This window comes from Peromyscus leucopus, chromosome 8b (genome assembly GCF_004664715.2).
Source record: "Peromyscus leucopus breed LL Stock chromosome 8b, UCI_PerLeu_2.1, whole genome shotgun sequence".
Lineage (NCBI taxonomy): Eukaryota > Metazoa > Chordata > Mammalia > Rodentia > Cricetidae > Peromyscus > Peromyscus leucopus.
The window spans coordinates 45,688,485-45,759,437 of NC_051086.1; the positions used below are offsets into that span (position 1 = coordinate 45,688,485).

General features: G+C 45.1%; 2 protein-coding genes across 4 annotated transcripts; both read left to right on the forward strand.

Annotated features, from left to right (window-relative positions):
- Nucleotides 1-789: 789 nt before the first annotated feature.
- Nucleotides 790-32,059, forward strand: Cdrt1 (CMT1A duplicated region transcript 1). The gene is made up of 13 exons (XM_028869331.2): nt 790-1,511; nt 4,271-4,432; nt 6,118-6,318; nt 6,411-6,538; nt 8,437-8,559; nt 11,123-11,232; nt 13,453-13,653; nt 16,040-16,161; nt 19,059-19,207; nt 20,349-20,491; nt 26,413-26,571; nt 27,681-27,955; nt 31,210-32,059. Exons 1-13 carry the CDS (start codon nt 1,001-1,003, stop codon nt 32,007-32,009), a joined length of 3,084 nt encoding a protein of 1,027 aa, XP_028725164.1. The 5' UTR covers nt 790-1,000; the 3' UTR covers nt 32,010-32,059.
- A 1,907-nt stretch (nt 32,060-33,966) lies between these two features.
- LOC114693107 (Golgi apparatus membrane protein TVP23 homolog B) lies at nt 33,967-52,166 on the forward strand. 3 transcript variants are annotated; one of them, XM_037200674.1, is made up of 7 exons: nt 33,967-34,072; nt 36,340-36,422; nt 38,166-38,310; nt 40,668-40,757; nt 41,729-41,860; nt 47,339-47,467; nt 51,050-52,166. In XM_037200674.1, exons 1-7 carry the CDS (start codon nt 33,974-33,976, stop codon nt 51,074-51,076), a joined length of 705 nt encoding a protein of 234 aa, XP_037056569.1. In that variant the 5' UTR covers nt 33,967-33,973; the 3' UTR covers nt 51,077-52,166. The 3 variants fall into 3 exon arrangements, with proteins under 3 accessions (XP_037056569.1, XP_037056570.1, XP_028725165.1); XM_028869332.2 differs by lacking the exon at nt 33,967-34,072 and adding an exon at nt 34,090-34,211; XM_037200675.1 differs by lacking the exon at nt 47,339-47,467.
- Nucleotides 52,167-70,953: the final 18,787 nt, after the last annotated feature.

Sequence of the window (70,953 nt, forward strand, 5' to 3'; positions counted from 1 at the left end):
TAGGGTTTGATGTTATCTTTTGGCTTTTGTAATCCATCTAAGTCTGAGAATGTATCTCCCATAGATAAACGGAGACTTCTTCAACGATGACAATGACAGTCTCAGAATGTGTCCCTCATGGATAGACAGAGACTCCTTCAATGGTCACAATGACAGCAGGATGGCAGTTAGCCTGTAGTGAGGGCGATGGAAGTGCCGTGCAGTCTCTTAAGTGCTGTGTGTACAGTATCTCACTTAATTCTCACATCTCCTATGTGAAGTGGAAACCATCACGGTCTCCACTTTTAGACAAGGAAACTGAAGAAGATTAAACAATCTCCTGGTGTCCACAGCAAGGAGCAGCCATACCCTAGATCTCACGGTCTTCACTACCAAGCCACACTATCTCCCCACTACATGGGTGGTGACTGAGGCTAGAAGTCAACTCCTGACATATCCTTGGGACAACTGAAACTTCTGGACCAGACAGTGGTTCCCTGCAGATTTCTGTCTAGCACTGAGAAGTAATTAAATAACTTACATTGATGTTAAACTTGTAGGGCACTGGAACAGCCCGTCTAATGGCTACAAATGTAAGAAGATCACATCTAAGCTTATATTCATGAGTATTTAAAAGTCCTAATTAACAACAGCTGAAAGATCCAGACATTTTTATTTTTAAAGGGGGCTGTGTATATTTTACATTTGGTTAACAGCAATTACCTGCTATAGAAATTAGATGACCAGCTCTTCCAGAATATACAGCAACTGTCTCTACTTTTGCAGTGCCAGGCTTAGAAGATTTACGGTAAACTATGTTTCCAAGGAGGTCAGTACAAAAAGCCAGACAGGCAGTTTCTGGGTCAGACCAGTTTTCCATCCATCGAAGTGGCTTCTGTTTTCTCCAGATGCTTATCACTAAGAGGCTCCCAAAAGGCTATTTTTCTGCTCACCCTGCCCCTCTGGTGTTTGGTGGTGTTGCTAACGGACAAGGTTAACATGAACTGGTCATCTGAGAGTCATGGAAAACATGGAACCAAGACTTAAGCAGGCCCCCTATTTTCGTTGTGAAAAGGGACCTGATTGGGTTCCTGTGTGCCAGAAGTGTGAAACCTGTGTCTTAGCGTGGAAGATCTTTGCTACCAAAGAGTGGTTCAGGAGGGTCAGTGACATATCCCAGAGGAGGTTTCTAGTGAGCATCCTGGGGCAGTTAAATAGCCTGTATTTGTTACACTACTTCCAGAATATCCTACAGACCACCCAGGGGAAGGATTTCATCTATAACAGGTCCCGGATCAAATTCATCAGGAAGGAAGGGAAGGAGGACGTTGTGAAGTCTTCCTTGAACCAGATGCTGGACAAAACGGTGGAGCAGAAGATGAAGGAGATCCTGTATTGGTTCGGTAACAGCACTCACCGGACTAAGGCCAACTACACGCTCCTGCTGCTGCAGATGTGCGACTCCAAGCTACTGCTCACTGCTGCCGACGTGATCCGAGTCCTCTTCATGAAGGAGTGGAACAATATCTCAGGTGAGAGCCGAGGGCCCCGGGGACCAGGGCGCAGGCAGACTGGGGAGGACAGTGACTACCCACAGTGTACTTTTGTGCCTCTGTGAGCCTTGTCCCGAGGACACCCAACCCGTTACCAAAGGAGGCACTGCTGAGTGGGACTTCATTCTAGAAAACTATTCGCTGACCAACACAGAAGGAAGGATAATCCTTTCAACCCTGGGGTCTGAACACAGCTTTCTGTCTGCCCCAGGCCCAGGAATGACTGGCCCCAGGCTCTGACCACTGCAAGCTGTTGTCATCTCTTCCTGGTACTAGGCTTTGACTGGGTGTAGGAGGGATGTGACGACGGGGAAACTATTTTGCTTCTCAGCTGCTACAGGCAGAAGCCAAGCCAAATAACACAATTGACAGCTTAAAAAAGTTTCATCTTACCATGTTTCTTGCTTAAGCATGAAACCAAATTTTAATAAGATGCTTTAGAGGCCCAAAAATGTGGCTAATTGTCCGAAATTGCCCAGGGCAATTTCATAAGCAGTGGTTTGCATCTGAGTCTCCAACAGGGCTTGATAAAATAAACTGTGGGCCTCTGCCAGGGTCTGGCCCAGCAGCTGGTCTGAGGTGATGTCTGGTGGGCCTGAGGGGTGCAGGTGTCTGTTTCTGGCTGATACAGACCTTGCTGGACCTTGCTGAGAACCTTCTTGGTCCTGAGTATTGACATGACAGGAAAGGCTTGGAAGCAAAAGAAACCAGAAGAGAGGGCAGCGACTTTGGACTAGGAGGGTCCCTGAGTGGAAAGGCTGAGGGAGATTAGGGAATGGAGAAGAGGTTTAGCCAGGGGTGGGGAGGAGTGCAGGAGGGGTGGCCTTGCAGAGGAATTTTGGAGTTTGAGCTCTGGAAGGTGGGTAATTCCTGCCCCCAAAGGATGTTTGACTTGTGGTCCTTCTGTAGGCTAATGGAGAACCCTCCCCCACTTTAGAGACAGGGTCTGCTTTTCTTGGCTAGCCTAGAGACTCAACAGTATTCCTTCTCAGTCTCCTGAGTGCTGGGATTACTTACAAGCATGTACCACCATTCATGACTTTCAAAGAAATTTCAAAGCTAGATGACCTAGGATGCAATTAGATCCTCACACATGCCAAGTGGCTTTTATTTTCTTTCTTTTTTCTTTTCCTTCCTTCCTTCTTCCCTCACTCCCTCCCTCCCTTCCTTTCTTCCTTCATTCCTTTCTCTCTCTCCTTCCTTTCTTCTTTCCTGTCTTCTTTTTTCTTTCTTTTCCTTCTTCCTTCCTTTATTTTTATTTTTATTTTATTTTATTTTTGGTTTTTCAAGACTGTGTAGCTTTGCGCCTTTCCTGGAACTTGCTTTGTAGACCAGGCTGGCCTCAAACTCACAGAGATCCGCCTGGCTCTGCCTCCCAAGTGCTGGCATTAAAGGCGTGTGCCACCACCACCCGGCCCTTTATTTTGAAAGATGTGTTTATTTTTAGTTTGTTGTTTTGCCTACAGATATGTATGTGTCCCCTGTGAATGCCTGATGCCTGTGGAGACCAAATGAGGGTGCCAGATCCCCTGGAACTGGAGTCACAAAATGTTGTGTGCAGCCATGTGGATGTGAGGAACTGAACCTGCCTCCTCCTCTGCAAGAGCAACCAGTGCTCTTAGCAACTGAGCCAGCCATCTCTCCAGCCCCTCTCTTTGTATCTTTGGTATCAAAGATATAAAGGATGATACAGCTGAGAAAAAAAATGAGAGAATCCAAGTGCATTAAAACTAAGTTAGGTTAGTGTGCTGCTCCCTAAGTTTCTAATAAAGAAACCAAAGTCTGGGGAATCTGAGCCTCGGGGCTTGGCCATCCAGCAGAAAAGCCAGCATCTGCCCGCAAAACGTTTCACTGCACCCTGCAATGTGCATGCATATCACCAGTTCCCTTTCCCCGGCTCCATTCCATGCTGTAGACTCGACTATTTACACTGGAGAGACCCCAGGGCCATCTGCACTCTAGTACACATATCTCCATACAGACACACAGTTAAAAATGATAAAAATAGATATTTCTTAAAAGGTAACGTTTCTAATCTGCTGCAAGGGCAGTTACACGCTGAAGGAAATCAGCGAGAGCTTCAGAGAGCCACCCTTCCTGCAGCAGGTCCTTCCAGGCTCCCCCAACTCTCTCCTTGAGTACAGAATGCTAGCAACATCTGCCGCGGAGACTGGCCGGCAGAGCCCCGGTGGCGGCGGAGGCTCTCTGAGACTTTTACATGGAAACTCAGATGCCTTGAGTAAAACCAACAAGCCCCTTGTTTGTGCTGCACGTATGCTTCTCTCTCTGTCTCTGTCTGTCTGTCTGTCTGTCTCTCTCTCTGTGGGTGTCGATTCCAGGACCTCAATATCCATAGATGCTCGAGTTCTTCTTAATATAAAATAATCTAATGTTTGCACAAGCCTCCCGGGAATGTTCAATCGCCTCCAGTTCCTTTTTAAACCCGACTACAGACCACATGTGTGGTAGATACTATGTTGTACTGCGCATGTCAGGCACTAGTGACCCAAACTCTGTGCCTATCTGCTACAGACAGGGGTTTCTTACTTTTGTTTTATTTTTTTTTTTTTTTAATTTTCAATTAAAGGTTGATTGAATTTGAGAGCTTCCGAAAACTGGCTGTATTTAAACCAAATGAGGGGGAAAAAAAAAAAAAAAACAAGGTCCTTTTCTCTCTGCTTCATTTCCCTCTCTACACCTGCTTCAGGAGCAAACTTGTCTTGGTTTTTGTTCACCAGGCCTCCATCAAGACTCCGATGATATCGTGTTTTTCCCCGAGAAAAGCTACCACCCCGCATCTGACACTTCATACGTCTCTTGGTCAGCTAGACCCAAACCCATGTCATTCCCGATGTCCAAACCTAAAAGTGGGACGGAAAATGAGAGAGAAGCAACCGCTGGTAAGTCAGGTTCTACCGAGAAACCTAACATAGCACCAGATGAGTTAGACGGCTCACCCTACAGGCTTTTTTGTTTTGTTTTGTTTTTAATTTTTAGTGGGTCTTTTGTGACTTGATGGCATCCTGTGTCAGAGAACATCTGCCCTTACATAGTTTGACTTAAGATTTCTTTCTTTTTTTTTATTATATTTTTTAATGGTTATGAGGTAGCAAAAACATTTTTGTTGTGGCTTTCTGAGTCAGTCTTATTATGTATCCTGGCTGGTCTTGAACCCATGATCCTCCTTGATGAACCTTCTTATCACAATCATAGGCACGTAGCAGCATGACATTATTTTTACTTATGATGGCTTTTCCAGGATGTGACCTTATGTGACATCAAAGGGCTCCTGTATATGAGGCTGGGAAATCTCAGTGGAGTTGGAGGCACTGGCAAGGCCTTAGAAGCTGGGGACATCAGCTGTGAACACTACCCTTCACTTAGCATTATGTGTTGGAGCCGGGTAGTGGTGACGCACGCCTTTAATCCCAGCGCTCGGGAGGCAGAGCCAGGTGGATCTCTATGAGTTCGAGGCCAGCCTGGTCTACAGAGCGAGATCCAGGAAAGGCCCAAAGCTACACAGAGAAACCCTGTCTCAAACAAACAAACAAAGCATTATGTGTTGGGCTCTTGGATTTTTAATTTTCTCATTTAATTCTCACAGCTGGTAAGGCCAGAAGGATAAAAACCAGTCAGTATTACAACTGATGCTTATGCTTTCCCTTCCGTGGGCTTTCTAAGACACTCCTGAAAACTCTAGGCCTCAGTGTACTCTCCGTCTCCTGAGGTCTGGTATGGTACATGGTGGCCCTCTAACCTGGCAATTTTAACTTATCATTCTTCCCTCTTTTTAAATTGTTTCAGTTTTCCTTCACCAGAGCATTGTGTGTGTGTGTGTGTGTGTGTGTGTGTGTGTGTGTGTGTGTGTGTGGTGTGTGTGTAGATACTGGGTGGGTATCGCAGAGGTATAGCACGCAGAGGCCAGAGGATTTTAACTGTTCTCCATTTTATTTATTTATTTGTTTGTTTGGTTGGTTTTTCAAGACAGGGTTTCTCTGTATAGCTTTGGTGCCTTTGCTGGAACTCACTCTGTAGCCCAGGCTGGCCTCAAACTCACAGAGATCCGCCTGCCTCTGCCTCCTGCGTGCTGGGATTAAAGGCGTGCGCCACTGCTGCCCCGTTTCCATTTTATTTTTTGAGGCAGGCTTTCTCACAGAACTGGGAGCTGAGCTCCAGGGGTCTTTCTATTTCTGCCCTCCCCAGGGCTGGGGTTACAGGCGCAGTGCATTACTGCGCCTGGCTTTTAAGTTGGTGCTTGGAATCAAAACTCAGGCCATTATGTCTGTGCAGCAAGCAGTTTATGGACTGATCTCTCTCTCATTGAAGTATTCTTATAGGAAACTCCAGACAAGATACCATTTCAGTCTTCACTACTATAAACATCTGGAGCTGAAAAGTACTTGTATGTTTGAATCAGGAGGTTCTGTTTTGGTGGGGAAAGACATTGATTAGAAGATTCAGTGGCCCAGGGGTTTTATTATTTATGAAGCTTTATTTGGGGGCAAGCTTTGCTGTGGATTTGTTTGGGGACTAGAGTTACTGCAGATTCAACTCAACCATCTACCCTTCTTTGGCTTTGCTCTAGAGGAAAAAGGGAAGAGTTCGCTCCAGTGTATTTCTGAGATGAATAAACAATTTTCTGGAAAAGCGGGTATATTCAGACTGGGAGACGATCCGTGCCACCTGCTGCTGAGCCTGGATGATGTCCAAGTCCTGTCTTCTGGGTCCAGCAAACATCGGGACTTTATACGTTACCTGCCCCTCCACCTCTCCAAGTACATTCTAAGTATGTTGAGCCATGAGGGGACTGGGCAGAGATTTCCCAGCTGGGCCCAGCTCTAGGGGTTTCTGGGTCCACCTTCTTTCTTTTTCTCTCAGGAATGCTGGATAAGAACAGTCTGAACAGGTGTTCTTTTGTGAGTCAGCACTGGGCCGCTCTGACCCAGCAGGTCAAGCTGGACCTGTCAATGCACTCCTTCCTTCAGAACCAGATTTCTCTCCTGCAGGTACTTTGGGTCTGAAAGGGGTGTGTCTGGGTGTGAAGCTTTGTTTCCATAGGAAGGTTGGACATTTGTGTCTCCCGGGTAGAGCCCCAAATGGCTTCCTATGCACACGGGCAGCCACTCCCTGGGGCTCCGGCCTCCCTGTGGGTCAACATCTGTCTTTCCATTGTCATTGTGCTCAGTACAAATGACAAATACAGAAACCTTTCAGGTGGTGGGATGGTTCAGTGGGTGGAGGTACCTGCTACCAAGCCCGATGACTTGAGTTTGATCTCCTAAACCCACTTGTTGAAAGGAGAGAACAAATTCCTCTGAGTTGTCCTCCAATCACACGTGTGCTGGTGTAGATGTGCCAGGTCCCTATATACACATACACACAAAATAAACAAGTGGACAAAAAAAAAAATCCTTTTTAAACAGAAATCTTTCAGGAACACAGGGGCTTCCTGACCCTCTGAGGGCTGGGGCTCCAGCCCAATAGCAAACGGTGTGCTTGTCTAGCATGTGCGAAGCTCTGGGAACTTTCCTTTGTGAAATGGTTAAATGTCATTAACTCACGAAGGCATCACCTCACCTAGTGGAGAGAACACAATACTTTGCCTTTTCAAGAGTATGATCTATTGTCATTATCTACTGTGAAATTATCACACAATAGATCTCTTGAATCACCATCTCTAGAATCCCAAGATCCCAAACCGAACCAAACTTGAGAGGCAGAGAATTCTCCCTCTGCACAAAGAGTCACAGTGGCTTCTACAACCAGAAAGCCACCGATGAACTTCTGAATCAGCTTCAAGCTACCCACTTACTCACAAGGCCCAAACGCAGTGGGTTTAGGTGACCAAGAAGTTCTCTCCAACAGTAAGCACCCGAGCATTCCTACCTTTGTTCCTTACCTGAGACCTAGCCCTGAACCCTGGAGTTCAGGCAGTGCCAAAGGGAGAGAGGCAGGCACAGTTAGCGGACCACTGTCACGACCGCTCCCCTCCCCTGGGCTTCCTGCCTGGCATTTGACATTCACCATCCTTCTTAATTTGTCCCCACACAATCCTGGTGAAACTGGCCAGGCTTGGGCCTTCAGGGTTCGACCATCTTCAGATTGCATCAAGAACTGGTTTCCCCCGTTTCTCCTGGAGAGTAGAAATGAAGAGGAGTCATTTCGTGTGTGTGTGTGTGTGTGTGTGTGTGTGTGTGTGTGTGTGTGTGTGTGTGTTTTAAATATATATTTAAGGCTGCGGATGCAGCTCAGTAGTAGAGTGGTTGGTTCAACCCCCAGCACCACAAAATATTTTTCTTGAGATGATAAATAGCATTGTATGTATTTATCATGTAGGATATGATGTTTTGAAGTATGTGGGCATTGTGGGATGGTTAAATGCCACTAATGAGTGAATCACTTCACCCTGGAGAGAGCACTCAGCTTTGCATTTTCAGGAATACAATATATTTTCATTAGCTACTGTGGACTTACCATACAATAGATCCCTTGAACTTCCTCCTGTCTAACTGTAATTGCGTGCCCTTTGACCACCACCTCTGCCCCCTCCCCACCCGGGAACCACCTCAGTCTCTGGTGATCACTATCCTTTATACTTTTTTTGAGATCGCCTTTGTTAGGTTCCACACAAGTGAGATCATGATTTGTTTCTATGTGCCTGGTTTATTTCACTCAACATAGTGTCCTCTACTTCCATGCACATTGTTGCAGATGACAGGATTTCCTTTGTATTTATGACTTGTCGTATTCCATTGTGGGCATGCACACATGCACACACACAGAGTTTTGTCTTTATTCTTCTTTAACGGATGTTTACTTAATTTTATATTTTAGCTGTTGTGGATAGTATGATAATATACACGTGAGTACAAATGTTTTTCTTTTTCTTTTTCAAACCACACAGGGATCCTACACAAGGGGGATAGATCCTAATTATGCCAGCAAAGTCTCTATCCCAGTTCCTAAAATAGTCAATGATGGGAAGCGTTCACGGTCAAAAAATCAGAAGTGGAAGCTGAGAACAAAGGTGGGTTTCATGTCTGGGGTAAGGAGCTGAAAGTGTGGTGTTCCTGTTGACCATGGAAGGTTGACATCCACAAACAAGGACAGAGGCTCCTGGGAGGTACCACTCTCTGAAGGAGACGAAAGCTCTGTGTTGCTGCCCACATACAAGCCATCCCTTCTACATAAGCCTTGACATCATCCTCCGCTGGAGGAGTGGAATTCATTGGGTTGTCCTCTCAGGGGTCTATGTCAGTGGCTTTAAGTCATCTATGGCGATTTCAGAGGCTGGGAACAGGGTCAGCCATGCCTCGGACTCCCCATTGGCCTAGGAGTCCACACACCTCAAGGCTACTTGAGCCTGCTGCTTTGGATTGAGAAGGGCACATAAAGAGAGCTAATGCTTGTCTAGAATGCCAGCTTCCTTGTCTCACTACTGGGCTTGTGCTGCTGTTTCATGGAGGGGAGGATCAGTTACTTATAGCTCTCCTCATCAGCTCTTAGGCATTAATTAATATAGAACAAAGGGAAGAAAATTGGAGCATTGTGCATTAACTGTGCATTATCTAGGCAGTGTAGGTACCCCCAAGACCATGAGATGTCTAGTCCATCTGCTCTGTTGATGTTCCATTTCTTCTGGGATCTATTCAGTTGGTACCAAAAGGATACTTTAATGAGGGGTGGTTTGACTTGGGTGCCCATAGGGAACCTGTGGAGGCTAATTTAGAGAAGATTTACCCCATGTGTGTGTAGGGCCAGGCAGAGGACACAGAGAGAGTGGGTGGCCTGTAAAGGATACTGAGACCGATGCACTGAGAGGCTGCTGCCCTCCCAAAGGCCGGGTAGCTACGCAGCTCCAGCTAATTATGCCATTGAGGACTGTGGAACCTGACCTCCCAGACGATTTGAATTTCCAGGAGAAGGGAAAACACAGAGTTATGTGAAATCTCTTGTATTGCCAGGTGTGGTGGCACACACCTGAAATCTCAGCCGAGGCAGGAGGATTGCCAAGGCTACATCGTGAGCTCCCAGCCAGCTTGACCTGGCTCAGAAACAAATACAAAAACCAACAGATGGAACCTCTTGTCTTTTTTAAAAATGATAGGTGTTTTCACAAACAACGTAAGCTAAGAAAAGACATTTGTGAATCTTATTTACCTGCAAGTTTTTATCTCCAAGTTGGTTCATCTATCTGTTTTGTCAATAAAGAAACTGAGGGTCAGAAAGCTCAAGGACCTCCAGCCAGTTGAGTGACAGAGGCACATGTTAAACACAGACACAGACACGGACACACAGACATGCACAGACACATACAGACACACACACACACACACACACACACACACACACACACACCTTTTCTAAGGCTCTTTTATGTCTAACAAGCTCCACAGGCCCTGGAAATCAGGCAGGCTTGCAGATTCTTCTGGAGCAAGACTTTTAGGTGAGCATCTCTGTGTGGTTAAAGCTCAAGAAACATGAGCAGAGGGGCGAAGGCATCTGAGCAAGAGTCCAGGACATGGAGAAGGAGGAGGACGCTAGGTCTGAACGAGACTTCCTGTCTGGGGCAAACGCTATGTGGCTTCCCTCTCACTTTCTTTCCTGCGTGTTGAGCGCGTCTGCTTCCCAGCCTTCCCTGAGGGCTGGGGAGGCGGATGGAAGTGGAAGTTCAGTTCAGTCTTCTGCACCAGAAATTTTCATGCCTGGCAGGTTGGAGCCATTCAGAAATGGTGCGGTGAATGGCTGGAGGGAAGGAAGGTGGGAATCGGGAAGAAAGGATGGAAAGAAGGGAAGGAGGAGAAATGAGACACACAGGGCATCACCCCTACTGAGACTGATAAAACTCATTTTCCCTCCCCGAGTCTCCGATATGTCACCTGTCAGGTGATAAGAGTACTGTGCTAGCAAGTGGTCTGCTTTATGAGTCAGCTGCAAGGACAAGGTCAGGTGTCTATGAGCACTGTTCTCAAGTGGACCAAGTGCAGCACAGTTTCACCTGTGGTGGATGTCCTGGTGTGTTCTGTGCTATTGGGTACCTGGACTAGAAATGCAACATCCCGATTTTGTGAGATGGTTGGTCAAAGGCAGCTGTAATTTGATCTATGACCATGCCTAGGGGAGCATGTCCTTGCGAGCATGTCTGTGTGAGCTTGCCTGTGCGAGCATGTTCATGCGAGCATTTCTGTGTGAACATGCCCATGTGAGCATGTCTGTGTGAGCCTGTCCATATGAGTATGTCTGTGTGAGCATGCCCGTGTGAGCATACCCATGTGAGCATGTTCATGTGAACTTGCTCATGTGAGCTCATTTTCAGTAAAGTTGCGCTCCAGGCAGTACTTGGGATTCAGCCATGAAAGAGTATAGAGCTGAACTGTAGAAAATCCAGAGGCGAAACCTGGATTAGTACCCTCATCTTAGTGTTTTCTCTCACAGGTAACTTTAGTGCTTATGGGCCTGTCCCCATCAGCCCCAAATAGCCGCTGTGTCCTTGGAGGGAAGAGTCCGTGGGAGACTGGGCATGGGGGCAGTGCATCTAGGGCTCTGGGTGAAGTGCGTGCCACCCTTGACTCCAACAATCTCTTCTTTAGAATGATTACAACTTGTGGAATGCATACCAGAACCAGGAAACCCAGCTGGTGCAGATGGAGGAGAGGAACGTTTTCTGTGGCACCTACAACATCCGCATTCTCTCTGACACGTAAGCACTGGCTGAGAAGTTAGATCTTTAGGGACCTTTGAAGTACTCCAACTGGCACTTTAGGCGTTTCTAGACTTCCACCGACTTGGGAAGGCAGAGCTCCTCCGCTTAGGCTCCGGGTCTGAACCAGCTCGCATAAGATCCTGGGTGAACAACAAATCTGCGCCATTCTCCTCAGCGTGGGACATCCTCATGCATTTTAGATATTCTGACCAAAAACAAAACAAAACAAAACAAAACAAAACAAAACAAAAAAACCCTTTTGTATAGATGACACACGTGAAATCTTCGGCTCTTTGAAATTTCACTATTGTCTTACTCCAACTTGGGAGCTAATACATGGAGAAAGGTCCTATAAACCCCAGCCATTGTACAGAGAAATAAAGTCCCCGGTAATTGTGCCGCCAAGAGCCAGCCACCATTACTATTTGTCTTAGGTAGGGTTACTGTCGGTGTGAAGAAACACCATGACCAAAGCCACCTGGGGAGGAAAGGGTTTATTTAGCTTACATATCCTGAATCACACACAGTCCATCGAGGGTAACCAAGGCAGGAACTCAAACTGGGCAGGAACCTGGAGGCAGGAGCTGATGCAGAGGCCATGGAGGAGGGTCACTTACTGGCTTGCTCCTCCAGGCTTGCTCAGCCTGCTTCCTTATAGAACCCGGGACCACCAGCCCAGGGGTGGTCCCACTTACAATGAGTTAGGCCTTTTTCAATCAATCACTAATTAAGAAAATTCCCTGCTGGCTTGCCTCCGGCCCTGTCTTTATGGAGGCAATTTCAGTTGAAGTTCCCTCCTCTCAGATGGCTCTAGCTAATTTCAACTTGACATAAACACCCAGAACAGTGTCTTTGAACACATAGCACGTACTTGAAGGAAATGGGATTGTATTATACATTTCTGTAACATATTACAGCAAAACACTCTGGTATCTATTTTAAATATGAAAATGTATTTATAATAATTGTACCATGTGACATCATTTGGATATGCCACAAGAAGTCTTGCTTATTTATTTATTTATTTATTTATTTTGGTAAGGCTGGGGATGGAACATGGCACCTCACACATGCTAGGCCTGTGTGCACCTGCGACTGAGGCGTAACCCCCGCCCCAAGAAAGCATTTTTTTTTTTTGGTTTTTTTTTTCGAGACAGGGTTTCTCTGTGTAGCTTTGCGCCTTTCCTGGAACTCGCTTTGGAGACCAGGCTAGCCTCGAACTCACAGAGATCCGCCTGCCTCTGCCTCCCGAGTGCTGGATTAAAGGCGTGCGCCACCACCGCCCGGCTCCAAGAAAGCATTTTAATAGTTTACGTGTTTTTGCCGTACTTTTGGCCTAGGTCCTTTCTCTTTATTCACAAGGTTCTGTAGAGGCTGCCTGTATTTTATTTTCAGTCTGTGCGGATAGTTTTACTAACTGTTTGGTGACGGCTCCTCTTCAGATGTGTGTGTGGGGGTGGGGTGGGGTGGGGGGAGGGTGTTGCCCCATAGATATGACACAAGGAATCAGGAGATAAATACCAAGAACTTCTCGTCGTCAAAGTGATTTTTGCTTTCCTGTTTGCTGTAACATTGCCTCCTTACCGTGCAGCCACGGTGTACTTAATGACAGTGTCCTCTTCCACAACTAAGGACGGCTCTACTTGGACAAATTATTTGGTCATCCTGTTCATAATACCCAATTGTATAACAGTTTTCTGGTTGGGAAATCAATTCATCTCACCTGGCAGTAGACGACTATAAAGCTCACAGTGAGCAAGGGCCACAGCACATTCTTGTTTATTGTCGGAGGTACTTATTGTCATAGAACTCCAATCCTAAGACCTGCTTCTTAGATGCTGGCCAAGGGGAAAGACAGGAAGAGGAAATTCAGTGCATATGGGACTTCCCATATTCCTCTGAAGTTGTCTATGAGAAACCGACTTCCATGGTCAATTAAGTTTGGGAACTGTCACTCAGTCTAACACACACACACACACACATACACACACACATTATAAATTTACCCATGTCTTCAGGGTTTTATCCTCCTTGGCATAGATTTCTGTGGTATGAGGCAGGGATCATCAGGTCCCATTATCACTTGGCCTTGCCTTCTGAAAGTCCCTGCATTTCCTATTAGTCCACCAATGTAGGCAAAGTAAGGTGTGGTGGAAGCCCAGGAAGACACTAAGTCTTCTTTCCTATAATCCATCCCCTCCGCATCCTGAAACCCAGGAAGGACCAAAACAGGATCATCCACTATAGCGGGGGTGATCTGATGGCTGTCTCATCCAATCGGAAGATCCACCTTCTGAACATCATGGAGGCCAAGGAGTTGCCCATCGAGTTCCGAGGCCACGCTGGCAGCGTCAGGGCTCTCTTCCTGGCTGAGGAGGAGAACATTCTCTTCAGTGGGAGTTACGACCTGAGTATCAGGTGAGAGGCACAAGGTCATGACCCTTGTCCTGCTTAGTGCCAGCAAAAACGAGGCTTTTGTGAGAAGCACGCACGGCATGCTTCTTCCATTTTGTATTTATTTACAGGTTGTCTTTTATTACATTAGTTCTAGAATATCTATAAAAGTAAATTTTTTGCAAGATAAAACCCAAGATTTTATTTACTGTTTAAACTTTGAAATAGATTTGTAAGTTAGCAGATGTTGGCACTGAAAATCAGAAATTTTCTTTCTTTTTTTCTTTTTTTAAAAAATATTCTTAAAGATGTAATTTATATTTTTAAAAAAGTAAATTCCTTCAAGGGAAATCAGTTTCTTTTAAATGGTATGACATATAATGTGGAAGCAAAATCATGTTTAAATTGTATATATTCATATATTTTAGTTTTAGAGATTTAAAAAATTTAAAAATTGTGTGTGTGTGTGTGTGTGTGTGTGTGTGTGTGTGTGTGTGTGTGTGTGCCTATGGATGGGTATACGGATATGAGCACAGTTGCCCTTGGAGGCTAGAACAAGGTGTGGGATGCCCGGGAGCTAGATTTACAGACCATGGTGAGCTGTCTGGTGTGGGTGCAGGGAACTGACCTTGGGCTAATGGCTGGGTCATCCTTTCAGCCATTTTAAAGAATGTAATGAACACTCCTGCTCAGACCAGGAAAGAGTCCTTCCCTGACCTCTGAGTCATTTGTCCTCATTTCTTTTTTTTTTCCCCCACACAGGGTAACATTGCCAAAAGTTTTATATTGATTATTCTCTTGTATTTCTTCATATCTTTTTCTTCTTGTTTATATATTTTCAAAAATAGTATCTATTTACTTGTACCCACGTTTCAAGTCAAAACAAATGGAGCTGTACTTTGAAAAGACTTGGTTCTTGCCCTGAATTGATTTAAGAGTCACCATATGATGTGTACAGCAGTCATAGCGTATTTGTGTGGGGGCACAGTGTTTCCCTGGGTGAATATCTGTGCGGAAGAATATTTGTGTTATTTCTGGTGTTTAGCCCTAGAGGGCTGCCACAGATGACCTTGGCTACACCATCTGGTGCCTGTGTGCATGAGCTCTGGGTTAGGTTTTTCTTAAGTGTCTCGCCGTGTAGCCAGGCTAGACTCGTACTCAAGGCAACCTTCCTGCCTTAGCCTCCTGAACGCTGGGACTATAGGCATGCGACATCCCGTCCGGCTTTGTGGTGTTTTCCCTAACGCCCTATCTTGTTCAGCTTTTGCTTTCAGATCTCCAGCCTACCTAAAACTCATTCTTGTTATGACCTCCTATTGTTTTAAGAGGCTCTTCATTTGTGTCCCCAACTGTCCCAGCACCATTTGTGAAAAAGAATGTCCTCTTGTATGGCTGGCTGTATCCTAAGACTTGCATCTCTATCTTGCCATTTCTGGGCTCGAGGTTCTACTTCAGTTTTCTTTTTGGCTGTCTTTGCTCAACAATGTTTTAATGACTTTGGTTTCTTAAAACTTCGTATCTGGTAGGGCAAGTCCTGATCTCATCCATCCTGTGGCTCTTCTCTGACTTGGGTTTGGTTTGGTTTATTTTCAGTTTTGTTTTTGGGCATTAGGGAAAGGGAAATGAGCTGCCTGGAACATTCCAGTTCACACCATCCGGTCATTATTGGTCTGCACAAGGCTTCATTTCTGGTTTTATTTATCTGTTACTCCATCTCATCTCTACCTCTACCTCCCCTCCCACTCCTCAGGGTGCTGTCTAATCTCAGCCCTAGCCCTAGTGTTAGGGACGGAACCTAGGACTTCCCAAATGCAAGGCACTGAGTCGAGTTGCACACCCTCCTACTCTTTCTCAATGTGTATCCACCTTTCCCTCTGAGACAGAGGGAACTCACCTAGCAGGCTAGCCTGACTGGTCAGTAAACCTCAGGGATCTGCCACCTCCCCAACACTCACACTACAAACACAGATCACCATGTCAGGCTTTGTATTATGTGGGTTTTGGGGGTCAGAGTCAGGCCCTTGCCTTTCTTACTGAGTTATCCCCCTAACTCCCTTCTTTGTTCTGTTTAAAACTCCTTATAACAGTCTTGTACACACTTATTAAACCTCATAATTCTATTTGATTCTGAATGCCATCATAGCCTTGTGTTTTCAAATTGGTTATTGATAGACAGAGGAATGGTTTTGAGTTTTATAAGTTGATCTGTGTCCAGCAGACTTGCTCACCTCTGTTACTAGTCCTAAAGTGCACACAGTGCTGATTTGGACTTTCAATGAGGATGATTTTTTCCAATGCTAACAGTGATAGGACTCTGTTGTCCACTAACTATCTAGCTATCTAAAGGAACCATATACAGTAGGATCCTCTGGACCTTCAGAAAATCTCTACCCACCCCCCATTTCTGCAGATACTGGGATGTGAAAACTGGAGCTTGCGTACGAAATTTCTATGGTCACCAGGGAACAATCACTTGCCTGGATTTATATAAGAACAGGCTTGTATCTGGAGCAAAAGATGGACAGGTGAAAGGTGAGAAATCTGACTTAATTTTCTTTCTTCCTTCCCTCCCTTTCTTTTTTTCCCTCCTCTCCACCTTTGCACAGGGTCTCCTGATATGCATAGCCTGGGCTGCTTTGAACTTGGGATCCTCCTATGGCAGCCTCCAGGGTTCTGGAATTTCAGGCACATCCACACCACTCAGCTTGTACTTCACTCATTTCTATAACTAGTCCTTATATATTTGTCTATCTATTCATACATCTGTCTATCTATCCATCCAATAATACTTCAGAATCCCCTGCCTAGGGAATGGCACCACCCATAGTGGGTAGATCATCTCACCTTAATTAAAGTAATTAAGATAATCCCCAAAAGACATGTTTGGAGGCCCCTCATCAAGGTGATTCTAGATTTTGTCAGGTTGATAATTAATATTTAACACTACCATCACAACCACTGGGACAAAAAATTAGCCACATAACTACAAAGAGAAGAAGTAGGGATTTGAATTGAAGACTGTCTGGCTCTCAGTCATGTGCTTCTAACCGCATGCAGTGTTCAAAAGGAACATAAGAGTAAATTAGGAAAAGCTCCATCAGCAGGACGCCTCTTGGGTGTGATCTTAAGGATGAATAGTTCCATAGGCAGATACTGGGAGATGTTCCAAGCAGAGTGAACAAGGACAGACAGTCGTGTGTGAAGATGAAGCAGACTGTCCTGAGTACCTCCCATTGTCTATTGTGGCTGGACTGCTGTGTGCGGTATTGGACAGTCTTCTAAGCTTGTTTGGGGACCAGTTATAGAGAGCTTTCTGCATCACGATGCAAAACTGAACCTTAAAGCCACAGGTGTGTTTTCACCTGTGGACCCGACATAATCTGCACTGTAGACAAGAACTCAGATGAGTTTGGGAGACCCTGGAAGAGGGCGACTATGTGGAGATGGGGGACAAACGAAGACACCTTGCACCCTAGAAAACTGCCAGGGTGCCTTCAAAATACTTGAGAACCAATAAGCATGAGAAAACTTATGTGGATGTAGCTTCATATTCAATGGCCCAAGTGAGAGACTTCCAGAGGGGAAATGGCCAGGACTTTCTCATCAACTGAATCTAAAAAGAAGGCTATAAAAGCAAGTAATAACGCCATTAGAAAAAAAAAAAAAAAACAAACCCAGGCTGCCAGGCATCTAAAAATACAATTCATGGGAATACCAAAGACTTGTAGAGGGAGAAAAAAGTAAGGGGAAACAGAGAGGAGGTCATGGGTTCAGTTTTAGACTTGTCAAGTATGGCAGGCAGGGCAATGCCCAAGCAAAAATGTTTACACCCTAACGCTTGGAGCTGGTGGTGATCCTATCTTGTACTAGGCTGTGATCCCCCTAGATGATATCTTTCTTTCTTTCTTTCTTTCTTTTTTTTTTTTTTTTTTTTTTTTTTTTTGGTTTTTCGAGACAGGGTGCTTTGTACCTTTCCTGGAACTCACTTGGTAGACCAGGCTGGCCTCGAACTCACAGAGATCCGCCTGGCTCTGCCTCCCGAGTGCTGGGCTTAAAGGTGTGCACCACCACCGCCCGTGATCCCCCTATAAGCTCATGTGTTGGAAGCTTGGTCACCACTGTGGCAAGTGGAAGTGACATAGGAACTGATTGGGAAGTTTTGGGGCCAACTTGGGACACTGCCCACAGAAAGGATTATGGAATCCAGTGGCTCTCTGGCATCCAGTTCTGCAATGTTCCTACACACACGCACACGCACTGGCACATGCGCACCTCTACCATGATGTGATACAGCCAAGAGAGCCCTCCACAGAGCTGAGCTGATGCTAGTTGGCACCATGCCCTGGAACCTTCAAGCCTTTGAGCTGAGTAAAGTCTTCTCTTTGTAAATACATACGTCAGGTATTTTGTTAAAGCAATGGCATATAGACTAAAATGTCTTGGGAAGCAAAAAAGGATTTTTTTTTTTTTCAGATATGATTAGGTGAATGACCTTAGGATGTGGAGATGATTCTAGATTATTGACAGTGGGTCGATGAATTCACGTGGAAAGCACACATACAGTGTGAGGGCTCACCTCACAGAAATGACCAGCAGAATCAGAGGCCCCGGATGCCTGGGTTTTAGTTCTCAGCTCTCCCGCTCAGTCCTTTTCTAACTTGAAGTTCCTGAACTCTAGGCCTCCGTTTCTTCAGCTGCACAGGGTGGAGTAGAGACAGTGTTTTGCCTGTGACGGTGAGAGCACGCGGCAGACACTTTCTTTCCCTGCTCATTGTGAACGCTCTGCCGTCTCAGATACGCCATCCCTCTTAGGTGACTTGTTCTTCCACTTCAGGACAGAAGCACCTCTGGGGGCTGGTGAAGTAGGGCTTTCAGCATCCATCCCGGGACTTGTGGTCCCCACCTGAAGCATCTGGTAGCTCTATTTGCTCCCATCCCCACCCCCTCCCATCCCCACCTAACCCCGGCTCTAACACAGTCTGCGGAGGAGTAGCAGCAAACCCACCCTTATCTGTGAAAATGATGCCCCAGAACCCCAGGGTCCCAGTCAGAAATACCTAGAAAAGATGACAACTCGCCTTCTATTGATGGAAGGTGTGGGCCAGGAAGAGAGCACCTGGCAAGGGCCATGACACTAGGCATGCCCTGGTTTTCATGAACCACGTTCAGCAGCAAGCACAATTCAGGCTTATCGCACATCGGTTTCCCAGCATGGCAGTTATAAGGTAAAGTTCCAGGGTCAGAGCGAAGGCCTTCCGCATTGCTGGTTTTCCCAAGGGTCTGTTGTCAGGGGACTGTGTGCCATTGCTGGTGAGTCTGGAGGGGTTCCAGCCAGGTGAGGGGTTCTGGGGAAGATTCAGTAAGCTAAGCTTTATAAGAACTTTATAAGAATATAAGCAGAACTTCACTGTTAACCCTCTCCCCTTCAGAATGGGACATAGACACAGGGAAGTGCCTGAAGACATTCAAACACAAAGATCCCATCTTGGCCGCCAAGATCAGCGAGAGCTACATCGTGAGCAGCTGTGAGCGAGGCACGGTCAAGGTGTGGCATATTGCCACAGCTCAGCTGCTAAAGGTGAGTCGGCAGTGAGCAGGGACATCGGTGAAGAGTTACAGCCCGCAACCGGGGAATCCCAGAACCACTCAAGGAAGGGTCTCCAAAGACATTCAGGGTAGGCCAGGATCCTAGGTTCCACCCCCACATCATGCTCCACATTATTAAACAGTGGGTGGATGAAGGCTGCCTAGGAAGGATATGAGCCCCAGGGCCTTGTAACAGAGGCAGAGGTAAAGTACCCTTTCCTCTTCTGGAATATCCTGCCCTGACCTGAGGGGTGGTCAGGGGGTGAATACATTTTTTCCCCCAATAAATTAAAATTATTTTCTCTTTTTCTAAGGAAGCTCCACCACCAATTATATCAGCAAAAAAATTCAGTGTTGGAAAAGTAATTTTTGTCTTTACTAATGATAAGAGAACACCCGACATCCTGAAAGCCGTTAGAGGCTGCCTTAGTCCACGCTTGGTTATTCTAATATAGAAGTTTACTTAGCTCCTAGTTCCGGAGGCTGAGAAGTCCAAGAGCAGTGCTATCATCTGGCAAAGGCCTTTGTGATGGGCCATGCCACGGTGGAGAGCATCGAGACAGCGCGTGGCCGAGAGCACTGCTCTTATAATCAAATCTCTTCTGGGACAAGCTACAAGTCTGAGGGTTCAACTTCCAACACCTGAATTCTGTGGGGTGCACCCAAACTCCAGCATGTGTCCACGAACATTCTTGCTGGATTTGGACGCCTGGGTTTAGTGGGTACCGGGCAAGATCTGGCTTGTGCCAGGACCACAGGACCACAGTGAAACGTAGGATGTTTCCACCTCAGTCCTGTCATTGTGGTTGAGCCTCGGCTGCAGGCACAAGAATGCCCACCTCTACCCTCTGAGTCGTGGTGAAGAGCTGAGGATGGCGGCAGAAAAGAGGGACTTCAGGCCTCTCTGTGCTCCGGGGAGACGGCGCCTGCCTCAGCCACTGACCCACCAGGACAAGAACTTACCTTACTCACATTTCTCCTGAGTGGGAAAGAGCCTGCTGCCGAGAGGGAGGCCCAGACTTCTCTGGTCTTAGAGGAGAAGTTAAGTCAGCCGAGGGATATGCTAAGTGAGGGGCAGTCACGGAGGCGTGGTGAGGGTCTGAAAGTGGTGGCATTTTTTTTTTTTCTTGCAGACTCTCACTGGGCACGAGGGAGCTGTGAAATGCCTGTTCTTTAACCAATGGCATCTCGTCTCCGGAGGTGCTGATGGCCTGGTCATGGCCTGGAGCATGGTGGGAAAGTATGAGCGGTGCCTGATGGCCTTCAAGCATCCTAGGTAGGTGCTGGGGAGTGGGGTGGAGACTGGAGCCTTCCCTCCTTTTCCTAGGACTGTGGAGACTACGGTCTTCAGTGGATGGGTCCCTCTGTGTACTGCTGCTCTCCTGGCCCTTCTTTTCCTCATTTCACTCTGTTTTCTTCCCATCTGTTACCATTTCTACCACCATCCTTCCTTCCGGACAGCCTTTCCCACCCTAGCTTGTTTCTCCTGAGAAATAATAGCACCAGATACACATTTTGAGAAGTTGTTGGGGAAAATAGGGTGGAGTGAGAGTAGGTCCTCCTATGTAGCCCAGGCCGGCTTTGAACTTGTGAGCTTGCTTTGGCCTACCGACTGCTGCGATTACAGAGAACACGTGACACACGGTAGAATCACATCTGTTAGCTATCTGGCGCACTGATGGATTGTCCCAATAATGCCAACTCTAAACTTAGAATTCCCGAACTTGGCCTTTCTGCCAGGAAATGTGCTCACAAAACCTTAAAATGGTCCACGTGTCAGAGTTTTAAAAATAACAAAAGACATTTTAAAAGTTTATACTTCAAAGTCTATGGACTAAGTTTTTATCCAGGATTGCAAATGGTTTTGTTTTCCATTCCAGTTCCAATTCAGTGCTGATGGCTGCTTGGCACCTATTAAGAAGTTTTCTGAGGTCACAGATGGACTCACTTGGAAAGGCTATTGTGGCCAATTAACGATTCTGCTTTGCCTATGGTTTTATAGACTACACAGATAATGCTTTTCACCCTCAATGAATTAAAGTGCTAGGAAACACAGTACTGTATTACTTGATTAAAAGAGCAAATGGATTCCCTAGAGGGATCTATCTGAGGATAGTTGTTCAATAAGTCAGGCTCTAGATTTCCTGATATTCCTCATACACTGGCCTTGTGAGAGGTGTGCAAGATATGTGTATACATGGGTATGCTCTTTGTGGTACACGATGAGTATGTTATTAGCAGGTGAGTGCCAGGAAATACCTATGCTCAGTGAATTGACCTAATCCCCAGGGAACTGTGAGCAAGCCTTTCTGTGTAGCACCTAGACAATCAAATTGCTACTTCAAGGAGAAAGTCAGCTTTATGATGTCTCCTGAAAACGATTAACTATATGTTTTTTTTTTTTTTACAGCCTTCTAAACAGCATTCAGTAAGACTTAGTGACTGGCAAATAATAGTTTCAGTAAACCTGACAGTTTGGTTGTCATCTCGTTAACCCATGGGCCTTCTGTCTGCTAGCAGACAACTTCAGATAGCACCGCTCTTGCTGGACATACCATTCACATGTGTTATTTAAAAAATTTAAGTTAGATTTACTCATTTTATTTTATGTGTGTTTTGTTTGCATATAAGTATGTTCACCATGTGAACTTGGTGCTTGGGGAGGTCAGAAAAGGGTGTTGGATCCCCTAGAACTGGAGTTATAAGTAATCACATGTAAAGCATAATGTGTGTGCTGGGAACCAAGCCCAATTCTCTGCAAGGGCAACAAGTCCTCTTCCTCATTGAACCACCTCTCCAGCCTCATACTGGTTCTTGATACCTGGCTTGGACACAGAAAAACCATAGCTACCTGGAGGATGTGACTAACACTTTTGTTTGGTGGCCCCTCCAACCCTCTGTAATGGTGTTAGCTAGATACAAGTGCTCAAAAATATTTGATTGGCAGCGAGCATTCATTCAGAGATTGCTTTTCTGGAGAGTTCTAGTGATTGGATTGATACTCATCTTTTGAATATGGTAGACAGTTACTATGTTAGGGTCTGCAGATCACCCTACAAAAGACCACCACTCACATATACAAAAGCAAGAGTGTTTATTTCTCAGAGAAGAATTCCTGCATGCCGGGGTCAGCCACACAACACAATGGTGATGACTCCCAGAGAAGCTCACAGGCTTCTTTTACAGACAACCAGGAGGGGATAGGTCATCCTAAACAGGACTGGCCAAACAAGCAGCAGCCATACTAACATGTTTCTGATTGGCTGGGGCTGTAAGTGCTAAATCATGTCTGGTAGGCAACATCTCCCTCACCTGCCTAATCAGAAACAGAAACTGAGACATAAACAGAAACTAAAACTTAACTGAAACTCAGGCCTAGTAGGGGCTGGGTCAGGAGATGCCCACCATGGTGCTACCATGGCCTCTCAACTATCTGGGAGAGGAGCTAGAGAAGGCATCTCCTTTTTGAGTTCAATTATGTTTTCAACTAAACTTATGATTTTTGATTACAGTGTGGGAGAAGAATATGGGAGAAGAAATCTGAGCATGGAGAGTTGTTTTGACAAATGGTGATCTTATTCTCTGTTTTTTTTCTTTTTAATAATCTTCAATATTTTTTTCCACAACTCATACCATAATTAACTTTTTGCAATTTATATTTGAGACATAGTTTTCATGATGTAAAACTCACTACATTAATATGTAGCAGTTTATAGTATATTCACAATGTTGTACAGCTGTTACCATTATCTACCCATAGAACTTTCCATCTGTCAACAGGAATGTCCCCTAGTTCCTTCCTGACATTAGTTTCTTGAACCTTCTCTCTTCTTTTATTTCCTTTTCAGTGCTAGGAGTTGAGCAGGGCCCATAGCCCAGGCAAGCACCCCGGGCCACACCCATATCCTTTCTTCTCTTATTTTCTTGTCAGTTTAGTAAAGTCTCATTGTTGACCGTCTATCAAGGTCTGTTGCTCTTTTCAAAGGATTAGCTTTTGGTTTCATGATTTGCTCTATTTCTTTAATTCTCAACCTAATTAACTTATGCTATCAGGTTTTACGATTTCTTGCCTTCTGCTTGATTTTGATTTGTTTTTCCTTCTTCTAGTTTTAAGGTAAAGGGGACGATTACTGATTGGAGAAATGTACACATTCGTAGCATAAAATTTCCCCCAGCATTATTTTACCTGTTTTGTTTTTAAGACAGGGTCTTGTTCTGTAGCTCAGGCTGCCCCCAGACTCAAAGTCTACTACTACTTCAGCCTCCTGAGTGTTGAGATCACAGGTATGCTTTGACATGCTGTATTTTCATTTTCATTCACCTGCAAAATATTTTCTTATTTCCTTTCTGATATCTCCTTTGACCTGTCTTAGTTCGCTCTTCCACCTGCATAGAACATCAAGGGCAGGAGCTCGAGGCTCTCCAGACCTTTTCTGAGCAGGAGCTGGACAGTGTGGACGTTAGATTCTGGGGGATATGCTGGAGATTTTTGAGGCCCCTGGACCGCTCCTTCCCTGGCATTTCCTGACTTTTTAGTTAGTGCATCATTTGCCCCAGTGGCTTTCTAGTTCCTCAGGTAGCAAGAGCCCAGTTATCCACATGAGACTTTCTAGCAAATGCCCCTCGGGGAGCAGATCCAGCACTGAAAGAATTCTTGGTAACGAAGACAAAGCTTGAGAGTCTTCCAAGAACCCTTGGACAGTCCACATAACTCATCACTAACACAACCTGTCTGCTTCTTTCTTGTGCCAAGAATGTGGCTATTTTTCCCCCCTCACTACCACTCAAGCGAAGAATGGACTAGAGTCAGTTAACATGGCCCAAACCACGCTACTCTTATCTACTCTAAGACCACTTTTCCGTGTCGAAATGCTCCTTAGGCTGCCGCAAACTTTCTGCACTTTCCCCATGACCCTGAAAGAGTGGATTCTGACAGTTTTTTTCAGTTTGTGTTGCTGTTCCAGAAGGGTGGAATTTTGTAGTTTCCATCTCCACCCTCTTCACTGATGTTACTCTCTGAGTAAAGGTCAGAAAGAGCAAAGCAGAAGACATCCTCTGGGCAGATAAAACCCGAAAGGAGTCTGAGCTAGCCTGAGACCTGTAACCACCACTGAGTCAGGTACTGGGCAAACTTAAAAAAAGAAATCAGCTAATTAAATTGTTGCAGAAATTTTATGAGGTAGAAATGACAGTTCCTTTCAATGGGGTGTGAGGTGTGTATGGGGGGCGGGTGGAGGTGAGGGAAGACTGGGAGGCTGAGGTGCTTCCTCAGTGATGTGCATTAAGGATGTGGTGGCGTCAGGTTTCATGGTAGATGTCTGACTCTGAAGCCTATGTGTAATCATAGGCTTTACTGGCACAGGTTGAACTACCGAATGTCACAGGAACCTGGGGGGAAGTGTAGGTCCAGCTCAACAAAGTCAAGAAAGACAGCAAGGCAAACCCTTTTGCATAGGACATCTCTGTCCCAGTGCTGGGTAACTGCAGGGGCAGACTAAGAGGTGCCTAAGCTATCGAAGCACTGGGACTTCATTGGATGTTTAACTATTTGAATAAAAGCCTAGTTTGATATCTTCCACCTCCACCTAAGGAGGAATCCAAGCCACACAGGCCTCATGGCTGTTTTTAGATATCCTGAGCATGTATCTGCTTTCTGAGGTCTTTGCTGTTTCTTTTTTTGATAGTTGTTAGGTCGCTGAAGAATCTTCACCTGGCCCTGAGATCAACCAAAGTTGAAGTCCAATAGGGTAGACTTCATTCTTTTAACATTTCTGTAGCAATGACCATACTCTGAAGATGTAAGTCACCTTTAGAATAACTATATATTTAAGACCTGCTACAGGCTAGGTACTGTGCTATGTGTTGAACATTTGGCGATAAATATGTCGTGAGTTGTTCCCAAGAGAATCTGTCAGTGTATGTGAAGTGTGTATACATATGTAGTGGGGAGGAAATGGAGAGAACTCTGTTTTGTTTTGTTTTTTCTTCTTGTTGTTGTTCAACAAAGTGCCAGATGAATTAGGCCTTGGCTGGTGATTTCTCATTGCTCAAATGAACCACCCAAAGCTGGATGGGCTGTAAAGAAAAGAGTCTTATTTAGCTCACAGTTTTGGATGCTCAAAGACCAGGCAGCCCTGTCTGTCCAGCCTGTGGTGAGGGCCACGTTGGTGGCATCTCAACATAGTGGCGACCCAGGAAGGACTGAGTGTGTGAAGTGGCCTTGCTTTCTAACAATGCCTTCCTCAGTTACTAACTGGAGATGTGTACAAACTGCCAGCTACGTCATCTTGCTGAGAGTGGGGCCTCCTGTGATTTAACTAAGTCGTGCCTCTTCAAAGTTTTTCTTAACATGGCTACCCCAGAGACCAATGTTCCAGCACATGAACCATGTGGGGATACACACGACCCATACCTAAGCCATAGCAGATATAGGTGGGTAGATCATAACCAACAGGCTTGCTTTGCATGCAAGATCTAGCAAAGTTGATGTGATTACATTCAACTAATCAATGCCATCAATGAAAAAGGTATTGTATTTGTCAGAACTGAATAAACCAACTTGAACCCTGTAGTTGGGGAAAGACTGGTTTGGAGGCCTCTCTCTGGGTTTTCCCCTGGTTTCCTCCTTGCCTATTGACCATCACCAAAACACACAAATCTCATTCCAACGAACCTATAATTTTCTTTAAGGACATTCTTTTTTTGGAAGGAATGAAAGTCACTCATTAAACAGTGTCACCAAAAAAGAGAGTCTATACATTTAAGACATCTGTTCATATAAAACTAATCCTTAGCCTTACACTGTTCTTTCTTACATAACAACACTGTTCTAAACTGGATCAAAAACCAACTCTCAGTATAAATAAGTAGCTAAGACTCAAATTGCATGAAAAAAATAAATGGCCATCTGATGTATCAACCCTCTCTCTCCAACTTCCCCCTTACAAGCCTGAAGCAGTGTCCTTTCTCCTTGGCTGACTTGCAGCCTGGGACTAAATTGCAAACAGCTGCAGGGTGGGGATGGGATGGCTGATGGTTAAGGATTTAAATCTAGAATTATAAAAGATGGAAACAGTATCTCAAAGACAGACAAGGCTCCTATCTCCCAACTGCACACAAAACACTAGAGATCACGAGCAAATCCCAGAGTCTTCCAGACGGTGGGTACTGCCTGTTTGTTGCTCTGTTCCCTTCCAGGGAGGTGCTGCAGGTGTCTCTTCTGTACCTCCGTGTCATCAGTGCCTGTGGAGATGGCAAGATCCGCATCTACAACTTCCTCAATGGGAACTGTCTGAAGGTGATAAAAGTCGATGCCAGAGGTGACCCCGTGCTATCCTTCTTTTATCAGGGCAACAGGTGGGTGGTAGGTAGGTGTGGAGGGTGGAACCATGAACAATTCTATGTGATTTGCTTTTTCCTCCCCTGGGACTCTGGATTCACTGGTATAGCACATGCTTCCCTCCAGCTTGGCTGAAGGAAGTATCTCTGGTGGGACTAACTGGCCTTTGCCCCAGACTTAGTGATGAGGGCACAATTAGAGCTGTGTTTACTCTTAAGGGTGTCATGATGCCCAGCTTGGATGATCTCCTTTGGGTTTGAGTAAACAGAAACCTGGTGGAGATTTCTTAACAGAATCTGACTCCTCAGACTCCATTTCAGCATTTCCAGCCCAAACAAGATGCTTTTCTAGAGTTTACACTACAAGTTAAAGTCTTAAAATTACAGTATTTAAGGAGGGAGCACACCTGCACACACCTACACACCTGCACACACCTGCACACGCACACTTCAGTTTCTTCGTATAGTTTCAAGAAATCTAGACACACAAAGAGGAAAGCAGCTTACTTTGCACAAATGAAAAAAAAAGTGAAAGAAATGAGTGGGAGATGGGAAGTGTGCTGGGGGTGGAAAATATGAGTTCCAAACCTTTGTCCCCTGGGGAGTGAGAGTGAGGATTAGAGGCAACAGAAATCACTATGCTTTATAAAATGTCTCCATTATGTCCAGAGGTCCTAGAGGGTGCTGTAAAGCCAGTGGGGCTTTGTGTGGGAGCTCAGCAGAGCAAAGGAGACTTCCCTATTGACAGTTTTTATTCCAAGGATAAAAACAGAAACACTGAGTCTAGACACTAAGCTTAAAAAGAAGAGTGAATTTCCAGACATCTCCCTGCAGAGTACCTAAGCTTTTGTTTGTCTTGGGCATCCTAGGTATTTGGCACTCCAGAATTAGCAATTCACCGAAAAGGTATTCCACCCTGAGCAGTGAAGCCATCAGAACACATGTGTCCCTTTCATGATTAATTCACAAAGAAAAGACTCACAAAACTACCACCCTGAACCAGTCCATTCCTATGGTTTTTGCCTGGCCCCAGCTCCCCGAGCCTAGGGATCGGGTAGAACACAACTGCAATGTATGTTTTAGTGGCCTCCATGCTCCTCTTGTGGACACTCTCATTTTGGTTCCAGGATGGTGGTCCAGACGGACAGCAATATCCTCATGTTCCAGTTTGAAAACGTAAAGTGGCAGTACAGCATGGACAAAAACAAAGCAAAGAAGAGTAAGGATAAGGAGGAGGAGAGGGAAGAGACCAGCAATGGGGATGGGCATTCCAAGTCCAGCATTCAGGTTCAGAGCCTGAGAGATTCTGTGTCCAGTAAACAGACTATGGGCCAGGAATTCTTATCAAATAAACCTCAGAAGTCTCAAGTTCATCCGAAGCCAAACAAGAAGGTCTCTTCAGGTAAAACATCAAGATCATTATGATTTCAGTGACAATCAGTGGGGATGAGCTCTCTCTCTCTCTCTCTCTCTCTCTCTCTCTCTCTCTCTCTCTCTCTCCTCTCTCTCTCTCTCTCTCTCTCTCTCTCTCTCTCTCTCTCTCTGTCTCTCTCTCTGTGTGTGTGTGTGTGTGTGTGTGTGTTGATAGAGTCAGGGAGGGGGGAACTATTATGGATATTATGGACATTTAATTAAGCTATTACTTATTATGTCCTCAGGGGAGACACAAAGTTACTATACACAGGAAACTGTTCTATACAGAATGTGTTATCATTAGACTCCTGAGAGAGAATCCGTGCACCTGAAGATGTTAATTATAAGGCAGGTGTGTGTGTGTGTGTGTGTGTGTGTGTGTGTGTGTGTGTAGTTATGTAAGTGGGGGTCTGTACATGGTGCCATGTTATTTATGACATCTAAAAAGCAAATCATACTAGCAAGACTCCTTCATGCTACCTGTCTCTGTGGCATGAAGCTGGACTCAGTATCTACAGAGAACAACAACAGGTCATCTTCAAGAGCATCACACTTCAAATGACCAGTTAATTCTGGAGAAACTGTGAGTTTCAGATGCTTAAAGCTTATATTCTGTAGGAAGGATCTGTGGAAGGGGAGCCATGATGAAACCGAGATCTTGGAGCCAGGCTGCTTAGTGCCAGCGACAAGGATCATACAGTGGTATCTTGAGTAAAAACCAGTTGAATTATTGCTGTATTCCCCACTACTCAGGTCTAATCAAATTACCTACTTACTGTGGTTTCTTCTTTGGTCTTAACCTAATCATGTTAATAGAGATTTATGACCAAGGAAAACCAAAGACACCCCAGAGGGAAGGCAGGAAGAGAGCTGGTGATGTTGGAGAAGATGGGCTAGAGAATCTGGAAGCAAAATCTGCAGGTGAAGAGAAGATGAATAGTGATATTTTACTTTGAAGAAGAGCTAAGGTCTCTCCTGCCCCCAATCTCTCTCCTTGTTTTTCAGCCTAAACTTCTGCTTCTTTGGGAGTGGTGCAGTTATGCTTTCTGCAAAGAAGAACTGGCTTCCCACTGGTTCCTACTAAGAGGGATCAGTTTCTTGTCTCTTCCCTAACTTAACTCAAGGCTATGGAGTGGAAGCCTTTCTAAGCGCCTCACCTGTTTCTTGTCTCTGCCTCCCAACTGGCTCCCTCTTGCATTGTGTCATTTGGATTAATGGGCACATCAGAAGAAGGAAGAGGGGGTCAGGCTGGTTGGAGGGGATTTCTCGAGAGAAGAGAGAGATTGGAGTGTGTGTGGAGAGGTGTGTGTGTGTGTGGGGGGGTGAGTGTGTATGGGTGATGTGTGTGAGACAAGCAGATGAGGGAGAGAGTGATAGGAATGAGATTTTAAGAAGTACTTTTAGATATCATGGCTGGGATGCCTCTGATGGTTTGAAAGGCATTGGAAAACTTTTCAAATGTTTTTTTTTTTAAATATTTTTTGACTAGTAGTAATGTTCCCTTGGAAAAAAATCCCCACAGACTGGTTTCAAAGTGAGTCAAACAATTAAGATTTAATGGTCTACCCTAAACATGGGCATCTTACATTTGTGCATATACACAGTTGTACCTACAGAATGGAGTCCTAGGAATAAAACTGCTGAGCTAAAGGGCAAATACACTTAAAAACTAGAGAGTTATTGTCATGGTTGAACTTAAAAAAAACTGCAGAATCAATTTATACTCCCATTAACACTGTGAGTGCCCTTACCACATGCAAGCCAGCTCTGGGCATTGCCTATCTCCTCCTGTTTATGTGGTGAATAAAAATGGTATTTGCGTTTCCTTAAGGTTCATTATTAACAAATAAAATGTCCATCAGAGTGGACAATGGTAAATAGTAAACCCAACCTGCCACTATCGATATTATATAACAGCCAAGATTCATACCATGAAGATCTGTATGTGTATTAAATTACAGATCTAAGATATATTACCATACCAAAAAAAAATCAGAAAACCCTACCACAACAAAATCCCCAGAATAATGAAAAAAAAAAATTTCCATGTTTCCTGAACTTAGAAGGAGAAGGGAAGATTCTGACAGCCGAATTATCTCAGTGTTTTATGTTTTTATAAAACACTGTTTAATTAGCAAAGCAAAGATCAGGAACACTTGAAGTTTCACACTACCCTCATCTGTCCTTTTTGGGACACCATTCAATGGCCAAAGGAAATTACATGCATAATACCTGGTTGCTGTTCCTTTCATGGCAGAACTCTGGGTTTGGATTGTTGAAAGGCTTCAGACAGGCAACTGATTTCTCCTTCTCTTGACTCAGTTATTTTTGAAAACAAGGGGCTTGTTTTTCTGGAGGGACTAAAAAAAGGCAAAATGAGAATGACATAAGAGATCTGGGGCTGGAGAGATGGCTCAACAGTCAAGAGCACTGGCTGCTCTTCCAGAGGTCCTGAGTTCAATTCCCAGCAACCACATAATGGCTCACAGTCATCTCTAGTGCAATCTGATGCCCTCTTTTAGCATAAAGTCATAGGGCACTCATATATATAAAATAAATAAATACATCTTTAAAAACAAACAAAAAAAAAGCCCAAATGTTTAAGAAAAAAAAAAGAGAGATCTACATGGATCCAAGAGGACATCTTTGTTAACTGGATGGTCTTAGATACCTCAACTATAAAGTGGTTTGTAGAAAGGATTCTGTTGTTCTGGTGAACATTTCCGATTCATAACTATTGGTCAGAACATTTTGGCGACTCCTCTTTAGAAATCTAGTTTTAGCCATGCTATGATACATTGCATTAGGCAGGAGTGACGTTCTTAGGATCTAGGCCTGATTCTGGGAAACATAACTGAAGCTGGTTAATTAAATGAGAACTGATCTTTGCAGTATGATTATTGATGACAATGGGGGTATGCTATAAATCTGCAAGACCTATTTTATGGGAGTCATGAATGAGATGCGAGAGTCATTCTCACAGGAATTTTTGAACATGTGTGGAACATTAGAATTGCATAGGCTGTCTTCAAAATATGACACCCTACACAAATATGAGTATGGTCATTAGAAACAAGCCCTTTCTGCTGTCGTCATTTCTGATGTCACCTGGCATGTTTGTTGGCATGCCTTTTGGGCAACAAAACCTCCGTGTGCCTAGCAGTTAGAACGGCTTCGGCTTTTCTGTACAGATAGTCTCTATTTCCCATGGAATGCTGATGTGCCTTTGTTTTCTTTCTGAAGAAGCAGATGATGGGCCAACTCCTGGAGGTCAAATCAGTCATCCAAAGAAAAAGTTCTGGAAAGTCCCTATGACACCTGACCGATTCCTTCTGACTGTCAATTCTCTGCAGCAAGCCCACAATTCTGAAGAGTTTGCCTATCCCCACCGGCCCCGAACTCCAGTCATTGATGCCTGGGGGCCTTCCATTCCATATCCAAGGAAAGTCCTAAGTTTCAAAGGAAAATCAGCTCAACATGCAGTTGATCAGCTGCGATCCAGCAACCTTTCCACCGATGTGAAACAAACCAATATTCCCCTTGAAATTCAGAAACTGCAGCCCAACTTGAAAAAATCCTTGCACAGTCCCAGAGTCCAGTCCACCATACCTGAGCCCATACTTATCCGTTCCAGAGTCTCTGATAGCCCAAGGGGCGAGGAGCACTTGACCAGCTCAATTGATGGGGCAAAGCGCCGCGTTGGCCCCCTGACCAGCATGCAGGTCATTAAACCAAACCGAATGCTCGCTCCTCGGGGTGGCACAGCCACCCTGTCTCTCAAGAAAGAACGGCCACGTTTCTACACAACCCTGGATCCTCTTAGAATGAACACCGGGTTCATGCTGTTGACTGTGAAGGAGGAGAAAGAATATGGAGAAGCCAAGATGAAGGAATATCAAGCTAGTGAATCCACTAAAGTAGTCGACCCAGGTAAAGCCAGCAAAGCTGCGTGGATTCGTAAGATCAAAGGCCTGCCTATTGATAATTTCATGAAGCAAGGGAAAACAGCGGCTCCCGAACTTGGACAAAATGTGTTTATCTAACAAGGCTTGGGAAATTATAGCACCATTACACCAAACAGAAAACCAAGTGAGCGTTGGTGTCTAGACTTTTCTTTTGTCTTTTTTTTTTTTTTTTTTTTTTTTTTTTTTTTTGAGATTTCTTTGGCAATTCACACGAACCTTTCTAGGAATCAAAGAGCACATAGATTACACTAAGACAGGAGGAGATAGGGAGAGAGTGCCATCTACCTTCTACTTAGTGAGATGAAGGCAAGTTCACTGGTGCGTGTCTGTGTGGGGAGGTCCTCATTGTCAGGTAGATGCCATTCATCACTACCAGTTTAGGATCATCATAGCTTCCAGAAACTTTTAAGTGAATATCAGGATAATATAAAGAAATTTCCTGGTATTTTTGCATAGAATGAAGCTCAGTTCTGGTAAAGAGGGTGGTGAGCCCAAAAGGTTGAGTTGTATTTAGAAGACTGTATTTGATTTTACTGGTCGGAACAAACTTCATCCGATGAAAATGAAGCATATTCATATTTGATACAAAAAGAGCCACTAATATCAAGTATATCAAGGCTCCTATTTAAATACTTAGGGGTTGGTGTCAGGGACAAAATAGGTAATTTTGAAGAGTAGCTCACCAGCAAGGATATAGCTCACTGACAGTCTCAGGACCTATATAAAGAGTATAGTCCCTACACAGAGCCATTCAGACCTTCTCCTTCATTAAGACCCAGCTCTTGGGAGGCTAAGGCAGGAGTTCTGAGCACCTAAGTCAGTTGGTACTATGAGGCAACACCCTGTTTCAAAAGCAAGCAAAGACCTCCCCACCCCATCTTCCAAAAAGGAAAAAAGTTCCCCAAACAGGTCAGAAATTCACTTTCCTGTCAAATGTTCTAAATTTAAAAAATACGGTAACAAATTCAAATTGCATTCATATAAAAAGTGAAAACGACCAAAAGATAAAACACACAACCCCACAATACAGGGCGGGCCACCAAAAACATGCTCCAAGAGGTTTAGGACATAGGTCGTCTGTCCAGCAAGCTTTCTCTGCTTGGGGAATTATGTCTCTGTTTCTTCACTATTCTGACAGTAGGTTTGAAATGGTGCTGGCAAAGAGCCAGGTAAAATCTGGGTTTCAGTGAATACAGTTCCTTCAGTTCAGAAAAGGTGGGGATGGACACTGCATCAATCTTCCAAGTCTGACATAAGTCGAGCAAACAGAAGACTTCTATCTTAATATATCTAAGTTTCAAAGACGGCTTTAAATTCTCTGAATTTTAGATCTAGGCAGGATCACACTATCACCAGGTGACTTAAAACAGTAATAAAAACAACGCCTGCCACTTTATTAACTGCTCTGGAAAGCCATCACTATCCTTCCCATTTTACAACCGAGGAAAGATGTACACAGAGATTGGTTATATAATCGACACGTAGGGGCAGACGCGGAAACCCAAGTGCCTGAGTCCTAGGGCGCACGGGACCAGCCTCTGCCTTTACAGCACTACACTCACTGCTTAGTTAGTCCTCTGGCCTTTTACTTACCCCCCCCCCCTTTTTTTTAAACTCCTTCCCAGGGACACATTTATTTCTTAAGTATTCCTAAAATGTAAAACGCAAAAGTAAGATTATATATACAGAAACATATTTCCAAATTTAAGAGGTAGAATAAAGCCCCGCCTTTTTCAGAGCATCCACGCTGGTGCTGACTCACAGTTCGTACTTTACAAGTGGCAAAAACCATTTTTCCTTTTAACTCACGAAGCCTCCCTTCAGAACCTACTCAAGTTAGACAACTCAAGCCTAGGCGTTTTGCTTCTTAGAGGTGCAGCCCTTGCCCTGGCCACGCTTGCCCCGCCCACCTCTGCCTGGCTCCGGACAGAGCCTCTGCGGCATGGCCCCGCCCACACGCCCCGCCCCGCCTCCTACTGCGCACGTCCGCACTTGGACCCCGCTTTCCCCGCCCCTCCCAGTACGTGGCCCTGCCCTGTGGCATGGACCCGCCTACCGCTCTTCCGGTCCAGGGAGTTGCTCCCTCCCACGAGCCTCACCGTAAAGGAAGTGTTGCCGGCAAGTGGCTTCCGGTTGGCCCTGTAGGTTGGCTTCTTGGCCTGTGGCGCCCAACCCGAGTCAGTTTCACACCCGACCGGGGAGCAGCTGTGTTGACGTGGCTCCCGGAAGTGGGGTTGGGCGGGGGGGAGGATTTGGCGCGAGGCCGTCATGTTGTCGCAGGTGAGGGAGGGCGGCCGGGTTCCGGGAGCGGGTGCGATCGCTTGAATTGGGGCCGGGGGGTCTCGCCCAGTCCCCGAAGCTGTTGTGTCCGTGTGTCTGCCCACTGCCTGAGCTGGAGGAAGGGCCAGCTGGGTGGGCAGAAGTGCAGGGGCCCGGGCCAGGGGTCGCTGGAGGGTTCTGTGCGCTCCGGGGGTCGGGTGGACCGGGCACCCAGGAGGCGCAGAGCTGGGGATGCTGTGGGTCACCAGCGGGCGGGGAGCCCTGGCTGCAGGAAGCTCTCGGTGTGTGATGTCAGGGTAACCCTGCTCTCCGCAGCCCACCCGGATGAGGGGAGCGGCCTGCAGGCGTCGTCAGCTCTCTTGCCTGGACACTCAAGTGCAGGGCGGTCCTGTAGGGAGAGGAGAGTACCAGAGCCTTGGTTTCGAGTAGATGTCAGCACGCTGTTACACTGATAGTCACGATGGCTATCACGTCTGTGCCCGGAGGGATCGCTGTAGCCAGTTGGCTTTCGGCTAGACATTAGTAAACGTAATAGAGTATTTCCTTCCTTTTAAAAATTTACTGTGAACTCCCATTTAGATTATGTATTTCTCTTTTTGTTTTTACAAGTAATTTCCTGCGGGATTACCATGGCTCAGGCAAATGCTCCAGGTCCAGAACAGGAGTGAATAACATAGACAGGTTTCTTGCCCCTCATTGTGAGGTTGGGGTTGTGGTGTTGGGGTCCACAACGGGCGTGGGAAGGGGAGAGGTTAGGTTGGGGAACAACATATTTCTGGAACATAATAGCAAAGACATGGTAGTGACATACCAAGTGTCTGAGGATGAGACAACTAGAATTTGTGATCAGAAAAGTCTGCTGTGGGGAAATGTGGAGTGGAGAAAACCTGTTGGTAGTTTCAACTCAGCTCTCTGAAGGTGCCCCCAGATTGAAGGGAGCTGGGGAAAGACAACCATGTACTTGTAAGTCTGTGACCATGAACCTTGGATCAGCTCTTCCACCTGCTAGGCATTTGACATTTGGGTAGTCTCTGCCTTCCCTTCCCCAGGCAACCTTTGCATTAAAACTTTTCTGCAACTTTAAACGTTTATTCCCTTGTCTTTTTTTTTTTTTGGTCTGGTAGTCTTGCTGCCTGTTTCACTGAGATGCAGCCCACCAAAGGGATTTTCATACGACCCCCCTTCCTGTCTGCATCTTCGCTCATGGTCACCCGCACGCTCTTTTGTGGATTCTGTGGTGCTCCATTATTGAGTTGCAGCCAATCCACTGGCTTCACTTTTTTTTTTTTTTCCTTCACCCTCTCCAATTGATGATAATCATCTTGATTCAGCCTTCCAAGTGCTGGGATTACAGGCACCACGGGCCACACTTGTAATTTCTATTATCTGAAAAAAGTGAAGACTCCCCACATGACACCTCTGGTGTCTCCCCATTCATTGTTCCTGAAACTTTTGTGCATACTTGTATTTTAATTCTATCTCATCAGTTCTGGTTGGTAGTTCTCCCCACTTCCCCGCTGTTCTGTGTCTCAGGAGTTCACAGAAGAACCCAGTGGTCGTTAGTTTTCATCTTTTGAGCAGCATTCTTCAGTTGTTGAGGTGCGCTTTATTCATCTTCCAGGATCATCACTCTGGTGTGAAGGATTTTATATATTGATTAGAAAGACTGAATTGAAAGAAAGAATAGTTAGAAAATAATGGAACAAGTCCTAGAGGCAGGATAGTTTAGCCTCAGATAAGAAGAGAAAGCATTGCGAGGAGTCAAGGAAACAGGCTGCAGTCACGTGGTTTTCTGAGTTTCTCCCCCAATAACTTCCGTTTTCTCGGTGACTTGAGAGAGTAGCTTATGATAGACATCAGCTTTTAGGAGCTTCATCTGCTCCTTAGTGTTCTGTCAGGGCTCAGGCTGATGTTAGCTGATCATTAGATTGTCATGGAGAGCTGATTGTTTTCAGATGATTGGAGTTTCGGGGGAGGATCTGCAGGTGCCTCTTTTCCTAAGCTGTGAATCCCTGGTAATTGTAACTCATGATTTCACCTTCCATTTTGAGGATTGTGTGGGTTTGTATGTAGTAGGCACATAAGCACTGAATTTTATTTTTATCATAGATATTTAATTTCCTAACAGGACAGTAATGACGACACTGAAGATGTCTCACTGTTTGATGCAGAAGAGGAGACAACCAATAGACCAAGGAAATCCAAAATCAGGTACAAGGTTGAATTATAGTTGTGTTTCTGTCTATCTGTTCTGTCCACTGTTGGTGTCAGCTGATGGGATTTGGGTTGACTTTTTTGTTTGTTTGTTTGTTTGTTTGTTTTGACATAGACTCACCATGTAGTCTTGGCTGTGCTTACCTGGGCTCAGAGATATGCCTGCCTCTTCCTTCCTAGTGTGGGGATTAAAGGTGTGTGCTACCACACCCAGCTCTGTGTCCCACTTTTGGATATGAGAAAACATCTGACAAAACGGAAGAGGAAAAAAAAAACCCTTTATGTTAAGTGTATTGGGAGGTTTCAATGTATGGGCACTGTTTTTGTCTGGCTCTGCTTCTGGGCCCATGGTGATGCAGGACATTTTGACACAAGGGAGTAGTGGAGAAAAGCTCACCTCATGGCAGACTAGAAACAGAACCGTAACCTGCCCTAAGTGACCCACTCCATCTAGATAGGCCACTTCCTAAGGTTTCCAGCACCTCCCACACCAGTATGCCATCTCGGGAGTTGGTCTTCAAAAGGAGCCCATGGGGGTATCCAAGGCAGAGTAGGTTAGGTGTGCCTGTGACTTAAATGTTGAGACAGAGACAGAGGTAACTTGAGACTTCGTTAGGAGTAGTTGGTATGTAGAATTTTGTTCACACTGAGCTTTCAAATTAGCAAACTTGAAAAATGAGTTATTTGGACACTGATGTTTTAAAGTCTGTTTTGACTGCTGCTTTATGAGAATGCACCATTTCTATAGGGGTGTGGTTTAGCTCAATGGTAGAACTTAAAGCCCTGGGTTCAGTTCTCAGTTAAAAAAAAAGACAAAAAATCACAAAAACTAAGGAAACTATAATTTCTGTAGATACATTTTGATTTCTTTTGTAAATTTCAGAATTATATCTTATATAAGTAATAAAATTAAATGTACTTCTAAATATATTTTCTAAAGAAACTCACTTAATAAAGTAAAATTCTACTTGAACCTTGAAAACACTGTGCTAAGTGAAAGGTACTGTTCACAGGAGACGAAGTATTATGTGATTTTATTTACACAGAATGCCCATAACGAGTAAATCTACAGAGACAGAAAGATGATTGGTTGCTTGGGGCTGGAAGGGTTGGGAACAAAAGAGGGATGATTGCCAATGGCTATAGACTTACTTTTTGAAGTAATAAAATGTTGTAAAATTGATTATGGTGATGGTCATTATATTAAAAAATGTTAATTTGTAGAAAAGTTATGTGATATTTGAATCATATGTCAATAAAGCTGTTTTACAAAAAGCATACATACATATATGATAATGCATGCATGTAATCTCAGAGGTGAGGACTGGAAGATTATGAATTTGAGAGCAGCCTAAGCTACCTAGTGAGACCCTATCTTAAAAAAAGGAGGAGGAAAAAAAGGAAGGAGGAGGAGGAGGAAAGGAAGGGACAGAACTCCCTATGGTGACTTTGACTTAATGCTAGAAGCGATTTCTCAGTCTGGGGCTCTTGTGACATGATTAGATAATCTAAGCTGGTATGACTCTGGTTAGGTGCTTTGAAAGTTTATGCTCAATGAAGTATCAGAGTCAGCCATGTAATATATTTTCTTGTGACAATAGAACCTAGCTAAATGGTGGGAACTTAAGACAGAGGTAAGCTGTTTGCTTTCTCCTTCCCGGACACCCCTTGTTTCATGGTTATGGGTCTGCTGGCTCTCGCGGTAAAATGTGATGCTGTCTACGGTGTCTTGATTTTCAGACACCCCGTGGCGTCCTTCTTCCATCTGTTCTTCCGAGTCAGCGCGGTTGTTGTCTACCTCCTCTGTGAGCTGCTCAGCACCAGCTTCATTGCCTGTATGGTGACGATTATCTTGTTGCTGTCATGTGACTTTTGGGCAGTGAAGGTAGGCTCTATTGTTGTAATCTTAAAATTGTATTTAATATGAATTCAAGTAATGAATAAATTGAAAGAAACAGGACAGCATTTTGGAATGGTGTTAATTTATCTGTTACTTTAGGCCTGCCTTGTGTTAAAGTGCAGGTGTATTTGATCACATGAACACTGCTCAGTAGTGGTGCCATATGCCAAGCTACAAAATATCACTGGAAGCCATAGAATCTACATATTTTATCCCAGTGTCATTTATGAATAGTCTGGGTATAATTTCTATGTAAAGTTCCAATATAGTTTGTTTACAAATGTCTAGGAAGTGTCTTTTTTTTTTTTTTTTTTTTTTTTGCAAAAACCACAGGGTATTTGGGATCAATCTTTCTCAACCAGGGGCAAGTTTATTTTTCTGGTATTTTTTGTTTGTTTTGTTTTGTTTTCCTCTGAGCTCTGGCTGTCCTGGAACTCACTCTGTAGACCAGTCTGGTCTGAACTCAGAGATCTACCTGCCTCTGCCTCCCAAGCTCTGGATTAAAGGTGTGCACCATCCTCACCCAAAAAGTTGGTTTTTTTGTTTGTTTGTGTTTATTAGTTGTGGACATTTTTCAATGTCTGAAGCATTTTTGATGCTTCCAGGTGGGATTGGAAGTAAGGGCACATTTGTTTTAACAGTAAATATTCTACTTTTTTTTTTTTTTTTTTTTTTTTTTTTTTTTTTTTTTTTTTTTTTTTTTTGATTTTTCGAGACAGGGTTTCTCTGTGTAGCTTTGCGCCTTTCCTGGGACTCACTTGGTAGCCCAGGCTGGCCTCGAACTCACAGAGATCCGCCTGGCTCTGCCTCCCGAGTGCTGGGATTAAAGGCGTGCGCCACCACCGCCCGGCAATATTCTACTTTTAAGGAAATAAATATTGGTTAAATTCTGAGATTGGGTCAAAAACAAATAAATTTTGACTGAAAAGGTGAAACTGAAACAGTGACATTAGATAAAATAAAAGTAGCAGAGATAGCATCAGACCAATTTAAACACAAAGAAATGTAGCATGCTCCCAAATCATGACATGGAGACTTATTATTAGTTATAAATGCTCAGCCTTAGCTTAGGCTTGTTTCTGGCTAGCTTTTTAAACTTATATTAGCCCTTTTCTATTCATCTACGTTTTGCCTCAGGGCCTTTCACTTTTCTTTCCTTCTGTATGTCCTACCTCCCTGCTTACTCTGTGTCTGGCTGGTGGTGTCTTTCTCTCTTTCTCCCTCGTTCTCTCTCCTCCTACTTATTCTCTCTGCCCACCAGCCTCACCTATCCCTCTACTGTCTAGCTTTTGGCCAGTCAGCTTTTTATTAGACCAGTCAGGTGCCTTAGGCAGGCAAGACTACACATCTTTACATCATTAAACAAATGCAGCATAAACAATGTAATACATCTTTACATGGTTAAACAAATGCAACACACCTTTACATAGTTAAAACAATAGTCTACAACAAAGAAACTTGGCAGTGTAAGATTAGAAGCAATAGGGGCCTGGGACAGGTATGGTATTACATACCTGTAATCTTAGCACTTGGGAGGCAGGAGCAGAAGGATCACAAACTCAAGGCCAGACTGATCTACATAGTAAGTTCTAAGTCAGCGAGAGCTATGATATGATACCCTGTACTGGCTAGTTTTATGTCAACTTGACACAAGATAGAGTCATCAGAGAGGAGGGAGCCTCAGTTGGGAAAATACTTCTAAAATATTGGTCTGTAGGCAAGCCTATGGGCATTTTCTTAATTAGTAGTTTATCAGTGAGGGCCCAGCCCATTATGTGTGATGCCTTCCCTGGTCTAGTGGTCCTGGGTTCTCTAAGAAAGCAGGCTGAGCCAGTCATGAGGAGCAAGCCAGTAAGCAGTACCCATCTGCATCAGCTCCTGCCTCCAGGTTCCTGCCCTGACTTCCTTAGATAATGAACTGTGATGTGGAAGTGTAAGCTGAATAAAACCCCTTCCTCCTCAGGTTGCTTTGGTCATGGTGTTTCATCACAACAATAGTAACCCTAACTAAGACTGACCCCATCTTAAATATTAAAAATAGGAAGAAGGAAGGGAAGACCTAGGAAGCAGTTAGAGATTGAGAGGAAGGATAGGTGCTCCATCTCGGGGAGAAGAAAGAATAGGGCTTCTGGGTGTGCCTGGTGCTTATCCTGTAAGTGCCGTGCATCCTGGCCTTGGCATGGCCACTTTGTTTAGTCTTTAGCTAGGACTGGTACACAGGGGTTAACTGGCTGTCCTAGGGGAAAGCTGAAGAATTTTGTGAAATAGTACACTAAGATGGGATTTATAATGCTTTAAGTAATGCTTAAAAATGTGTGTTAATTCATGTTAATCTTTCCCAGAATGTCACTGGTAGACTAATGGTTGGCCTACGCTGGTGGAATCATATTGATGAGGATGGGAAGAGCCACTGGGTGTTTGAGTCCCGAAAGGTAAACTGCTAAAGACTGTGCAGGTTCTTTTGAGTACTGAAGGAGGAGTCAAGGTTGACAGCACTACTGCAGGTCTCCTGCCTTGTTAGACCTAAGTCAGACAGCCTCCAAAGCACATGCTTCCGCTGCTTCTGGCCGGCAGCAGGCATCCACAGGCCAGAATCCTAGGAGCAGGGCAAGCTAAGCTGCCGGTCTGCCTGCTGATCGAGCCTTCCGGGCGATCTCCGGCTTTGTCGCCTTGCTGGCCGTCATCTTGGATCCTTCTGTGTTCAGCAGACACTTCCATATCTTTGTCTGTCTTTGTTCCCATTGTCATTTCCTATTTGTTGGGAAGATTGCAGCTGGGTACAGGGTCAGAATGATCGGTCTATTCTTTAAGCGGGTGGCCTCAGGAACCGTGGAGAGCCTGTTTGTTTTGGATCACCCTTCTTCCTAATAGTGAACATTCCATTTCCTTGTGGAAATTTTTTGGAAGACAGAGGATAAAAATCTTGTCAACACTACCAGTTAAATTGCTTGCCCTCTGCTTGGAAGAGCCTTTCTGAGTAATACTTCTCAGAAAGCAGCACTGTGCTCAGTGAGCTTGTGTTCTGACATCAAATCTGCCATGGAAACAACTCATCACCGTCGTTAATTCCTGGCTTTTGCTGAGGCATGAAATCTCCTAGATGACTCTTTGATTTCCTTAACTCTTACCTAGAAAGGTTCATGCAAAGCTTTCTCGTGAATAAACAGGTCTTGTCTTCCTGTTCTGCCGCAAACATGCAGCAAAGTACAAGAATCCATTCATTAAGGTTGAGGGGGGGCGGCGTGGAGCCCCTAGTTTGTGGTTTGGGTTCCAACTTGGGATGTGGATCGTCTCTATTAATCTTTGAATTAGAGCACAATGTGTTTCCTGTTTAAAAGGAACCTTTTATTAGTAAATGTGATACTAGTCATTGAATTGACTTTTGTACTGTTTGTTTCTGTAGTCAACTCCTGAAGACAACAAAACTGTTTCTGAGGCTGAGTCAAGAATCTTCTGGTTAGGCCTCATTGCCTGTCCAATCCTGTGGGTGATCTTTGCCTTCAGCGCGCTCTTCTCCTTCAGAGTGAAGTGGCTGGTGAGTATCCAAGTCCGAGGGTGACTGCCGTTGTTCAGCATCTGACCTGTGCATCAGACCTGTCCTGACTGGGCCGCCTCATCTTGTGTTTCTGAGTTCCAGTCCCCAACTCTGTTTTCCCTTGAGTACCTGGGCACAGCCATTTGCCAGTTTCTGTGGTATCAGTGGTTGTTGCGGTCTTTTAAGGAAACTGTGGTTGGTAATCTCTTCTGCTTACTCATTGCTGGGCTAGTAAATCACCCCAGACCGCAGGAGCTTAGAACAACTGTCGACTGTGTGTTGGCCTCACAGTGATTGGCTCATGGCTGAATCACTGGTTGAACTCACTGTCCCTGTCGCTGTCCCTCACCATGCTCAAGGGAATGGAAGTTGGGGTCTCTTTTCTGGGAAGCAGGAGGTTGTGGAAGAGCATATGAAGCAGAAATATAGTTGCTGCTGTGTTTGAAAGATGAGAGTCTTGTCGCTGTAACAGTTGAGTTTATTGCACGTGATGCACACTGGCTTCATGTATGGTGACCTTAATTAGATCCCAGTTTCTCAGGCTTTCTATCTCCTGCCCCTGTTTTGCTGTGAAAACTTGGTTTTGTGTGCACACTAATACTTTCCTGTTAGGATGTGGAGTGCTGTTTGTTTTTAAAGAGTAGTCATCTTCATATATTTGTATCATAATCTCCTTTCACAAATTAGGAGATGCATTCAGTGTGTATGGATTTGCTGCTGTGGCAGAGGAGACAGCCATTATGGATCTCATTTGTTGATCTTGGTTGGTTGTCTTAATTTAGGTGTAGTACTTTTCTTTATTACTCTGAATGCTATACTTAGATGTCTTTACTGACTTAAAGACTTGATGTGGATGAAAAGAAACATTCCTGTGTCCCTGTATTTTTTCCGTTTTTGTTTGTTCTTATGTTATTTTGTTTGATAGGATTGATAATAATTACCCTTGGAAATACTTTCTGATTCTTTGGTCTTGATCTGCTTGTGGGTATGCATGTGTTTGTGTGAGGGTAGCACATGGGTGTGTGTACACGTGCGTGTGGAAGATAGGGCACAACCTCAGGTGGCCGTTTTGTTTTTCACCTGGGGTTGCAGCTTGGAGCTCACTGAGTAGGCCTGGCAGGCCAGTGAGCCCTAGGCTCTGCCAGGCTCAGCTCTCAGCACTGGACTGCAGGTGTGTGCCACCGCATGGGGTTTGAACTCAGCTCCTTATGTGTGCTTGGCGAGCGCTTTCCTGACTGTTTTTCATGCATCGATTCACACATCATTTTATTGCAGCTTTTTGTGTTGCTTGGTTGGCTGCATTATACTGTGGGGTGAAATTTTAAAAAATAACTTGTGGGTTTATTCTCCTTTAACTTTTTACGCCAAAGAATATGTCTCTGACTTCTCTTGAAGGATGACTTGATTATGTTACTCCAGCTTGTTTTAAGCTAATGAGTCTTCAAGAAAAAAACAAAAACAAAAAAACCTAACCTCCATGTGAATAATGAGTCATTTTTTTTCTTTGATGGTCTCTCTCTTTCTCTCTCTCTCTCCTCCTTCCCTCCTCCTCTTCTCCGTCTCCCCCAATGTTAAAGCATGTAGGCAGGATGTATCTGCATTGATTGTCTATCAGCCTTTCTGGTACCCTGTGCCCATTCACTGGGCAAGATTATGTTTTGCTTTAACAGGAAAAATTGGCTTTTGTTAAACCTTTAAATTTAAATTTATTATTCTGTTTTTGAGATCGTCTAATTCTGAGATACCACTTGTCTGTGTCTCGGGTCATTTTTTTTTTTTTTTTTTTTTTTTTTGGTTTTTCGAGACAGGGTTTCTCTGTGTAGCTTTGCGCCTTTCCTAGAACTCACTCTGTAGCCCAGGCTGGCCTCGAACTCACAGAGATCCGCCTGCCTCTGCCTCCCAAGTGCTGGGATTACAGGCGTGCGCCACCACCGCCCGGCTCGGGTCATTTATATGTGTTTTCATCACTGTCTTCTGCTTGTTCTACTCTTCCATTTTTTTCTGTTTATTTGATCAGCAAATGTTTTAAGAGTTCTCAGTCTGTCAGCTCCTTGGGGAGCTGAACAGAACAATTAGACGAGCCAGGTGACTGTCCTGCAGAGAGAGCTCTGTTGTAGTGGAGTGATTGACAGGCACTAAGAAGTGGACTTGGGGGTGCTCCATGACGATGTCGGGAGTGGTGGAAAGGGCAGCTCAGCCGACTAGGGCCGCAGAGACGTGGGTGCCTCCTGACTGTCAGCCTATCTCCTGCTCTTAGCTCACTGCATGGGCCTTGACTCTCGGCTTCAGGTCTTCCCGCGTGACTTCTGCCCTGTCTTTGGCAGGGTGCTTCTTTGTTGTCTTCTGCCGTGGTTTTGTGGAGCGGCTTTCCTTTGTCCCTGTCCATGTTACTGTCGCTCCCACAGGCGGCTCTTGTTAGACCATCTTGTCTGGGCTGCTGTCCCATAAGGAATTGTTCTTGATGCCTTCCCTGCATTTACTGAGGCTCACGGTCACTGCCACCAGGCGGAGTTGGAGTGCTGTGATTGGTGGTCTGCACACCCAGGTGTGAGGAGGAGCGCAGCCAGGCTCCAGTGCCTTGACTGGCTTATGTGGGTCTTGCCTTCTCCCAGGGAGTGGCATTTCTGTCTTCTGGTTGGCTGTGGACACTTGTCTGAGCCTCTGGTCTTGCCATGGTCTCAGCTCCGGGGGAGTCAGTCCAGTCTTGCATTTCTGCATCTTTCCTTACAGCTATGCATGTCTTTGGCCTTGTGCTTCTCTGTGAGTTGTGAGGTGGCAGTTTTTAGTTTGTTTCCCTTGGAACTTCTTGCAGAGTGGCACTCGACTGGCCCTTTCTCTGACCAGCAGCTCTCCTCTGTGTTTGCTGGCTTATTTGCTCAGGTGGGAAAGTGCTTGCTGCTCAAGCCTGAGGACCTGAGGCAGACCTCGAGCTTCCTCATAAAAGGCTGGGGCAGCAGTGCACACCTGTAATCCCGGTATTGGGGAGGCAGAGACAGGAGGATCCCTGGGGCTTACTGCCCAGCCAGTCTAGACAACTTAGCAAATTCTGGATTCGGTGAGAGACTATGTTTAGAATAAGGTGTAGAATGAGTGAGAAACTACCCAGTGTTGACATAAGTCTTTACATGCATGTGTACACACACAGATACACACAGACACATGAACATTACTTACATGCACTACACACACACACACACACACACACACACACACACACACACACACATACACACAGAGACTGAATTATAATAATTTTAAAATCCTACTTGTTGCCAGGCGGTGGTGTCACACGCCTTTAATCCCAGCACTCGGGAGGCAGAGGCAGGTGGATCTCTGTGAGTTCGGGGCCAGCCTGGGCTACCAAGTGAGTTCCAGGAAAGGCGTAAAGCTACACAGAGAAACCCTGTCTCGAAAAACCAAAATAAATAAATAAATAAATAAAAAAATCCTACTTGTTCTCAGGGGGAGGGAGATTGTGCTATGACTTCACTGCCCACCCTCAGCTTACTAATATGTTTTAAAATGTGCTTTCATTTATTTAATATTTAATACTTGAAGTTGATGCTTCAGCAGGATCCATGCTCCATCTGCAAGTGGACTTGCCCCATGGCATGCTGGTATGCATGCTTAATGCCCAGGAGCATCCCAGTGTGACCTTGGGAAGTTGCTGGAGGCACGCCTCCCTCTGGGTGCCTCCCTCCTTCCTCTGCTCCTTTTGCGAGCGTTTGAGCCAGCTCTTCAGTTAAACGTTTCGGTCTTCCTTGAAGGCAGTCATTCAGCCTGTCACGGGTTGAGGAGAGTGTGATTCGGAGACCAGCGCCCTGTCCAGCTGTTTTGTTTCCACAGAGATAAGTGTTTCCTGCACGTGCTTGTTGAGAGTAGGATTGTGGAGCAGGGCTGGCCCGCTCGATTTCAGGCCCGCCCAGCCCAAGTCTGTGCTTGTGCACGGCTGGTGACGCCCAGCTCGGCCTGTTTGTGTGCGTGCTGCCTGTGGCTGCTTTGAGACTGAAAGTGGTAGAATTGAGAAACGGACCTTGATTTACGGCCCATGGGATCTAAACGGTCGTGTTGTTTCCACAGTTGTTTGTTGATTTTTGTAGGGTATTTAGTTGCAGGACATCCTCTTGGTAGTTAATTCGTTTGTAATCATGTTTAAAGAGTGGTCACGAGTCTCCTCTCTCAGTTCTAGGTTTCTGGGGTGTCCCCAGGGCCAAGCAGCTTTGCACATTGTGTTCCTTCTGCCGTGGGAGAGCAGCTTGTCCCCTGTCCATAAACCAGTGACAGGTTGTAGCTTGAGTTTTCCTGCCTTGCCCACAGTCAGGATAAATCTCTGTCACCCGCCAGTCCCACAGCCGCTCAGACCCAACCAAGTAAACACAGAGACTTATATTGCTTACAAACTGTATGGCCGTGGCAGGCTTCTTATTAACTATTCTTATATCTTAAAGTAACGCATTTCTACAAATCTATACCTCGCCACATGGCTGGTGGCTTATCGGCGTCTTCACATGCTGCTGGTCATGGCGGCAGCTGCAGTGTCTCTGGTCATGGCGGCGGCTGCAGCCAGTCCTTCTGCCTTCCTGTCCTTTTATTTCTCCTCTCTGTTAGTCCCGCCTATCCTTCCTGCCTAGCCACAGCCGATCAGGTTTTATTTATTGACCAATCAGAACAACTTGACATACAGACCATCCCCCAGCACAGCCAAGTGCAGACCATCTCAAACACCTGCACTCAGGCCCATGGTCCTAATCATCCTCTATACGGACCTGCTGGGTAACGCCACAAAGAACCCAAGAAGGGCTCCCACAGGACATACAGAACATCCCACAGCAACAGGTGCTCCTCAGTGTGCTGTGTAGACACCCCTGATCTGCTCAGTGGGCCCGACTTGAGAGAGACGGAATATGACAGTGGATGTGGATAGTGTAGTGGTTGGAATGAGATGTGTCCCTACAGTTTCAGGCATTTGACTGCTTAGTGTCCAGTCGGTGTTTGCCATTTGCCAGGGCTTCCGAGTTGTGAGCTTGCTGGAGGAAGTGTGTCGCTGGGCAGGCTCGGAGCACTTAAAGGCCTCCCTCCTCCCGCCTTGTTGTCTGCTTTGTGGTTTAAGATGTGAGTATTCGGTGTATGTTACAGCTGCCATGCCTGCCCGAGCCCCTGCCCCGCCGTTATGCACTCTAACCCTCTGGAACCATAGCGGAAATAAACTCTATTTGTTTTCTTGGTCATGGTGTTTTATCACAGCAACAGAAAAGTAACTAAAACAAACATGAATGAAAAGGACGATGCTCGGTGAATGATCTGGTGCCTTCCACAGAGTAGTGTCGGTGAGGTCCCTTCTGCAGGCTAAGGAGTCTCGTTGGTTCAACCCCTGACTTCCAGCTCTTCCTTTTCTCACCACAGTCTACCTGGTCTCATTTAATGGCACAGAGAAAAGTCAGTTTTGGGCTAGTAACTTGATTGTTTCCCCTCTCCCAGGCTGTGGTGATCATGGGTGTGGTGCTGCAAGGTGCCAACCTATACGGTTATATCCGCTGTAAAGTGGGCAGTAAGAAGAACTTAACCAGCATGGCTACCTCATACCTTGGAAAGCAGTTTCTAAGACAAGTAAGCATGTTTTTGATATGATCTCTGACTGACACAATACTGTCTGACTCCTGGAGGGTTTACTTTCTTTTTCTATTTTCTTTTCCTTTTTTTTTTTTTTTTTGGTTTTTCGAGACAGGGTTTCTCTGTGTAGCTTTGCGCCTTTCCTGGAACTCACTTGGTAGCCCAGGCTGGCCCCGAACTCACAGAGATCCTCGTGCCTCTGCCTCCCGAGTGCTGGGATTAAAGGCGTGCACCACCACCTCCCGTACTTTCTTAACAAGTGCTTGTTTTTAAATTACTTTTGATTTTTTGCTTCTGTGTCTGTATACTACATGTGTGCAGTGCCCCAGAGAGGCCAGAAGAGGGTGTTGATCAGACCCCCCTGAAGCTGGTGTTAGAGATGGGTGTGAGCTGCCATGTGGGTGCTGGGAACTGAACACCATGTCCTCTGGAAGAGCGGCTAGTACTTTTAACCACTGGGCTGTCTATGCAGCCCACCTCGCTGTAAGTTACATGATTATTTAGGCATGAGATAATGACAGGGATGTCTTATTTGCTCTTTGGAGGCTTTTAAGACATTTCAAAAATGTATAATTTGTTTTTAAAATTATTTTAAAACTAAGAGAAATAAACTATCATTGACAATCACTCATATCTCATAGATTATCTCAAGTTCAATTACTTTTCATTAATTACAATTGCTTTAAATGAAAGTTCTTGAAGAGTGTACATTGCATGACTTCAGGATTTATAAGCACAAACAAGTTGAAGAGGCTTTATCATTAGTGTTGCTTTAAAATACTTCGATTCCCCTCCCACACACACTCAGAACACGGGGTTTATTTATTTATTTTTGGCATTGTCTTTATTTTAATTTGTATGTGTATGAGTATTTTGCCTGCATGTGTGTCTATGCACCACATTTGTGCTTGGTGCCTGCAGAAGCTAGCTGAGGGCATTGGATGGTTGTGAGCCACCATGTGGGTGCTAGGAATCGAACCCTGGCTCATTGAGTCATCTTTTCAGCCCCCTTATAGCTCTCCAAATGATGGTTGAAATCGAGGTTTACAGTGGGATAATGAAGTAGTTATGGTTACAGGTTTGGTTAAATGTCTTGGAAAAGTCTGCCAGGTCTCAGTGAATCCCCTCAGTGAGGTTTAGCTTAGTAGCAATGTTAGAGAGGACAGTGGATCTCAAACTCCAGCACGTCACAGCAGACAGCTCAGGATGATTGCGTTTCTCCTGGGAGGCTTCCTATTCAGCAGATGTGGGCATGGTGTCATGCTTTGCATTTCTGACAAATTGTATTGAGAGCCTCTGGTAACGAAAGTCCATGAGAGTATACAGCAGTGACAACTAGTGTTCAGAAGTCAACCTATCAGAACTAAGGGTTTTGCTACAGGAAACCATCATGCAAGGCGTTATGGAATTACTGCCTTTTGAATGAACTGGCTGTCTCTTGTCGTAAACTTCTTGTACAATAACAGCTATGAGTCTCCCCATTTACCGTGCATCTCCATGTTAGTGTACATGTAATCTCATGATTGCATCTCAGTCTTGGGCACAACTTTCCCTATACATTTGGGGTAATTGGACAACTGCCCCAGCTGTGTTTATTTTTCATTAACATACATCTGGCCAGAGCCATTCTCTGGACAAAAGTATTTCAGATAAGATACCTTTTTCCAAGGACAAAACTGCACATAGATAAACATTAGCTCATCTCACTCACAGATAGAGAAAAGAACCACTAATAATCAAATCCTCAACCCCTTACCTTCACCCTGGGTTATTTACACAAGACCCTAACTTAAGAGATTTACTGCTCACATTCCTGGGATGAAGTTTTAGCCATTTGCTAGATACTGAGTTAAGGCAGTTACTTCCCACTGACCCAATAGCCAGGTGCTATTCCTAGATTTTCTCCTCAGCAATTACTCTGAGTGAAAGTGCTTTTACTAACCAAATACTACATGCTCTGACATAGGTCGCTTAGCCACCTAACATATGTCCCCCTCCCTATCAGAAAGCAGCTGCAGCTGGGATGAGTGGGAAAAGTGGCGCCAAAGACAGTTGACTTTCTTGTGACTTGTTGACCCCCAACATTCTACCTAGCCATTTCTAGATTATAGTTTGAGCACATAAATTCCCTAATTGATCTGAGCCTTTAGTTGACCCTACTGGAGAACTCCCCTTTAGTCACTCCCCTTTTGGGTTGTAATTGGAAGTTGACAATTAATTGCTTTATGAGTGGGTCCTCATCACCTCTCTCTGAGACCCTGAAAACTTCAAGCCTCGCATTACTTTGCCAAAGAATTACTGTGTGGGTATACATACTGGTTCTCTGAGAGCACTGGGAGAATTGATGGAGAAGAACAAAGATGAGGACGGAGATGGAAAGAACTAGATAGACATGAGAGAACAGTAGAAGGGACCGAGAGCAGGAGGGACTGAGAGGAGCTAAGTAAGAGAACAGGAAAGAAACTGCAGATAGAATTGCCATAGAAGAATAAAGTGAATGGACTAAAGAACTCAGGGTGCTTAGATTCATTGAATATCCCTCAGATTAGAATCCTCAGCTGGTTGATAGACTCTTTTGCGGACCCTGGGAGCAAACAATATAGGCTGGACCTAATATTGTTTGCGTTAAAATTGGTGTCTGAGAATCACACCGAGTCACTGAATTGAGAGGTGAAGTGACTTGCTCAAGAGTGGAGAGCCTGATGGCTGCCTCTGTTCCAGGAATTCACTCTTTTCTTCATTTTACTTCATGCTTTCCCGTTACAGGAGATAAGAAGTAGGAGAAAGAACCAGTCTTTCTAAATTACACTTGTTTATTGGTGTGTGTACACATACACAAATACATAGTGGTGGGGCATGTGTGTGCAAGGGCATGATATGGAGGTCAGAGGACAACTTTGGTTCTCTCCTTCCCCCATGTGGGTCATGGGGATCAAATTGAGATCATCCAGCACCTTTACATGCCAAACCATCTTACAGGGACATGTTTTTCACTGTTGGAGTTTTGCATGGTTCCATGCTATGGTCCATTTGTTGTATATGCTTTTAGTATTGTAGGATTTTCTTTCTTTCTTTTTTTTTTTTTAGACAATGTCTCACTATGTACCCTTGGCTGGCCTGGAACTTGCTATGTAGACCAAGCTAGCCTTGAACTCATAGAGATCTACCTGCTTCTACCTCCTGAGAGTTGGGATTAGTGACAGTGTCACTACACCTGTCTGTGATGGCTTTTAGTTTTAATGTATTAGTCTTTCCCCTTATGGTTTTCAGTGTTTTAAGTTGGGAGGGACTTTGCTATTGAACCTTGGGCCTGGTATGATATTAATGTTATATCTCATAAAATCTGGTGACACTTTGCTTAATACGATGAGCTGGACATCTGAGTGGATGATGGTTTTCTTCTACATTGTGTCCAAGTTCTAAGCATGAAAATAATAACAAGAAGGTGTTGAAAATCATGTCATATAGAAACTAGCACTGCTACAAATGCAGTATTTTCCTAGGTCTGGTACTTTGAGTTCCATGGTTATGTGAAGTGAAATAATGTTGATATTAAGAAGTTTTTTCCCTCTGTTGCAGAACGCTGGGGATGGTCAGACTTCATGAGTACAGATGGAGCCTGTGTGCCATGGACTCTGGGGACAATGGACAAGATTCTTAACGTTCAGAACTCAGTCTGTGTACAGAGTGGGGGGTTGTGTTAATTTCGTCACTTAAAAGCTTAATTTAAAAGAAGGACGCCTGGTTTCATCTTAAACCATATGAGGTTAGAAAGTATGGTGTTAACTGGAGGCAGAATCAGAGTTTGCTGATGGTGTATGTGTGTATAGACAGACCTGTGACAGCGACATGTCCTAAGATTGTGTGTCGTTCACGTGATGGATCTTTGCATTTTGATCCATAGAATGTAGGAAGAGGCCGCAGTCTGTCTTGCCTTTGTGTTTGCAGAATTTTTCTGTACGTTGTTCTTAGAGGTAAGTTTTGATTCAGTGCAAGGGTGAACATGTTAGTTTATGTATGAGTTAGAAACAGTTACTAATTTTAAATTGTTCTGTATGGTAAGATTCCTTATCTTAGACTTATGCAAGCAAGTAAAAGCCAAATTAGGATAGTTGTGTTAACTGATTTCTAAAATTTGGTTTTTACTTGGTAATAAGTAAAAGTCATTTATTCAAGGTCCATTTGACGGAAGTGGATATTTGTAGCTGTGTGGTGGACACCCGGGCTGCTGCTGCTGTGTTTCTTTTGTGGCCATAAGTCACTCTGGAACCATCTAAAATCTCTTAGTGGTTGATAGGTTAATAAAATATTACTTTTAATAAGAATATTATTCTTATGTAATAATGGGAGTAATTGTTTAACTACTTGGCATAATAAATGCCTATGAAACATTGTATGAATCTATTTTTTTCTTATTATAATGGGGATATTGTAAATCACACATTTGTATTAAGAATATTTCCTAAGACAAAGCAATATTCTATAGACTAAACCAAATGTAAACTATTGTAGGCAGCTGAATTCTTTTGTAGCTACTATAAATTTTGTTGGAATCTTTAGATTATGTTGTGAATACATTTGTCCATTGTTGACATTTTTAAAATGTCTTGTTTATTGAATAAGGGTCTTTACTAGACTGTAGCTTGGCAGGTGCATAATTTTATATTTATATAAAACTGCAGTTTACAAAGCATTAGATGTGTGGTCCTGTTTAATCATGGCATTTGTGACATCTTTGAGGAAAGTGACCTTCGGCTGTTGACGTGCTTAAGAAGATATACCACAGGAGCGTCTGTAGACTCTAAAGCAGGACAAGGCTGTTTGGGGAAGAAATACTTACTTCAAAGGCTGCTTCTTCCTTTGGATGCATTCATTGAGTGCTTGTTGGCCGTTCGGCTTCCCTCCATCTGTTGCGCCACCTGATGAGGCAGCTGGTAGTCAGTCACTAAAGATAGATTTGTACTTGATCAGGGGATTGGGAGGCTGACTGGATCTGTTAGGGTAACATGCTGTTGTTGAGCCTGGAATTCTAAACAAGTATGGATTTACTTTTGGACGATGCACATGGCCGCGTCTACCACTTGCCCCTCTTTAATTTTCTCCCTTCCCAGCTGGAGCATGGCAAACGATTCCTAAGTTTCATCAGTGAGACTTGGTGTGGCCATGGGACCAGGTTATGTCCAGTGAACACAGGACAAAGGGTGAAGTGAACACCTTCATTCTCTCCTCATTTTCATCGTTCTGTGATGTTTTGATGGCAGCAGATGTCTGCCTCCTCCTTAGGAGACCCCAATGACAAACTAAAGGGTGAATCCACCAGAGTCCAGTGTGGTGAACCAGTGAGGGTATTGGGCTCACATACACAGCATGCTTAACAAACCGCTGTACTTAATTGCATCACAGTGAAAAATGGCCTGGGAGAGATTGCGGGTAAGTGGTGTTTCTCTGTATCTTACCCATCAGCGTGGGTCCCGCTGAATGGAGTAGATGGTGCAGGAGGAATGAAATCATCGCCGTATCCCTCAGCCCTCGTGTCTGTTCTTTGACTCACATGTGAGTAAAGGGACGGGTGTGTGTGTGTAGGCGTGAAGTCACACTGACTGCACCACAGTGTGCGTCCTGCAGTCATTTGAACCTTGCACTCTCAAGTGCTTGGTGATGTTCTTGCATGAATTCTTTCACTTGCTTTTCCCACCACCCCAAGAGGGAGGACAGACCATTCTGTGCCATGTAACTTAAAAATTCACAACCAAGGGTAAGCAAAGTAAAATAATCCCCTGGAGGTTACTTGTAGAGACACAGTACTCACCAGTTCTCCATGTGTTGTTTCCCGGGCCCCTTAATTAGTGAGGTCACGTCATTGTGGCTAATGAAGTTGGGGTGAAAGTGAGTGCTGGGTGTGACTGAGTCTCCTGTCTTTTGTCCCTTATTGTGGCATCTAGTAGTACTCAAGGTGGTGGGGCCCCAGCCAGCTCTGGAGATGAGGGCAACAGAGTCCCTCTGCCTGCTCCAGTTGGGCCAGATTGCAAGTGAGAAATAAACCTGTGGATAATGAACCCATTGGCTTCCTGGTTAATTGACAAACACTGCATGGCAGAGCAGCCTGCTTCACCAGCACAGTGGCACAGCTAATAAGCTGTAGCCAGGAGACTTTAAAAATGCTCATTATTCTATTATTTGGTGTTGGCCTGCACACCTGTGGAGGACTGAGACAACCTGCAGGAGTTGGTTCTCTTCCACCCTGAGTGTCCTGTGGATCAAATTCAGGCCTTTCAGATTTGCAGTAAGCACCTCTACCCACTGAACCGACTTCCTGGCCCCAGAAAACATTTTCTAGAAACTCTTAGCTCAGTAACCATTTCATTGTTTGATGTTGTTTCCTATTGGAAAAAAAAAAAAAAAGTTGGAATCCTTGTCCCTTAGTGCAAGGCCACTGTTCAGGTGGGGCCACAAAGTCTTTCATGGCTGAGGCCGACCAGGTCCCATCTAAGTGGACAAGAAGCTTTGCATCTCCAGCCGTTGGTTGTCATTCACAGAGGTGGGGCCATGCTGCCTGGCCTTTCAGGTCTTTAAGAGAAATGGGGAATTTCTATGAAATCTGACCTTTAAATACATATACATTAAATTTAAAAGGGAGAAAACCACATGTGAAACCAAATTGCATATACTTACTTGCAGGTCAGATACAGCTGAGCTAACTTTGGCATAGTGTAATGATTTCAGAGCCTCACACTCATGGGACTCCCCCTGTGTCGAAGCCTGGCGGCATTAATAAAGCAGAGTGGCTCCTGTGAAAGCTGGGCTGCAGGGTCTCAGGCCACTGTCAGCCCTCGCCACAGTTTTCAAACAGCTGGGGTTTGGAAGGGAGGGAAAGCAGAGTTTATCCTGAGCTTCGAGGAGGACACTGATGATGGCCTGTCAAACTGGTCATTTCAGAGTAAAGCCCAGATTTTAATATTTTATTAGGAGAAATGAGAAACACTCCTTAAAGATCATTATTATGTCCTTAGTAAGAAAGGAAGAGGAAACATCTCCCCAATGCTTTTTAGAGGAGGGCATCACATGTAATTTCTTCCCTCCTAGGGGCACGGTCCCCATGCTTTTCCGACAGCCATAAGGCCACTGTTACTGCTGAAAAATGACACTTGTTTTTAAGTTTGGAAAGAGGGCTCAGAAATCACTGCTGACTTGGCTTCTACTTGATGAACACGGTGTCTGTCAGCAAGGCAGTCTGGGAAAACAGTCATTTAGTAGGCGTACCAGTGCCCTTAATGAGAGATCTGTTAATAAGGAGCCAGGGTAGCAGCGGCGACATGTGGCCATATTCCTCCTGTGGATCTTTATGTAGATGTCTGATGCTTCGTGGCTCTTAGCATTGTTCCTATAATGAAAAGTTCAAATAGCCTTTTATCCTGACTTTTTTTTTTAAAGGGACGCAGTTAATTCATTTGAGTCCAAGCTGGTTAGATGGTTCTGTGATGTGAAGGCTGCTTCCCTCTTTGTGTGCAAACCTTTGCTTTGACCTGGTTGAGGAGTTGGATTTGGACTCTGCAGTGGCTCTCAGGAGATGGTGCCCCCTGGACAGGGTAAGCTGCAGATGCTAGTTGCCTATAGGACAGTTTTGTACAACAATGAATTATGCATCATAACTTCTGAGTATTTATATACATGAGCTCCTGTTTATAATGAGAGGAGCTGAAGCTGACCTGGCCCTAATAGCTGGACTGCCATGTTCTCATTTTGACACTACACCGCTCCGTAGACCATCAGCCCTTAACAAGGCTACCTTGTCACTGATGGAGTAAGATGAGAAGAACAGCGCCTACTCAAAGAGCGTGGAGCCAGGGTGCTATGCAAACCGCCAACGGTGACTTGACTGCCCCGCTCCTAGCTCATGACTGATGCTGGTGTAGCACAGTCACAATTTTAGAGTGTCGCTCGGTTCTTCCTGCCTTCTAGATTAAAATGAACATCTTGGCCCAGAACGGCCCATGCTCTCTGAGGGCATCCAACCTGAGCAAAACTGATTCCTAGAGCCCTCCTCGGATCATAGTGGAGTTAAATGGGAGGAAATTCATGGGTGTGGGAATTAAAACACATTCTGCTAAATGACCAGTGAGGGGAAAAGCCACAGGAGGATTAGACTCGAAAAGAGGGCCTTAGCAAACCAACGCAGAGAAAGTACTGATAGCAGTGTGCTTCCGTGAAGGACAGAAAAACAGTCAAGACAAAGAAACCTAGCTAAATGGATCAATGGAGTTGATAGTCGTTAGCTAGACTGGTAAGGGCAAAAAGGGAAGACTAAGATTAAAATCAGCAGCAAAAGAGGCAGGCGGTGTCCCTGCTGACAGCGCTGAGTCCTGTGACTACTGAGTCCTGTGCACATCTGGATGGAGGGTGGAGCATGTGCATCTGCCGTGGGGTTAGCCTGAGACGTAACTAACCTCGTGCTTTCCCAGCCTGTGTCTCATCAGTTGTTCCCTTAGCATTCTTAGCAAGCAGGGGTGTTTGTGTTGTGTTAAATGTCATCGTGAAGACTGGATCCGCGTCTCCATCCTAGGTGAGACTCTCTGAAAATCATCGATGATTACAGAGAGGCAGGAGGTTGAGTCTTGTGTATTCACGTCTGCTGGGGATAGCTCATGAGGATTAAATGAGAGGAGCCCACAGGGATCACTGTTGGTGGTCGTGTAAGCAGAATGGGTGACCATCCTTCAGATGGCTAAAGGCCAGAGCTGGGGAAATCCAGCCCCTGGGTGAGTGGCTCCACTTGGGTTCTAATCTAACCCGGAACAAGGCACAGAGGCTCCAAATGGAGCGAAGCAGTCAGTTGTGGGGAAAGATGTGAATCTTAGTTTTTGGTTTGCTTAAAACAAGATAGCAATGGTAAAATGTGGACCACACACACAGCGTCTTGAGTTAATGAGTTGGGCAGCCTTCATGATGAGGTCCATGCACTCTGCTGCTAACACAAGCCCATGGAACACTTGGTAGGAGAAAAATGCTGAAGAAAACAGGAAGAAAGAAGATTGGTTGTAAAGCAAAGGCCTGCTGCCTAGAGGGATCGCTCAACTCTCTCCTGAGTTCTCAGAGGGTCAGAGCTAGGTTTTTGGCTTGGTGGTGTGGCACTTTGACATGAGGCACTCTGATTTGACTTTTTTCTTTTGAAGTTTAGTACAGAGCTCAGTCCCAATCAATGAATGGCCCCTGTAAAGATCTTGAGAGTTCCTGAGCTAGGAGCTGGTAGTTTACTGTGTTGTTCTCTTCTAATTAGCTTTACAGTTGAAACACATCCTGTTCTCTGTCTGTTCCCCGCAGCAGTTGAAACTTGGTGATGCTCTGGGGTAGCCTTTGCAGTTTTAAACCGCTCTAGGATACCTTTCTTGGTGGGCGGGTCCCTCTTTGTGTAACTTTCCTGTGGTCCACTAGATGGCAGTATACCAACATATGAATGCTGTACATGGACAGGCTCGGTACTGCAGCAGCCACTTGCTGGGTTTTCATGGGACATGACGAGATTCTAGTTTGCCTTCAAAGGAGGCAGGGCTAAATCCATCCCTCCTGTTCTCCACTTAATTGAAATCATTACTAAAGGATGGCTAGATGCTGAGTGCCTAAGCATAGTAACACACCAGCATGTAGTGTCTGAAGCCTAGCGAGGTGCTTCAGACAGGCTCAGGAACCTGTGTGGCTTGTGTCATCTTCCTGATCGTGTCAAGTCCTCAGCAGGAAAGTGAGAAGACTGGCTGGAGGGTCCGCAGCTTTCCCAGGGTCACGTAAGTAGAGACAGGTGAAGCTGGGACTTGCAGAAGGTCAGGGAGAGGTGACTTAGCTGGGAAGTTTAGGAAATGCTGGCTTGGAGGCCGGCATCACCACCAAGCAGAATGGAACCTTGGGACTGAGCCAAGGCTACAAAGTTAAAAGACAGCTCTGTTATCAGAGCAGAAAGTGTAACAATGTATGGTGTCTGTAACAAAAGTGTTAAGAAATATTTCCAGTGCTAAGGAGCATGAAGATGCATGGACAGAGCTGAGGGTTAAATGCAGGCGTCCTGTTTACCAGCCACGTGTTCATGAACCAAACACTTACCTCTTTGACCCTCTGCCAGTGACTGTAGGAGGGAGATAGCTGTTTGCATTTTACAGTGGGGGGGGGCAGGCTTAGAGATGGAGGACATGATGAAAAGCCAAAGAGCGGCTAGAGTAGATGGATCTAAGATTCGTGTCTGAACAAATCTGCCCTAGGCTTACACTGTTAAGCACTACATACAAGATCTCCTCAACCTATAGCACCCAGGACCTGCCTGTGCAGTCTCCTCACATTAGTCAGAATTCCCCAGAGAAACACGTGTGTGAACCCGAAGAGGTTTTGATCAAGGGTTTGACATTAATGATTATGGAAATGGACAATATCAAAGCCTGTAGGATGGGTGGTAGGCCGGCCTTAGGAACTTGCTTGTTGTAGCCTCAAGGACAGCTTTCCCTCAGGAAAAGAAATCTCTTGCCTTTAAGGCCTTCAGCTGGCCAGACCTACCCATACATTGGGGTAAAGACAGGTTTTCATTCTGTAGCCCAGGCTGGCCTTGAGTTGGTGCAAGCCTGCCTTAGCCTCCTAAGTTCTAGGATTACAGGTATGAAGTACTGTACCCTGCGGGGGTGGGGTGGGGGGTGGGAGTCCTCTTTCCCTCTCTTGCCTGTCAGCCATCAGCCTGGGAGGGGAAAGAGGCAGAAGGGGTGACAGAAAGCTTTGTATGCGGCCCATGAGCAGGAACAGAGACAGCCTTCTGGGAGACAGATGTCAGTGAATCAGTTCAACTTTATTCCAGAGTATAAGGAATATATAGGATTGGGGAGCCTGGGGACAAACTCTAATTTGCATTAAGTGGCCCACTTCTACCACAAGGCAGTAAGGTCCTACAGCAGAGCACCTAGCATATGTCTTCTCAGCAGGGATCTGTGCCAAGGGTCACGCTAAAGATGAATCATTCCTCTGGCTTAGAGACAGCTTTTAGATAAGGTCAGTCCTCCAGGCCCAGGGACGTTCTCCAGATAAGGGCAGGTAGAGAGCCGGAAGCCTTGCTGGGGAGGGAGGGAGTTTCCATGTTGCTGTCCTTAGAGAAAGCTGCCAGGCTATGGAAGACTGCAACCTGTAATCAGCCAGCAATATATTCCACCAGTACCTAGCAGGTATTTCAATGATGTTTACTATGCACATAATACCCTCACAGTAATGCCCGTTGTTGTTTGATATAGCAGCATTGACAGACAGCGACACAGCACACCCTTCCAGGTGTCTGTGAGCACTGTAGCAGGGGTCCTCCTTGGTATCTCAGCATCGGTGCATAGCCTGCTGCACCTATTGGCATTCAGCTAACAGCAGGTATGTGCCACCTCATACCAACCTTGGAGAAGGCAAACATGTTCTCACCTGGGCGAGGCACAGGGTCTTCAATGTGTCTCACTCATGCATTACGTTCTCTTGGGCCTCATAGCACATCAGGACTTGGGTAGAAGCAGGTGGGGGAACATCCTTGGACACCCTTGTCTCTTGTGATGCAAGCCTGAAAGTTTCAAGCAACAGGACCAACCGAGGTTAGATCAGCATGTGTAATTATGGATCTTAGAGTGCCTATAGCTGTGATGTGCATCCTTCCGAGGCTGGGTTGTCTCTGCTGAGACAACAGATAGGGCTCTGGACAACACCCACTTGGTAGAAATATACTTTGGAGAGCCTTCTGTCTTATGGCCAAGGCAGCTCTTATAAAAGGAAGCATTTAACTGAGGGCTTGCTTACCTCAGTTTTAGAGGGTTAGTCCATGATCATCATGGCAGGAAGTAGACAGCATGGTGCAGGAGCAGTAGCTGAGAGCTTTATACATCCTGATTCGCAGGCAGAGAGAGAGAGAGAGAGAGAGAGAGAGAGAGAGAGAGAGAGAGAGAGAGAGAGAGAGAGGAATCTGCTGGGCCTGTAGGCTTCTGAAACCTCAAGCTCTATTACCAGTGACACACTTCCTCCAACAAGGCCTTACTACTTAATCCTTCCCAAACAGTTCCACTAACTTGAGACCAAACGTTCAAACATACAAGCCTACGTTCTCACTCAAACCACCATACCTTCTTAGGCACTGTTGGAGCCTAAGTTAGCCTGAAAGACTCACATGCCCAAGGACCAGGTAACTTCCTGGAAAGTTGTTTTTGGGAAATAACAAAGCCATATGGGAAATATGATGGCCACGTGGTTTTGTCCTTAAGAAGCTCCTACATCACATGTCTTATTGCCACTTATTGGGATTCTAGGGAGTGGACCTGGCCAAAGTCCATCTACCTGGCCAGTATTTAATAATTAAAGCTTGCCTCAGATTTGGCTCAGAACTGTGGAACTGTGTTTTCTCTTGCGAATCTCAGGATTTGTACCTAATTACAATTTGTACCTCCTCCTCTGCATCAAAGAGAAAGACATCCATCTCCTTGTAGTTGATGTGTTTAAACACTGTGTCCTTTCTCCTCTTTCTGGGATTACATCATATCCTTGCCTCCTAGAATCCGTCTTTCACTCCTTTCTTTAGAGTGTATCTACACAGATCCCTAGGCAATCAAACACTTATCTGTGTATAGTAGTATAACCAAGGCAGAACTCAGCCTGTGGCTCATGCAGATTGCCTAATAAGGCAGGGAGAACTCATGTTGAGATACATTCCAGGAGGGCACTACTGTTCGTAAGAAGTGCCATCTTGGAAAACACGTCCAATAGATGGTGAAATAAGCCAGAGAGCTCGGCAGTGGTGGTACATGCCTTTAATCCCCACATGGGAGGCAGAGGCAGGCAGATCTCTGAGTTCAAGGCCAGCCTGGTCTTTAGAGTGAGTTCCAGGACAGCCAGGGCTATACTAACAAAGCAACAACAACATTCATTCCCCACCCCCCAAAACAAAGAAAGAAAGAAAGAAAGAAGCCAGAGATGCATCAAGGAAGGTAATGCACATTTTCAGGGCATTTTTTGCTACCTCTAGGAGTAAATATTTCTTCTGGTCTGTAACTTCACTTTCAACTTTGTTCAGGATGTCTTTAAATGTTTTCTATTACAGTTTAATTAACTCTGTGTGTATATGCATGAGAGAGAGAGAGAGAGAGAGAGAGAGAGAGAGAGAGAGAGAGAGAGATGAGAATGAGTTTACAAATGTGCATGCGTGGCGATCAGAAGACGACTTCCAGGAGTCGGTTCTCTCCTTCCACCATGTGAATTCCAGGGGTTGAACTCGGATCGTTAGACCTGATGGCAGCTGCCTTTGTCCGCTGAGCCTGTCACCTGCCCCGGGTGTCTTAAGTAAGTTTTTAGAATGGAGACACATTGGTGGACCTTTGTTTTCTGACTTGTCAGTATTAACTTAAAACACTTTCCTAGATAATTATGATGCACTACATTTTCTTCCAAGTTACAAAATGTTGCTTTTTCATGTATTCGACTTTTAAAATAGTCTAGGATTTACTTACATACAGAATGAAGCAGGGATCTCATTTTATCTTTCCACACACACAACTGTCTTCATATGTTGTATGAATAGCAGTCATTACTAATTTGTGAGGCCATTCTGGTCATTTCCCAGTGTGCACGGGTCCATTTTTCTTATTTATTTAATAAGGGGCATTTTATATATTCTTGTAGCTAGAGTTTTCTTACCTGGCCCACAGTCAGGACAAATCTCTCTCACATGCCAGTCCCACAGCCGCTCAGACCCAACCAAGTAAACACAGAGACTTATATTGCTTACAAACTGTATGGCTGTGGCAGGCTTCTTGCTAACTGTTCTTATATCTTAAATTAACCCATTTCTATAAATCTATACCTTGCCATGTGGCTCATGGCTTACCGGCATCTTCACATGCTGCTTGTCCTGGTGGCTGCTGGCAGTGACTCCTTCTGCCTTCCTGTTCTTTCTTTTCTCTTCTCTGTTAGTCCCGCCTATACTTCCTGCCTAGCCACTGGCCAATCAGTGTTTTATTTATTGACCAATCAGAGCAACACATTTGCCATACAGAACATCCCACAGCATATTCTAAATGTTAATTCTTTGCTGTTGATCTATGTTGCAAATATCTTGTTACTTTCAACTACTGATGAACATTGAGATTATCAGGCTCATATATTTGTTTTATCTGTCATGTCTGGGAATCTCTTGCCCTAAGAATGTATTTCCCTACACCATGCCTGAAAGCTTCAAACTTCTGCCTGTAAACCTGCCTGAACTGACTTGCTTTGGTTAACAGGCTATGAATAGATACAGTGTGTGGTCCACACTCAACAAGTGCATGGTTTATCCTTAGACTCCTTACTGCAGCATGAGAAGTACTTGCCCTAGGTGGCCACTGCTCCTTCAGTTTAGCTCAGAATATGAGAGATGCTGGGTGTGGTGGTGTATACCTTTAATCCCAGCACTAGGGAGGCCAAGACAGGTAGATCTTTGAGAGTTTGAGGCTGGCCTGTTCTAGACAGTGGGCTCCAGGACAGCCAGGACTACCTAGAGAGACCATATCTTTAAAAAAATGAATATGAGAGACACATGGAGTGTCTTGACACATGGACACATGGACCTGGATCTAACTTGAAATATGTCAGTTGACTTTGTTGAGATTTGGGAGATACTTGTTACATAGCATCATGACAGTAACATGGCTGGCTAACACACGATCTGGTTTCTTTATATGTTCCATAAGGACAGTCAGTTGTTTCCTGTTTATATGGGACTGTTTCTGGACTCACCTTTTCATTCTGTTTCTCTGTTGGAACATCTAATATCAATGTAAATCAGTGTACATTTCTTTTAACTAAATTTTCTTAAGAATTTTTTTTTTCTTTTTTGAGACAGGGTTTCTCTGTGTAGCCCTGGCTATCCTGGAACTCACTGTGTAGACCAGGCTGGCCTCGAACTCACAGAGATCCGCCTGCCTGCCTCCTGAGTGCTGGGATTAAAGGCCTGTTCCACCACTGCCCAACTAAATTTTTTCAGATTTTAAAATTTTATGTGGATGAATGTTTTGCCTGAATTTATGTATGTGTATAATGTGTGTGTCAGGTGTGTGTGTGTGTGTGTGTGTGTGTGTGTGTGTGTGTGTGTGTGTGTGTTGGTGAGGAGGTACGTGAAAGCTGGGTTTAGGGTAACTGGTCCTAGCTCCTTGACCTGGTGTTCAGAGGCTTGTAATCTGTTTCCTGGCTTCATCGCTCTAGTTCTTCACAAGCATAAACAAAGAAAAACACTGTGCTTTTCCCCACTCCTGCCTGAATCCGAACTGCTTCGGTGACATTCCAGCATGAAACGTTTTCCCATTGTGTGTCTCAGCCTGCTACCAGGCCTCTGTTGTCTGAGGAGATGGTCCTGCTCCTGTGGATGGTAAATTCCCAGCAGCGGCTGGCCTGGTGACCCACTTCACACAAGTGTTTGTCGTGGGTCACCTCCAGGAGCAGACACTGAGGTGAGCACTCTAGTGCAAGCTGGGTAGGATTCTGTTAACACTGAAGAGTGTGCTCACAGCTATACTCATGGTCCACATCAGCTTTAGGGTCCAGCATGTCTGTCCCTAGCCGTTAGTTGAAGGTAAATGGCTGTACTTCATTCATCGTGAAAGAAAGTTCTCTTGGTGCAATGCAGTCTGTCACTTGATGCTGTGGGCTCCTGGATGGTGACAGGCCCTGAGTGTTTTGGTTTGGATGTGGTGTGTCCTGCTGGTGACAGGCCCTGGGTGTTTTGGTTTGGATGTGGTGTGTCCTGCTGGTGACAGGCCCTGGGTGTTATGGTTTGGATGTAGTGTGTTCTCTTGGTGACAGGCCCTGGGTGTTATGGTTTGGATGTGGTGTGTTCTCTTGGTGACAGGCCCTGGGTGTTATGGTTTGGATGTGGTGTGTGGTGACAGGCCCTGGTGTTATGTTTGGATGTGTGTGTTCTCCTGGTGACAGGCCTGGGTGTTTTAGTTTGGATGTGGTGTGTTCTCTGGTGACAGGCCCTGGGTGTTATGGTTTGGATGTGGTGTGTGTGACAGGCCCTGGGTGTTATAGTTTGGATGTGGTGTGTTCTCTTGGTGACAGGCCCTGGGTGTTATGGTTTGGATGTGGTGTGTCCATGGGATCAGGTATTGAAGGCTTGCTCCCCACTTGATGGTACTAGAAACTTTGGTAGTTATTTTATCCTTGACCCCACCTAGCTAGAGGAAGTAGGTTACCAGGGAATGGGTCTTTGTGGGTATTTATCCTTGACTCTTGCCCGTCTCTCTACTCCCTGTCCACCATGAGATTACATGGCTTTTACACCTGATCCTCCAACCATGCTGTGTGTCTTACCGGGGGTCCAAGGACTATGGGCAGAAACCATAAGCCAGAGTAACCCTTCTTCTCTTTAGTCTGTTTGCGTCAGGTCTTTTGTTATAGCTACAAGAAGCATTAACTCACCAGTACTTGACTGTAATCCCAACACTTGGGAGGCTGAGGCAGGAGGATAGCAAATTTGAGGCCAGCCTGGGCTACATATCAAGATTCTGTGTCAATAAAATTAAGTCAAACCTTTAAACCCAGCAGAGGCAGGTGGATCTCTGTGAGTTCGAGGCCAGCCCGGTTTGCAAAGTGAGTTCCAGGAAAGGCACAAAACTACACAGAGAAATCCTGTCTCAAAAAACCAAAAAAATAGTCTCAGCTCTCTTTCCACAGTCCTAAGCAGCCCAGGACCCAAACCCAGGGAATGGTGTCACCCACTTTTAGGCTGGGTCTCTCACGACAACTAAGGTAGACCAAACTCCCACAGGCCAACCTGATGTTGCCAGGCCCTCATTAAGACTCTTCCCCAGTGATTGTAGACTGTGTCAAGTTAGTGATTAAAAGTAGCCATCATTGTTGCATAGAATTATGATCACGGTGGTAACACTGGGTTTTCCGTTTCACTGTAATGTTCCCGACCACTATGAGCCCATGGTTTGTGCTGCTATGAGAAGTCAAGCAGTTTCAGACATAAAGCGCTTGGCAGACACGAATTTGGCTCCTGGTTGAAAATGTCTATGCCCTTTATCCTGCCATTTGACAATGAGAAAAGAGAACCTTAAGATTTTCAGATGGAAGAGAATATTGTGCCTCATTCGCTTTGAAAATGCAAGTCATTTAAGAGATTTAAACTTGAAAGTTTCTGTCCCCTGCTATGGGATCTAGGAGGAAAAGCCTTTGGGTCACGGTGTTCACCCCATCTCCGTCTGAAGCGGTGACGATTCAAATGAAGGAAATGGATAATTCTCAAAGAAGAAACACTTGATTGTTTTCACAAAGAACATTTTTTAAAGCATAGTTTAAAATTCAGTTCACTTTTGGGGATATTTTTAGCCTCTTGAGAATGTTCCAGATTGTTGACTCAGTAAGCCCAGGCTCTTAAAAATGCCTGTTTTTAAACTCCACAATGCAACATTGTCTCAGCTTCTTGCCATTTGAGACTGACTGTGTATTCTGAAGTCTGCCTTGGTTGCCTAGGGACTGTTCACAGCCTTTCCGAGCCCCAGACACGCCCTCCTCCCCAAATGTGATGAGAGAGCACGTTCCCAGCATAGTACAGAGAAAAGGGGACCCAGGGGTGGCATGTGAAAGAACAGAAAGCTACTGTGCTTCTGGCTCAGGGCCGAAAGGGCTTTTCATCTAATGAAATTTAGCATCCTATCTTCAGAGAGAGAGAGAAATAAAGGCCCCAGGAGGAGAGGCACATGTCCTTGAGGTCCCACTGATCCCATTTGCTCCCTCTCCTTCAGCCTTCCAGCAGCGAGGGTGCCGTGGAGTGGCTGGAGCATTTCCCTTCTGATTTGATAACAGTCCTTACTTGGGTATCTTTCTGTGGTCCACTTAGGTTTGTTCACAAGCAGTAAGCCTGATGCGCAGTGGCTGCTCCAGGAGCTGGAAGCTGGAGGTGTTCTCTAGTCTGAGCTATGTAACAAATAAAAATGTACTCATTGCCTTCTCCAGGCTGTTTACAATTTATATGACTATAGATGCGGAAGTATAAATGGTTTGAGTTCCTGATGATGCAAAAGCCAACAAACATAACCATTCTGCTGTTCCTGTTCAGCATAGTGTTTGTGCTGGCTAGTCTTATGTCAACTTGACACACAAACTAGAGTTATCCAAAAGGAGGGAACCTCAGTTGAGAAAATGCCCCCATAAGAAAGATCCGGCTTAAGGATACATTTTCTTTCTCTTTCTCTCTTTCTTTCTTTCTTTTTTTTTTCTCGTTTTCCAAGACAGAGTTTTTCTGTGTAGCTTTGGAGTCTGTCCTGGAAGTCACTCTGTAGACCAGGCTGGCCTCAAACTCACAGAGATCCATCCGCCTCTGTCTCCTGAGTGCTAGGATTCAAGGCATGTGCCACTACTGCCTGGCAGGACACTGGTACTTTTGTATTCTCCCAGTAGTCTTTGTCCCATTGAATTCTCTCAGGGGAGGCTCCATGTAATATTAGGGTCATACGGAGACAGAGCCAGGGACCTAGGTCCCATGATTCCTAGGTTAGCAACAGAGCCTGCCAGAGTGCATCTGAAGCCTGTTTAAGGACATGTCATGGTGTGAATGAGAAATGTCCCCCACAGGCTTAGATATTTGAGCACTCAGGTCGCAGTTAGTAGTGCTGTTTGGGGGAGGTTATGGGACTTTTAGGAGGTGGAGCCTTGCTGGAGGAAGTGTGTCACATCGTTGGGGGGGGCTGTCAAGGTTTACAGCCCACCCCACTTTAATTCACTCTCCCTGCTTTCTGCTGGTTGGAGATGTGATCTCAGCTTCTTCTTCTGGCTACCTGACTCTATGCCTTCTTCAGCATTATGGACTCTCCCTCTGGAACTGTAAGCCAGAATAAACTCTTCCGAAAGTTGCTTTTGTCATGGTGTCCTTTAACTACAGCAACAAAACATGTCTAATACAGGAAGGATCCCTGACGAAGGTTTTACAGATGCACCCAGTCAACCTGCTCCATGCTCCATCCCCTGAACTCAGTCTCTTCAAAACCCCTCCCTTCAGCCTGTCTCAAGGAGAGGAAGCTTCCAGGGTTTGACTTCGCTGACTCTCCCAATAGCTATTTTAGTGAGTGATTCTCAAGTGGGTTTCCAGGACCAGTAGTTTCAGCATCATCTGGGGAAGTTCTTAGAGATGCAGATGACACTGTCCCAACCACCTCCCTAGGTCAGCAGCTCTGGGGAGGAGGCACAGTAGACTGCATTTGAGCAGGAAGTCCAAGTGGGCTTCCGAGAACCACTGTTCCAAATAACCACAGATTAAACCATTCTCTACAGCCACAAGTCGTCTTATAATTTAAGTCTGATCTTGCTTGTTAAAGATATCAGATTAACTTTTAAAAATTAGACATTAAAGAGTCTAATATGGTACCAATGCTTAATAATATCATACTAGACACTGGAAGCTTCTATCATTTTCCCAGAGAGTTTTATTGCGCAGTTTAAAATGGGAAACAAAGAGTGTAACAATGGTGTATTTGCCATCAGAGCAAGTGCATCAATGTAAACAGGGCCATTCTGATTTGGGGAGGGAGAGAACTGGCAACAATTTTCTGCTGAGAGCAGAGAGATGGGGACCATTTTTAAAAAGCCCTCTAGAGCCTGGCTTATTTACTGTGTGGACACTCACATTGCAGAACTATGGGAACGTATCTGGCTGCTTTGTATGCCGTTCATGTGCTCCAGGACCTCAAAGAGTTTGTTTGGGTTTCTGGAAACTAGAAACTTAATGAGTTAGATTTTCAACCTTTCCAAAGTTAGAACAACAACACAAAGTTCGTGTCTTTAGCTCAAGGACACTGTCTTCCAAGACCACACAGTGAAACAGGATGACAAGCCCTGGCAGGTCTGTTCTGCCACTGCCCATAGTTCTCTGCCTCGGTGGCTTTCTAAGCCCTTGGACATTTGCTCTTCTATTTTGCCATCACAAAAAGGTCTTCACTGTGGACCAAGAGCCTTTGATTAGTTTTCTATGGCCCTGTTTCTTTGGTTACGAGATGCAGAAAGCTGCAGGTCTAAGGTCCCATGAGCGGTGAGTGTGGCCTCTCCCATCCTTTGAAAATGAAAACATCCAGTGATTCTGTAGTTTCGATTTTAGAGAAGATACATAAATCTGTAAAACAACAACAAAAACTCCCGAATTAACAATTTTCCCATGGGCCTGCCCTGAGAAAATCCTTTCCAGGGTCCTGGGGAAGACGCTATGTCCCATGTGGGGTTATCTGAGGGAAAAGAATGTATGCACACCATGCTTTTTTTGTGTGTTTACTTTATTCCTCTAAGACAAAATTCTATCTATACAGCTTCAGTTCCGTCCTCACATTCAGCTCCTCTCTGTATCTACTGCCCTGTCATAGTCCTAACTAAGCCCCTATGCTTTCAATCTCTGTCTTCAGTTCCTTCGTCCCCCATCTTTCCTCTCTCTTCTTTCCTGACATGATTCACCTACAATCTACAGGAAACTTTTCCTTGCTCCTCACTCCTCGGCCTGAGCCATACTCTACAAGAGATCTGCCTTGTTCCTCCTTCTCCGGCCATGTGACTCTGCCTGGGCCAGGAGTTCTGCTCCAGTCTTTACTGCACCTGGTTATGCAAAAAGCCCTCTTGTCCTGAGTCAGTTGCTCACTAGGCCTGAAGGAAGGGGATGGTCTGAGCTTCATTTGCGCAGGAAACAAAGATAGGCATCTACAGTCCACCTGTATCCTAGGCTCTGTAGGGGTGCTACCTAGTAGATCAGCAGTAGGTCTGAGCTGTTTATGCTGTTTGCCATGTGGCCTAGTAATATATGAGCACACAAGAATGTCATAGCAGAAGACAGCTGATATATATATTAAAAGCTAGATAACACCAAATATTTCATGATAATGGCTTCCCTCTAGAAAAATTCCTTGACTTTTCTAGGTATAGCTTTAATATATAGCTGAATCTCTATAATATATTCTTGCGGTCCACTGCTTCCGAATGTTGCTCAAAGTTGGTGAATGGAAGTAAGCATTATCTCATTTCATTTGGGAACTCTCAGAGAAGGCACTCAACTTTTGATGGCACACAGGCCATTTGGAGTTAAAATGATAACTTTGTAGCTTCAGACTTCTTTCCCCAAATCCCAAGGAAGTAGAGGGCAGCACATCTGACCTCACCTTAAACTCCCTCCCTGGTCTTTGGTCCCTGACCTTATCATCACCCTGTCTACCTCCTTCTCTGGACCTCTGCACTAGAATCTTTCCTAAAGCAAGGTGCATAGGAAGGCTAAGAGAGCGCCACATGTCACTCATTCTGAAGAGCAGTTTTTTTGCTTTTAAGCTGCCTGTGGTAGCACCGGTCTATATTCTCAGCACGCGGGAAGCTGAGGCAGTGGGACTGTGAATTAAAGACACTGAGCTAGCTACATAGTGAGACCTTGTCTCAAAATGAAATAAATAATGTAAAAATTAAGATAATAATAAAACAATTTCAACATCTCTGAATTGAGGAATGCCTTACTGTCTTGTATACTGACAAGTGTACTAGTTATTTACAAGTGTACTAGTTATTTACAAGTGTACTAGTGATTTTATTGCTGTGGGAAAACACCATGACCAAAAGTGATCTATGGAAGACTTTATTTTGGCTTTTAGTGAGTGAGTGAGAGAGAGGAGAGAGGAGAGAGAGAGAGAGAGAGAGAGAGAGAGAGAGAGAGAGAGAGAGATCCCATAATGGTGAGAAAGGCATGACAGCTAATGGTCAGAGCAGGAAGCCAGGACCAACAACACAAAGGAAGCAGAGGGTTGAACTGGAAGTGGGGTGGGGCTATAAACCCTCCAAGCCCACCTCTAGCAGTGCACTTCCTCCAGGAAGGCCACACCTGTGAAAGGTCCTGTGACCTCTTCAAACAGTACCACCAACTGGGGGCCAAGTATTTAAATACCTGAGTCTGGGGGGGGGGAAATGGGCATTTCCCATTCAATCCGTGACCATTCAAACAAGCTCTTTGTTCTCCTGCAAGCATAAAAAGCACAGGTGCATTCTACATCCATGTCAGCTGAGTCTCACTGAAATGCGGCTGTCTTTCCTCTCCAGGAGCTTCAGTCTTCATGGTGAGAACTGGAGAGAGGGGCTGTAGGCCAGCCACCCTGCTACACAGCAGCGATAGCTAAGGGAGGGTTGCGGTTTGGATAGGAAATGTCCAACCAATGGTGTGGTGATAATCTAATTGTACTGAAATGTGATTTTGATTGTATGTTAATAAATAAAGTTGCCCGGTGGTCAGAGCTATTAGAGCCATAGCAAGAGTGTGGCGGTGGTGGCACACGCCTTTAATCCCATAGATCTCTGTGTGTTCAGGGATACAGCCAGCATTGGAGACATATGCCTTTAAGACCTAGGGGGCTGTACATTCAGACAGTGATGAGGCAGTCACGTGTTTGGGTTTACAACCAATGAGAAGGCAGAACAAAATACTATAAATAGACGAACAGACAGGAAATAGGTCTCTTTTCGGGAAGCTGGGACACCGCAGGCGGAAGGGTGAGATTTTAGCTCTGAGCTCTGACCTCTCGGCTTTCTCTTTTACATTGTTTCTGTGTTTCTTATTTAATAAGACGGTTGGTTACATCTACACAATGGCTCACCCATTGGTGGATTCCAGCTAGTGGTGCTCTTTGGAGGAACTTATGGAGACTTTGGGAGGTGGGCGTCCAGCTGAAGAAAGTAGGTGACTGGGTAGGGTCACTAGGGGCCACATATTTTCCCAGTTCCCATCACTTTCTCATGGCTTCTTGTTTGACATCGTGCCCAATGCTACAACCCAACGCTCCAGACACAGTGATGTTGTGCCTCCCCACAGACCAGCATCGGTAGACCTGAGGGCTATGGACTTTCTCCAAATAAACAATTCCTCCCTTGGGCTGTTCTTTTGGGTACTTTGGCGTAGCTACATAAGATGACCTGACATGGGAGCATGCGGAGGACGGAGGGAATGAGCGCTTCCTCATGGCCCTGAACACAGAGTGCTCTATGAGGACTGAATAATCTGAATGAGACCTTGAGAGATGAATGAGATGTTAACAGGTGAGGGTGGGGTGGGGTGGAACACTCTCTAAAACCTGTCAAGGTGTGGCCAGCAGAAATCACCCATGGAAGGCCATGGCTATGGTCAAAGTTGATGCTTAATATGGCCAGAATGTGTCAGCTTTCTGAAATAGTTCTTTGCTGCCGATGACTCTGGGTGTAGTCTGACTCATGGCGTGAAAGTGATACGCGTTCAGTACAAACCATACTTTCAGCTCAGATCTCCTCTCACGATGGGCCGGGCAGTGAGCTGCAGCTCCCACTCAGCCAGTGACCATGAGGGGAAACACTGATACTCAAGGGTCCCCTGTCCCTGAGCTAGGGTAATGGGTGGGTTGGGTGGATCAGATGCGTTTTGGACTTATGTTTTCATCTCGTGCTGTTTATCAGGACATTACCCATCCTAAGCTGAGCAGCAC

Bases quoted from the DNA above. Each gene is read 5' to 3' on its own strand.
- Cdrt1 (XM_028869331.2), top strand. From the start codon at position 1,001: ATGGAAAACATGGAACCAAGACTTAAGCAGGCCCCCTATTTTCGTTGT. The intron at 6,539-8,436 runs GTACTTTGGGTC...CAAACCACACAG, and splicing joins ACCAGATTTCTCTCCTGCAG to GGATCCTACACAAGGGGGAT. The intron at 13,654-16,039 runs GTGAGAGGCACA...CCATTTCTGCAG, and splicing joins AGTTACGACCTGAGTATCAG to ATACTGGGATGTGAAAACTG.
- LOC114693107 (XM_037200674.1), top strand. From the start codon at position 33,974: ATGGACCCGCCTACCGCTCTTCCGGTCCAGGGAGTTGCTCCCTCCCAC. The intron at 41,861-47,338 runs GTGAGTATCCAA...CCCCTCTCCCAG, and splicing joins CCTTCAGAGTGAAGTGGCTG to GCTGTGGTGATCATGGGTGT. The intron at 47,468-51,049 runs GTAAGCATGTTT...CCTCTGTTGCAG, and splicing joins GAAAGCAGTTTCTAAGACAA to AACGCTGGGGATGGTCAGAC.